Consider the following 72,089-nt stretch of genomic DNA (forward strand, 5'->3'; position numbering starts at 1 on the left):
TGGGACTTCCGGCTGTATCTAAAATACTAGAGAAAGCCATAGAAGTACAACTCCTGGAGCACATGTCAGAATTCAACATTTTACCATTGGTTCAGTCTGGGTTTCGGAAGGGATTCGATTACACCACAGCATTGCTGCATGTTGTAGATGACATTGTCAGAGCTTCAGGATATTGTGCAGCTCTTGTACTTCTTGACTCCATCAGAGCCTTTGATACTATAAACCACGATTTATTGATATCAATTTTACATTACGTTGGTCTGTCAACTTCAGCTATCACCTTACTTGCCAATTATCTTAATTGAAGAAGTCAAAGAGTTACGTTTGATGGAACTTTTTATCTCCCCTATCTCTTCAACGCGGAGTGCCACAAGGCTCTATACTTGGCCGATTCTGTTTGCTCTTTACTCCTACAATCTTATAAAAAATTTGAATCACAGCAAGGTGCACTTCTATGCGGATGACACCCAAATTTATTATAGTCTTCCCCCTCTAGATGTAAATTATTCTTGCATGATACTTAATAAAGACTTAGATAATTTTTATAGGGCTGCAACAGAACACTGTTTACTCCTAAACTTTCAAAAATCAAATGTTCTATCATTTGGACCAAAGTCCAAACGATCTGATATTTTAGAGTACCTAAACATATCAATCAATCCCATGAATATTGAGTTGGTGGAAGAAGCGAAAACTCATGGAGTCATCCTTGACCACACTCTCAGTATCGAAAAGAACTTGAATAACTTAATACGACGTGCATATTCTTCTTTAAAATTGATATATGGAGTTAGGCAGTATCTTTCACTAAAATTGAAATTAGTATCATGTGAAGCACTACTTTTATCACATTTCAACTATGCTAATACTATCTATGGACCACATTTGAGTGAGCAATACAAACGTGAAATTCAAAAAGTACAAAACTCGTGCTTGAGACTAATGGCCTGCCTGTCTTCATTGAAAATTTTCTTTTCGAACGGATGTTCATAACGTCAATATCAGGTTCAGGGGAACACTTACTCCACCTTCTTTTATAACTGAATTTTTCCGCAGGTCTTTCAGTTAGCATATATGCCATGTGATGAATGACCTTCCCCTCGAATTACGTACCGCTGGTACGGTGAGGTATAATCTAATTAGCCATTTATTCAATACACGTCAGTGATATGATTTCAGAACTTCACATCGTTTTGCTCCTACTTCTGTGAACTCGCAGGTCGTAGTGTGGACAAATTTGTTTATTTTTCCTTTGTTTTTGTATTATTTAAAGAAAATTCAATAGAGAGGTATTTTTTAGGGTTGAGTGGAAGAACAGTTCAGTTGTTGAATTTATTCAGGAACTGATCTGAACTTCGCCCTTTATTTTCAAAAATTTTGAATATTACTGGAGTTTTTTTCCAACACCAAATCGTTATTTTTAACACCTCGACACGTGTTTCGATCACCAAGTGATCATCTTCAAAGAGGAAGATTAAAACTTTTTAACTGATAAAAAGTTTCAATCTTCCTCTTTGAAGATGATCACTTGGTGATCGAAACACGTGTCGAGGTGTTAAAAATAACGATTTGATGTTGGGAAAAAGCTCCAGTAATATTTATTACTACACCAAAGGTTCCAAACAGTGCATAATAAGTATATATTTTTTGAAGACGATTATTATTATTATTATCATTATTATTTGATCCCATGCGATTTTATCTGTCTTCTTGATTGATGATACAATTGAAAGGATGGCGTTTTTGCGATAATTGAAGAGATAAAACCGAATCACTCCAGAGCTCGAGGACGTACCAAAAAGGGCATATCAAAACTGCTTTGAAGATTGGAAAAAAAACGTGTTTTATATCTGGGAGATACTACTTTGAAGAAGACAACATAAAAATTGATGAATGAAAAAATAATCTTTGAGACAAATTAGAATTCACCTTACCTAGACCTTGTACATGGTACTCATGACAGATTACTTTCAAACTCCATTTCTAATCCAGACCCTGTCATGTTTTTGCTTCACTGTTGATGAAAAAAAAATCTAATCAGATTTTGATTGTATAAAGAAAGGTGTTCTTTGATAAAATAATTGTGAATCTATACTCATAAATGCGAAATTCACTCACTCAATAATCACTCATTCATCTCTGTTTCTCCGAGCTGGTAATTCCTAGAAAGCTATTTGTTAAAAAGATGCTTCTCAGGTCTTTGATGCGCAATTGGAAAAGATTTTTAAATATTCTAACTGGGGCGCCCCCCGTGAGGGGGTGAAAGGGACGCGTTTACATATGAAAATTAATTTTCATCGCTGTTTCTCCTTAACGTTATATTTTCGGAGGGTGAAATTTTGAATGTAGGTTCGCTTTATGTTGCAGTTGTGTAATAAGAAACGATTTTCAATTATTCGAACAGGGGAGCCAGTTGCGGGGGAAAAAGGAGCGTTCATAAAATAAAGTTACCTTTTCATCACTGTTTCTCGAAACCGGTATATTTCTGGAGAATAAAATTTTGTATCTAAGGTGAGTTTTATATTTCTAATGTACAATAAAAATAGTATATTATATACCTAGGGTGAGAAGTGAGCTATTATTTACCGAGCATTTTTATATCCTGAGGCGCGTAGAGCCGAGGGATATAATGTGCGAAGTAGATAATAGCTTTCTCAGCCGAGGTATATATAGAATTTTTTTCACTACTAACATTGATATACTAACAATTTTGATTTTGGCATTAGTAATTTTCTAACAATTTGTTGAATATATCGGAATATCAAGTAGAGTGGAGCGTGTTTCTAATCATACTGGCTTTATTTATGTAAAAATTCGGCACGGGTAAAATTTTGATATGAATCTAGGAAATATCTCATTGCATTCTTGATATATTTCAATGTTCCACTTCTCTCATCGCTTCTGTATGTTCAGAACTTAGAATTTCTCAATTCTGCATTTTTGGTTATATGATGTGTACCCCGCCTGAAGTTGGAGTGGTGGCAGCTAGTACAAGTAGTGATTTATTGCCAGAAAAATCAAAGAGACTGTACATGAATGCACATAACCAACTGAAAACATGGTGTGAAGAAAGGAAAGTTGCTAAGGTAACAGAAAATGTTTTATCAGCGTATTTCAAAGAGAAAGGCAAAAAGGTATCGACATTGCAATAAAAGAAAATATTGACATTTCAAAGTTTTTCAAGCTTGTAGCATTTTTTAAACAAAAGAACAGTAATTATAAATATAAGAAATCAAAAGTATTTACAAAGGAATAAATTGACAAATTTATAGTTGAAGCTCCTGATGACGAATATTTACTTTTTTTATTATAAGATTGTGTTTAATTTTTTAATGGAATGATATTTAGGCTGTTATGGTAATTGGTGTTGCCGATGCCTGCAGAACAGATGAATTATGCAATATGCTCCTAGACGATTTAGATATTTGCGATTATATTATCATAATAATTATTCTTAATTCAAAGAACAGAACATCAAGGAAGTTTGTTGTTGTTGAGCTACAATGGGTTAATGTTATTGAAAAATACTTAGCTAATAGGCCAACTGACATTAAAAAACTATTTATTTCATACCGTAAAGGTAAACATATTAAACAAAATATGGGGTACAATACTATTAGTGAAGTACCATATGTCGTGGCTAATTATCTCAAATTAGAAAATCCTGAGTGTTATACTGGCCATTCTCTAAGATGTAGCTCGGCAACACTTTTCGCAGAAAACGGAGGAGACTTACTAAGCCTGAAACGGCACGGTGGGTGGAAGCCGGCTGCAGTGGCTGAAGGATATTTGAGGAATCAATAGCGGATGAGAAGAGAATCGCCGAATTAGTGCAAAAATGTAATTTACCTAATGAAGCTTCAAATATAACTTCTTCTGCAAGTCAAGATGATGTCTTAGGAAACGTCAATGTTGAAGTTAATTTAGTGGAAAAAGGTAATGAATGCGTTCATTATACGAGGATTGTTTGTAACACAGAAGTGAATTTACCTGGTCCAAATGTTAGTTCCATTAATACAGGAAATGCTGGAATACACATGATTTATCACAATTGTACAATTACTTATAATTTCAAGCGTATTTTCAATGTTCAATTTCCTACTTCTAGGTGATAATTAAGTTAACAAAAGTTTCTGTGAATATCTTTAAAATTATAGAATTGTTCTCATTATTTACCTAGGTGTTTTTTTATTATCAGTATTTACCAAGGGTGAGAAATATTAATTCTCGTTAGGGAAATAGAATATCGAGGTACATATCGCTCCTCATCTTTTCTCGAAGGTATGATGTACGAATTGTGGCATATCGAAAAAGATCATCCCAAAACCAAATTTTATGGTCGTTGTTAGTAGTTGTTTACAGCTGATTCTCGGCCTCCCCCCACCACTATGACGTATTAATTGCTTTTTTTTATTGGTTGTTGTTTGGTGAAGTTTTTTTGTTGTGCAGTGAAGTCAAGGCGTTGTGACCTTGAAGTGTCTGGTGCATGGATCGTTCAGATTTTTTTTTTCATATGAGATTTTGTGTGTTTATGTGTGTGTGTAGGAGAATGCACGGTACAGGGTTTCATCATGTGCTTGTTTGTCTATGTACAAACATACGTCTGCATACTTCGAAGATCCTCCAAGTAATAAATGCTCCATCGGTGTTAGGGCACCAAGTTAGTAGTGGAGTGACGTCACAGCAATAACCGTTCAACGGCTAGAGAGCGACATGTTCACTCCACGACGTGTGGCAGAGTAATGCGTATTCATCGGTCTGCCCTCACCTCTCCTGAAGCGATGAAGGTTCGCTCTAGCCCCGCTATCGATGGTGACACAACGGCAGCCGAGGACCGTTTGCCTAGCGTCTACCCTCTCCGAGACCGCAACGACCACTGCTTGCTCGTACCGGCAACTGTTATCGCATCAAGTTGGGAGATGGGCTTGGCTGTGACGTCAGGCATCTCTAGTGGATAGCAACTAGCAATGTGAATCTTTCACGGTTTCATGGTGGGGGTGACTCACACTGTTTAATATAAAAGAAATGCCTGGCACACTATGAAATCAGTAGACGAATATATCTGCAGCAGTTAGCAATTGGTAGAGTGTTATTCAGTTCGTAATAGAAGGAAGACGGTGAGTGTATTTGTCTGTTGGAAATTGTTTATATTTTCATATATATTTTCATCATGTCCGTTTCAAAAGTAGACTTGAATAAAATTAATAATTTGATTGTACAGGAGGTTGAAATACTAGAGCAAAAGGCCTTATCATCATTGCCAATTGATGAAGTGTACATAATTAAAAATATGTCAACTTATTCTACACGATTTGGTAAATCAATTTTATTAACTTTGCAAGATGTGAGCAATGATAAATTATTTAAAACATGGCTACCAAAACGTATTTCGTTGCAATTCAGTGATGACGATATATCTTGTATCAACTCATCAGGTGGTAAATATACGATGATGTATTTAGGACAGAGCCAACAAAGTTTTGCTGGCATGAAAACGCGATCTCTAGTCAAATTCAATATGATTGAATAATAGTAATAATTTATAGTGAATTTCTTTAGGTCATAGCTTACAAAGTTTTTTTTGGTGTGAAAACGATAACTCTAGTCAAATTCAATATGATTGAATAATAATAGTAATTATAATGAATTTCTTATTGTTTTATTAATATTCATATATTAGATGATAATTATATGGAAATATAAACATTACTAACTTAGTTGAATACACTCACTTTGTAACTACAAGTAAAATGGGAATGTGAGTATTATATCACTGAAAAATTGGAGGTTGCTTATTGTTTTTTTTTTGTTCGATTTCAGTTCCACCATTTAAAGATGTGGATGCAGTACGCAAGTCAAGATTGGGTCGATATTGTAGATCTCAAATCATCGGTTCAACATTTGTCGTCTAAATTGAAGGTGTTGGGTGATGGAGCCGAACATGCAAGCGTTTATGATATGAGTGTATGCTATGATGAAAAACAAATCGAATTATGCCTTCGTGATGCTGAGAACTATTGGAGTGGTGCAGAAGTTTGCAACAAATTTTTGGATAATGAATTGGAATTGTGGCAACTTTGTGAGGTTATGATTGAACTGAACCTAAGAAGATTCCTGTATAGCCTCCAACCATACTTGCCAGAATGGATTATTCATCACTTTGAATTGAATGATGAAAATCGAGAGGAAATTGAAGATGGTCGCGAAAATGATGATTATGAGGAAGAAGTTATTTTAGATAGTCTGTATGTTCCTGTGAATCATAAATAATGTCAAATAAAAAACTTTGTATTATTTTCATGTTTTATTTATTTAAATCTGATGAAATACAATAGAAAATGATTACAAAACAATAAATATGATATAAAATACAATACATGATATAAGTCAGTTACAAATAAAAAAAAAAGATCATAAAACAGTACATGATAGAGTGAAAAAAAAGTGTCAATATCTGCTATGAACTGAACCATCCAATGCATTGTATGTTAAAACTGTATCATGCAAAATTAATGCATATACTTTAGTGTTGTCTGGAAACTTGGTCTTCCTCGTCTCAAACTCAATCTTTATATCAATAGTTGATGATTTTGTTGCATTCGGTTGATGGGAACAATCGATGACGAATAGTGGATTCTCTCTAAATTGTCCAATGTCCATCAGAGGTTCACTCATATCTTTATCATAATAACTTCGCTGGAAACTCTCAAAAGCATAATAAGCAGGAGCATCAAGTTTTTTATCGAAATTCAAATTCCAACGCTCATATGGATAAACTTCAGAATTCAAGTATACTCGAATACTATTGATATCAGCAGTTGTGAATTTTGTAATATCTTGTGTTCTATCTTCAGATGTGGTAGTACTTTGGAATGCGATGATGACAAAACGAGGAGTTTCCAATGCGTTAGTTGTTTTGATGGCCCATATGTCTGAAGAAGTCTCGCGTAATGATGGTAGTTCATAGAGGTCCCACATACGATACGCCAACTTGATTTTGGCATTCAGACCGCTTTTGTTTATTCTACTCAAAAGTTTGAGCTTGTGTTTATCATCTGGTACAATATGCCTTATTTTCCATTCGATTTTATTTATTTCCAAATCAGCATCAACCTCACCTATATATGAGTTTTTGAATGATCGAGCGATAATCAAAATCAATTCCTGTTTGGCATTCAAGATACTTTTGTTGTAATCTTCAGCAAAACCCATCAAATATTTCAGTGGTAGTTTTCCACTAAAAACATGACTGTTTGTATCCAAGATATCTTGCTTCAATTGTGAAAGTCCCCAACCAGATGTCAATAATGTGTTAGCATGAGATTGTCCAAATGATATCATGGTTTTCATTGTAGATGTTATCCCAGGTTTTCTAACAACAGCCACTTGTTCACCTCCCATTTCATAACGAATTTCGTCAAAGAGAAATGCAATTGCATTATTCGAGAGATAGCATGTTTTCGCTACATCTTTGGGGGTGAATTTACCTTCTATGTAAATGAAGCTCTCGGCAATATCTAGTATAACATCTTGATTATTGATTGCAATTCTGATTTCATCCGAATTCCTGAATAGCGGTGATCCATAGGGCTTATATGTGTGCTCATGTAAACTTATGAGAGAATGATCGAGCACTGGTTCATTGAATATATTCAACTTTTCATTGTTTGTTTCGAGCACCATTGTTATTTTCTCACTTTCAATCCAATCGATTTCAAAAATTTAAGATCACTCACAGACAGAGCGTTATGTGCTAACTGTTTAGCATACACTTGTGGAATGAGCTTCTTTTTATGCACACCTTTCTTTTTGATAGTGCAACTCGTTTGGGATTGTTCAATGCGATTTTGTCTATTATAAATGAAACCCATAACAACAGTTATTCGATTTTCTTCAATTCCAAAATAATGAAAATCTCTTCTTCACTTCCAAAATCGATAAGGTTATTTTTTTCATCCAAAATACGCACTGTAATGTTGTGAATCAATTGACGACCTTCTGGACTGACAGGCATATATATAATACTGTGTGGTTCTTTAGTGAGATTGTAGCCAGGTTCAACATCAATATCGAATGAGAAAAGAATGTGGGATTCTTCACCATTTATATATGAACCAGATATTATATTGCAATCTAAGCGGATAAGTCTCACAGTTATAATGTTTATTGGTAATGATGATTCATGTATCTGATTTGGTAGAAATATTTCATGAGCGAACCCCATCATTTCTGCTATTGAATTTGGATGTGTCAGATCAATTTCATATTTGGATCGCATTTCACATTTGAATGTATTATTATTGGCGTGTAGATAGAAAATATCATCTGCAACGACATCATTTGGTTTTTTATCATGAAACAATCTGAACATGATATGTTTCTGTATGACGGCATTGATCTCTTCTATTTCATAAGCACCACATGGAATTTCAATTGTCAACTTTTGGGGTATCGATGAGTTGTCATTACTGATTCTAAAACTAACTAAGTTATTAGCTTCAGTTATATTATTGATTGTATTGCACCCATAGAATCCCAAAAGTCCTAATCCATAACGACTGTTCCTATCCAATTCAATTGGTGGAAAAAAATCCGCACTCAAGACACTTGTCCCGACAGCTTGTAGCTCGAACTTTCGTGACATGACTGATGAATATTTTGAAACACATTTCAATTTATTATTGTACACAGCAACAGCACATTTGAGACAATTTACACTTTTTGGAAGGTGTTGTATTGTAATAAGTATCATTTTTATTGATACCAATATTCACATCCTCTATATTACAAATACAACACATAGATTTCCGAGGTATAGGACCGTCATTAACATCCGATTCTGAATTTTGATCGTGGTGGTGGTGCTCATAACAATATCTATGTTTCATTATATCGATGTCATCTTGCAGATGCTTAGGCAACTTTTCCCAAACATATGCAATCTCATGTGCAACACATGCAAGTATCACTTCCTTAGGCATATTTGCAAGCATCACTTTATCCATTTTTTTCAAGGTACCATATTTTGAAAACATTCTAAGTGAAAACCCCATTCCCTTGATAGCCTCCCGATCCAGTTTTGGTGTTGAATCCATTTTTATTTGGAAAATTATTTAGAGAGAAACTGCAAGCACAAGTGACCACAGAGAACTGTATTAAATTTCTGTTGTCGATCATAGTTATATTTGATTTTTACATTCGAACATTTTCGAAAGAATCGAGTCAATTCCAATGGTGGGGGTAGATCTCCAAAACTATCGAAATATGTGACTTCTTTCCCACATTTTTTATATGCCACCCAATGTGTTCCTGGTCCACTTATTCCATCTAAATTAACAATAGCTGTCTCGTTTTGTTTTGGACCTGAAGATGGTAATCTATCACGCATAAAAACACCACGAAAATGTGGAATTTTCATTTTTTGTGCATAATAACTGAGATCGAGATCAGTAAGAGGCCTCTGAGGTAGGGGTTCAATTAGTTTTTTGTTTTGTTTGTGGCTTTGTATGGTTTTAAATATAGTCCTAAACCTTTACGGTATGGTTTGAGATATATTCCACTTCCGCGTTTGCCTAATGCTACAGCCTCCATGGTTTTATTGTGACGATTGGCTTCCATTAAAGCCGCTCTGCTGGCTTTTGCCGAATTCACGGCCTTGGTAATACCAGCAGCAGCTCCCGCCAAACTTCCTAGTGCGGATAGTCCAGCAAAAATTGGTATCAATGGTAAAAGTCCACCGATCTTGGGAACAGGAATTATGCGTGGTGTGCGGATTTTCTTCTTTCCACCGGCAGCTTTAAGGTATTTACGTGCCGCCTGCAATGCCACAGTGATAGCTTTTTTGCTATTATTCGTCACAAATTGATTCCCACCAGCTTTCTTCAATACATTTCGCACTTTATGGACTATCCCAGCACCAAATGCAACTTTTTTAATTTTATTTTTCTTCGTTTGTTTCCTCTTACATTTTTTCTTATTGGTACTACAACCCATGCCCATATGTCTTTTCGCTTTCATAATGTTGGTGACAAGTAATGCAGCTGCTCTTTCCCCAATACTCGCGTCCTTCGATTTAACCCTATCCCAAGCGCTGTATTCAAGTTCTTTGTCGGCTAAATGTCTTGCTGCAAGATCGGATGGATGCTTAGAATATTGAATATCGTGTTTTTTGCATTCAATATCTAATTTATTGATTCCAGGGTCGTTACGAGCTAAACGTTGTTTCAATTTTGTACCCGGTCCACAGTATTGATAACCTCCGGTAGATGTAATTCGAAAGGAAGTTTGTTTATTAAATCATTAACAAAACCACAACCTCTTTTAATTTTACGATCACTTTCAATACGTCCGTATCGTTTGATGGTACACATTGAAATGAATAAGCTAATAACATTTATATAGTCTCCAACCACGGCACGATGCGCATTGTAAAACAGAAAGAAAAGTTTGCTGTAGATAATCTAGATGAGAAATTTGGTTGTGGATTGAATGGACAAAGGGTATTCAGACATGGTCCACTACTTCCATCATCAGTTCGAGGACTCATTATAGGACCTTCAAATTGTGGAAAGACGAATGCAATGATATCACTATTAACACATCCACAAGGACTGAGATTTAGAAATGTGTATCTCTATTCGAAATCACTCAGTCAACCTAAATATCAGTACTTGCGAAGTGTTTTGGAACCTATAAAAGGATTAGGTTTTTATACATTCAGCAATAATGCAGAAATAGTGGAACCCTCCGACGCTAAGCCTAATTCAGTTTTCATTTTCGATGATGTGATATGTGAAAAGCAAGATATTATTAGATCATATTTCTGTATGGGACGTCATAAGGATGTTGATTGTTTTTATCTAGCACAGACATATTCACGGGTACCCAAACAGTTAGTGCGTGACAATACCAATTTCATTATAATGTTCAAACAAGATGAGACGAATTTACATCACATTTATTCAGATCATGTTTCACCCGATGTAACATTCAAACAATTCCAATTGATGTGTGTTAAATGCTGGGAGGACCAATATGGATTTCTAGTCATTGATAAGGATAGAAAAATAGATGAAGGTAGATATCGCAAAGGATTCGATAGTTTTATATACCCATGATCTTGTTTTTGGAACTTATTCGATCACTGAATATTGTAGTGGTCACTTCACCAACGAATTAAGCTTTAATTCAAAAAAAAAGAGCATTATGAATACAAAAAAAGATCCTGAAAATAAAAACAATGAAATAAATTTGAAACGTCAACTAGTAGAGACAACAGAAGCTGTCAGGCAGAAATTCAACTCTATCAAGAATGATAATATTGAAAATCGTACGACACTTGAAAGATTGTATGAGCCCATAATGAAACCATTGAATGTTTTATCATCAAACGCTACTTCTAAATCACCAGTGTTATCACCAAATCATGGAACTGTTCAATCTACTTCAAATTATCCCATGAGTACTCCAATAGGAAGAAAACAATCTTTTGGTAGTGTATCATCTGTGAATAGTGACACGAGCACACTTCAAGACGATATGAGAACAACTCTATTCGAAACACCATCATCGTCCCACATCGATTCCTCGGATCCTGACATCTCACCTGTTATGAATGAAAGTGGTGAAGATGTTTTGATGAAACATTTGAATAATATAAAATCTAGAAATCCAGCATATGATGGAACATTTGGCGTACGTATGGATCCAATTACACAAAAGCTGAAAATGGGAAGTCTAGTGGTAAATTTCAAAGATGGAAACATTTCATTTTGGGATGCTAATAAAGTGAAAAAATATGAATGCGCAGGTAGTCCAGAATTGTATGATATGATTTTTTTGAAGAATCCACAAGATGTTGATAATGAAGAAACTCGTCAAGTATATTCCAAAATATTGAAAATAACGAATGCTCCATATAAACAATATCATCTGAAGAATGGTTTTAAAAATACAAATTCTAAAAAATTTCGTGAAGTTATCAAACCTCTATTAGACTCACGACAATATCCAATAAGAAGTAGAAGTAAAATTGGTGGAGCACTCAAACGAGTGAAAATGGAGAAAATATATAATTCTAAACCTGTGAATTATGTGTACTGGAATTCACCGAAAGAGTTAGTTGCTCGCCTACGACTATTGGTAGCTTCAAAGTCAGCCGGACATACCGGACATGATAATGAAATAATTTCAATAATTGAAGAATTACGTGAAGAAGGTATAATATATTAACATATTCACATGTAATGATCACTGTCACATCATCATTCAATGCAGTAACATTATCACCTTTTCTCTTTAATCATATTGAAATAGAATGACTAATGAAATAAGTGATGTCAAACGACAAGTTGTTAATGAATTACATAAACCTGCAAGACGTAATTTTCGTAGAAGAATAACCACCATCAAAGGTTTTGCAGATCTATGGCAAATAGATTTAGCTGAACTGCAACCTTATGCAAAAAGTAATGAAGGATACCGATATATACTTGTAGTGATAGATTGTTACTCCAAATATCTGTGGACTGTAGCAGTTAAAGATAAAACAGGTAGTACAGTAACTAATGCAATGAAACATGTACTGAAAGAAGCCAAATACTCCCCCAAACACATACAAAGCGATCAAGGGAAAGAATTTTTCAATAAAAGCTTCTCATCTCTCATGCGAGAATATAATATCAATCATTATTCAACATTTAGCACAAAGAAGGCAGCTATAGCAGAAAGAGTGATTCGTACAATAAAGGCATGGCTCTACAAGGAATTTTCGATGAGAGGTCACCACAAATGGCTTGATATTCTTCCAATTATAACTAGTAGATATAATAATAAAGTTCATCGTACAATAGGTATGGCACCCATCAATGTTGATTCAACAACAAAATTAAAATTCAAGGGTATCAATGGAATTGGAGGAAGACAAAGTAAACCCAAATTCCAATTAAATGATATTGTACGTATAAGTAAATACAAACATATTTTTGAAAAGTCTTACACTGCGAATTTTACCACGGAGCTATTCAAGATTGTTAAAATTAATAAAACCATCCCAACGACTTATAATCTTGAAGATATGAATGAACAGCCGATTAGAGGATGTTTTTACGAAGAAGAGTTATTACGAACCGAGAATCCTGACGTATATCTGATTGAGAAGGTGTTGAAGAGAAGAAAAAATAAAGTATATGTAAAGTGGTTAGGCCTTCCTAGCGAACAAAATTCTTGGATTGATGAATCAAATATGGTTTAAATGTATATAATAGTGACTTTTATGAATAAAGTAATATTAAAGTTCATTATTGTTTTCATTTCAATTATAAGTATGTGAACTGAAAAATATTGCAGCGGTAAACATTGCCCCAGCCATTCGCAATGTTCTGTGTATACCAAACCAAATTAATTGTATACTCCATTCCCGCTTATATTTTTCAACTCACGATATTGAAAACACATTATCATTCCCAAAACTAATCGCCGTCACTTTGAAATGCAGTATCCAACTCTTTTTGCCAATTATCTCTCACTGATAATGCTGTCTCATAAAGCTTAGTCGACTCCTCAAGCTCAGCCTGAGCTTGCATTCTCGAACGTTGATGGAATTGCTTATCTTTACCAATTTTTGAACGGAGTTCATCAGCATCTTTAGACATTCTAGCCAATTCAACCTTCGCTAATGCAATCTTGGCATCTAATGCTTCAAGAGTTTCATTATTAGCATTAATAGCTCGCTCACTCTTTTCAAGTTCAGCAATAGTCATCTGTGCCTTTACAAGACGGCATTTTGCTTTCCTTTTCATTTCCCCAAACCGATGGAGGGGGCTGAAAGAAGATAGCGGTTCAGCTTTCAAATCACTCTTCATTTCTTTAGGAGTACCTTTTGGCTTCCTCTTCGATCTGTCACTTTTCGTTGCGGGTTTTTTCTGTCGCACAACACTTTTGGATTCTTTCTTTTCTTTAAAGTCAGTGACAATCGATGAAGATGCCTTAGTAACCTTCCTCTTGATTGTTCTAGATTTCTTATCAACACCAAGAGGAAGGGTAGATGAAGAGTGTTTGAGTGATGATAATTGCGAAACGATCGGATTTTCAATAATAATTTGCTCATTTGGTTCTGGCACATCTGCAAAGTTAACGAAGTCGTTAATATCAAAATCATTTATCGAATCTTGACTCGATAAATGTAATACTGGAATATTTTCAAAATCAGTCTGATCGATATCAACAAGTGGTGAACCATCTTCAGCAATCAATAGCGGCATAGAGCTCATGATTATTAAGGTCTGAGGAATGATATGTGATAGCAATAGAATGTGGATAGGAAAGGTGATGATGTTACTGAGACCTCACCATTTATAGAAGAAAATAAACTAGCGCATGCGCTCTTTCATCAACTGGCACATGCGCTCTCTCACTAAACTATTCACGCATGTAACAATCTTTGTCATTTAAGAGGAAAACTTTGTGTTGCATGCATGTATTTTTAAATGTTAGAAAATAATACAAATAAATTCAAAATATATATATTTATTAATAATAGAGGACAATAACGATAATAAAAAATGAAAAATGTTAATATGTCTCTGTGGATGTGGAACGTTCTTTGACTCTATTCCTCAATAGTTGTTGCTCGTGCGTCAAACACCAACATTGAAAAAAATGGATTCTCCTATTGGGGTAGAGTTGACCAACCTTCTCACACAGATCCCAAGTACTTCTACATGCATTGCATACATGATTCCAACAATTCATGGAATATGTATCACAACGCAAACAACGTTGCAGTGGAGTTGGAACGGCAGCACAGGTACCACAAATATTTCTACAGATACCTATATTGTTAAATATTATAGGTTCGGAACACTTCAGACACTGTAACTGTTGTTGACGATAATCCGATTTTGTTCGCTTCGGTGGATGAGAAGGAGGCGATAGTTGAATCCGCAACACGCAATCACTACACATACCAGTACATGGATTGATTGAATCCTTAGGTCTACTTATTTGACAAAAGTAGCACACAATAGCCCCTGCAATCATCATTGGGTAGACACACACTTTTGGTTTTTCATTCCACTCTTTTGGAAACGGCATTTTACTAATTCGATTAGAAATATTAAGAGATGACTTACAGAAACTCTGAATGCTCTCTCCTATACCTACGATCTCTATTTATACGAATCAACATCATGTGGAAGTATAGTGGGATAACTTCTCCTACTATTCCACTCTAAACGAGTCAAGTGGGAGTCGCATCACCTCCTATATAAGTTGACTTGCAAACCTAGAGTTCATTCATTCACTCTCTACAACTGTGAGCAAACAACAACAAGATGAATTCTGCAAAAATAAATGCTGCATTAAATAGAATAGCTGCTGTTGATGAAAACAATTGGATAGACGAATCAGATGATGAGGATGTCAATGTTCCGCTAGAGGAAGTGATAGTTGAAGCAGAAGATGTTGGAGTCGATGAAGATGAGATAGACGAAGTTGAAAACGAGGCCAACCAAAGCGACGAAGATGATGACGTGATGGAGTTTGAGAGGGTCATGGATGAAGAAGGAGATGATGAAGGGATAGAAGCTGACACAACTGAAGGTGATGGTGCTATGAGGATCGGTATGCGAACACTCAATGTCAGTGAGACACTGGAAGATCCCTTGGATTTGTATTGTGCATTGGATGCATACGTATTGATCAGCACAATAGATGGAGAGAACAAAAAACTATGTTGGTGCTGCTTTCGGTTTTATTCGCATAGAAACAATAATGGAGGGTGGTATGCCCATGTCAACACCCACAACACTGTCTCAATTATGGAAATGGGACAGAATTGGTGTGAAGCTTGCGAGAGGCCACTAACAAACTTCACCCGAGTATCTACATGTATTATATGTAATAATGTCCAACCTGTGGCACAATAACCGTGGACCTACTGGTCAAAAAAAAAAACAACAGCCCTTTTCAGGGCTACATTATTCACACAAACAGTAGTTAGTTGTATTAGTATTCATAGATTATGTGACAAATGAATACTTTGACTAATAAAAGTCTAAGTTGGAAATTTGTTAGTCTTTGAATATCTATACATTATATGACAAATAAATTACTACTTTGACTGAAAAGTCGAAATTTGGAATTTGATAGTCATTGAATATCTATGCATATGATGAGTACTACTTTAAATGAAAGTTGAAGTTGGCATTTGTCAATCATTCATATGCATATAATGATGAATACTTTCACATACATATATTTCGTTTGAGATTATAATGTTAACATAATGTTAACAATGGTATGAATCTGTTTCTGTTTGAAAGTATAATGGTAGCTCTGAAAAGAGCTATTTTTTTTATTGTTTCAGTCTTTAATTGTAGCCCTGAAAAGGGCTGTTATTTTTTTATTAATCCATGCAATGATATGGACTAACGCTCCTCATCATCAGAAACAATAATTATGGTATCGTCATCTGAATCAGATGATATACTAATGATATCATCCTCATAGTAGTCATCTGAATCAGATGATATACTCATGATGTCGTCGTCGTCATAATCAGCTGAATCAGATGATATACTAATCACATCATCCGCATTATTATCGTCAACAGCATCTATGTCGTCCTGAATACCTTGTTCCACTCGTTCTGCGAAATCATCAGGAAGATCATAGATTCGCTGCAGAAATTGAGCGAAGGTTGTACTCAAATGATCAGACGTTGAATCTATTTCATGTACTTGGATGGGTCCTGTACTCGACATTGTGGAAGAATGATATAGAACTGGGATTGTTGCTATATTTATATTGGAAGAAATGAAATGGAGGGGGTGAAATGTAGAACAGTGTTTGAGATTCGAAAACATCAAGAATGAAACTCTGAGCGATTATTAGGAGAAATTCTAGTGATTATTATGGAAAAAAACTAATAAGAGGGAGAGGAAGGGAGGAAGACACTGCCCCAGCCTCGCAGTGCCTCGTGTACACCAACCAAAAAGTGTGTACTCCGTGGAAGGAAAGGAAAGGAAATGATGGACGAGTAGATGATTATATGTCATCATCGGAATTGAGGACATCATCATCGATTAGGATTGGGGATGGCGGAGGACTATCCTCGATGAGGATAGGGGATGGTGGAGGACGTCTAACGTCAAGCTCGTCATCAGCATCATCACCAGAGTCGTCGTCGTCATCATCATCGTCGTCGCTACTCATTGGGACAATGTCATCATAAGCAGGGTCCCACCATCCGTCAGGATCTGGATATTCCGAGTCATCCAAGTGTCCTTCGTCACTGCCAGTGACATGTTGAACTTGCATCCTGATGTCGTGATCCCGGTATTCGTATGGCGGACTGTGGGGTTCCGTGGTGGAAGAGACTACCTGTACCTGGCTGTTATCCCAGTAATTGAAGTTGTACCCCTGATCCGGGCAGCTATAGGGTTCGGAGGTTGAATCGGGTTCCATCTCGATGCTAGCTGATCAACTGAATGTTTCATCAGATGATTTCTACTTTTATACTTTCGAGAGGGAGTGGGAGAGGAGTGGAACATTGAGTAGGGGTAAATTGTAGTGTGACATAAGACATATTCAATGAGTAGGGGTAAATTGCAAAGTGACATAAGACATATTCAATGAAAGAGATACTTGAATGGATAAAATACAAATGAAATATACTTGTCGATTTCACTATGAAACATGTCTATTTTTTATTTTTTAAATTTTCTTCACATGAAATTATTTACAAGTGATTAGAGACACAAAAATTGATGTGAGGTATTTGTCTAGAAGAACTTGGAATTGAAATAAAAAAAATAATAATAATAATAAGAGGAAGTGAAGAAAAATGCTCCAACCATCGCATTGTTCAATGTGTACCAAACCAAAAAACAGTGTACACCCTTTATTTCACTTCCTTTTCCTTTATTCAATATAAACTTAACAAATATAAACTTAAAACTACCATAATTAAATACTCCTAACTAACCTAAAACTAATCTTACATTTACACTTCATCTACAAAAAGAGTGTCCATAACTGTCACTATTTTTTTGTACAGCTTTATCGAAGAGGTCTCTGCTTTACACCTTTCCTGCAGAGATGCATAATTCCGATCTATTTCGGCCATTTCCTTTTGGATTTCCCTCCGTCGGTTATCCATTTCAGCCATTTGTCGCTTCATGGTAACCAACGCGGCCTCGCTAGATCGGGCAGCTCGTTCTGCTTTCTTGCATCTCTGCAGAAAAACACTCATCTTTTCACTAACCTCTCCGATAGGCTGTGGCACCAACACCTCAGGATCCGCCGGTGTCGCTGGCAGCGGTGGTAGTCGCGTCACCAACGGCGACAATATCACCAACTCCGGAGAAGGACTCCTCGGAATTTCCACTGCTGCTGGTGCTGCTGCTGGTGTGGAGGCCCTCTTACGAGAGGTCGAAAAACTACCTGCATAAGGATTAGTCCTATTGCAAGTAGCTCGGTACTTTGAAATAGGACCAACCTTTGCTGCAGGTCGTTGGCAAACCTTCTTCACAGCCCTGACTTCCTCCTCCTCCTCGAATAAGTCAGGGCTAGAAGATCTGCACCTAACTCGCGAACGCGAAGTGGTTGGCTGGTCAACCGTCACCGCTCTCGAAGATGCTGCCTCCTCCTGGTCAGCGGACACCGGCAGAATAGACGCCACAGCATTATTCACCTCCTGTGTATTGGTTGCCATTCTGAAAAAGAAGAAATAATACAAAGTTATTTGATATAAAAAATAACATTCCTAATTTACTTACTCAAATATCAAGTTGGTCGTTGGAACGTACTGCCTTGTTGTGGAGTGGACTGCTCTCGATGAGATGACTTCTCGAACTGAATGTTGTGGAGTGCTCTCCGGAGGGTATCGACTTCGATGCGTGAGCGGTGGGAAAATGGTGGGAGCGCACATGCGCGATGAGGGTAGGGGTGTACATGCGCAAATGTTGGGAGTCGGGGGCGGGGCTTCGGAAAGGGGGCGGGGCTTCGGAAAGGGGCGGGGTATCCGAAAAGTTGGTGGCGAGGGGGGGGGGGCGTGGCCCTAACGGGCCCCGCCCACTGCCTGGGCTCCGCCCAGGTGGGTGGGGCCTCCGGCCCCAGGTAGGCGGGACATCTGGAGAGACATCTACGCCCTCTTCGCGCGCGCGTTCGTAACATAATATGCAACCGAACACCTAACCTAACGTATTAACGTATTAACGTAACCTAACCTACTACGCTAACCTACCGCTATGCAACCGAACACCTAACCTATCGTATGTATTAACGTAACCTAACCTAGTACGCTAACCTACCGCTATGCAACCGAACACCTAACCTAACCTAACCTAACCTAACCTAACCTAACCTACAGTAACTATTAACCTAACCTAACGAGGGAATACTAACCTAACACCTAACCTAACGTAAGTATGCAGCTAACCTAACGTAGCTATTAACCTAACCTAACGAGGGAATACATTCACCATGTTGGTTCCATTAATACATCATCAGTTGGTTTTGGTTTTGGTTGTATTATTCTATGATTTGGATTAATGTTCAGTCCTGGATATCCCAGTCCACCTGATGATGATGGCCTGACTTTATAGTTTCTCTCCAAAACTTCTTTATGGTTTTTCTCCAATACTTCAACTCTCTGTTCCAGTACATCATACTTTTTCATTGTAGTCCCTGTTATGTTTGACATAGCATCAAATTTTTTATTTGTAGACGCTGTTATGTCAGACATTTTTATGTCTACATCACTTGTAAGTTTGTCAAATTTACGAGTGAAAGTTATCCGAGCCTCTGCAATTTTATCGTCAAATGCTTGCCGGGCGTCCCGAGCAATATTGCCTATTGTGGATTGTATTGCAGCTTGTAGGGCTAGAAGTATAACTTCCTTTGCTCCATTAATTTCCCCCTCAAGATATGATACAGTTACACAATCACTCTTGTCAATTGGTTCACTTGTATTTTTCAATATTTTCCTTTGCATGTCATAATGACCATCTTTTGTTAATTTAAAACCATTCCCAGGAGGACCTCGAATGACATTACCACCCCATTTTCTTTTTCTACCAAACTTATCGATTGTTTTAGACATTGTGCACTCTACGATGATTCTCTTCAAACTGATATTTCTGTCATTTACATTATACTATATATTGCAGTAATTGATTAGGGAAATAGAAATAATACAAATAAAATTTTAATCATTTTATATTCATTACAGTAATACATATACATACATACATAATACATTAATATCACATTACTTCTATCATATATTATTAATTATAAATGGCTACATAAATATCAATATTGAATTTTCCGGTTTTGAAGATATTGAATGATATTTCAATCATTGATCTCGGCAGATAATAAATTAATCAATTGATCCAATGGAGTCTCCTGAGATTGTGATTGTTGAATAATATTACTTATCCAACGAATGTTCTCATTTGGATCGTTTTCATAAAATTCAATATCATTATGACCCCAAGGAAGAGTGTGGGTAGTATTCGGAATGATAAATCGTTTATCATCGTGATATGATAATGCAACTTTATTTTTTAATTCAGTATACATATCATGTAACACGCTTCTAAATGAATTCATCTTTCTGAATATCATACCACCTTGTTCGACGATTTTTTGATAATCTTCGCATGTCAATTCATTCTTTATTACAGATCGTATAACCCCTTTGGCTTTCTTAAATTCACCATCAACAGATTTCACATAATATGCTTTAGCACCTGTACCATAAAAACTCATGATTGGATCATTTGGAAATTCATCTTTGAAGTTACCCAAGACTGAACTTGTTACTGGAATATTGAATTGGTTAACTATACTGTAATTGGATGTATCAAATCTACTTATGTTAGTTTTTATGAATTCATAAAAATTTTCTGTGTTTACTTTAAGAATGAGCGAGTCGGTATCTGTGTAAAGTAAAGAGACATTTTCATCAAAGTGTTGTTTGATGCATCCATAGAAAAAGTCATACATGACTGTTTTAGATAATTCTAATATGGAAAATCCCAAATATAATGGTTTATCGTAATGAACCTTCACTCTACCCAATTGAATGGCAACGAAATTATCAGTGAAAATTGAACAATTTTTGAAATTTGGTTTGGCTATGAGAGTGCTGGCACCTATATTTTTCTTTATATTTTCCCAATGTGTAACGAGTCTAACATCAATTCGATTATCTACATTCTCCATTGTCTTTCCATACGCCGCATTATTCATTAGTTTATAGAAATCTTTAACAGATTTGTTGTTAGACCTATTACGCATTTCAGTATTAAGATCTATATAGGGTTTCATCCAGCATGATTGTTTGAATTTCAATACTCTATGTGTATTCATTACAATCAATCCATTTTTGACAGCTTGCTGTAGATTCCTATAATGAACAATATATTTTCTTTTATCATTCAAATTTGGAATTAATTTGGGAATTTTCGATTGTGTACGAGGTGGTATTATTTTTTCGACTAAAAATGGAAGGTCAGAATGTTTATCATGCAACTCTTGTGGATAATGAATGTCCACTTCAAATACATACCCATACGGACTATCAGTACTCACATCCATCACATCGAGATTAAGAATTTCATTTGGTGTCAACCATGTAAATTCACTTGTTGGTAGAGGTTGTGACATACTGTGACCGTATAGATTTGTTGCATCTAAATATGTAATGAATGTGGAAGGTTCGTTGGGATTATAATTGGGTAAAAATCTATTATTTGCTATATGTTTCCTCTCGCTACATTGACTAATTCCACCTCGTATACCTTTTTGAAAAAAGTGAATCATATCAATGTCAGTTAGTAATTCCAATTCAACATTAGTGAACTTCAACATGGCATCCCATGATAATCCAGGTGCAGTGTAATATTGTGCCGGATCTAAGTTATATATCTCTAAACTTGTGGTGCGGAAGTTTTCAAAAATATCACATAGTAGCAATACATCCGACTTCAAATACAAATCAGAGTATTCCCCCAAATTCTGACACTCGAATAAATTCCAAACTTTTCTAGCCCTATCATAATCAGTTTCCGATATATGTTCACAATTGAGTGTGTCATAAAACTGATTTTTTGTCGGAAGTAATGGATAATTCAATTTGTCAATGTCATCAACAAAACTATATGGAAATACACCTTTCTGTCTCATCAAATTGAATTTCTCAATTTGTGGGAAATGTTTGTGCATCTCCAAACATTGATCGGAGGTCAAGTTTGCACCCAACTTCTCCAACGAATTAGTCATAAATTTATAACTATCGATAAATCTCATTTTGAGATAATTCTTCCTAACCACACCATCTTTATCGGTATAGCTGTGTGTAAAGAGATGCTTCGTGAAAGATATATATTTCTCTTTAGTTTGCGGGATAACATCAACTTTCTCTTTATTCCTATACAATTCTTTTATGAATAAATGACAATCATAACCACTTAAATTATGAAAAATGATAGGTATGAAGTTTGGTATTTTGAAATTTAAATTACATTTCGAGTGAGCGGCATGTGATCTTTTCTTTCCTGTGACATGACAATGATCTCTTACTTTGACGTCACCATCAGTAAATGCTTTATTACATATACCACAAGTTCTGGCTGCAACAAACTGTTCTTCTTCTTCGACAGTTTGTGTATCCATTGGTTTAGGGTTTCTGAGATGATTTTCATGTATCTCTTTCAAATCATCTTCAATGCTACTCACAAATTTCTGAGCTGCATCTACACCCCTATATGTAACAAATTTTGTCAAATCATCATTATATGAACACTTTATCAAATAAGCAAATGAATATGGGGCATGTTTGAATGTTTTAATCGTGTATGAACTTCCAGGATTTGGCTCATTCACATGAATCGGTTTAAGCACTGATTCAAAATCAGCATACACTACAAATGGCACCCTCATTTGCCTCTCAAAGTTTTCAAACATTAGTTTATTTTCCGCAACCATTCTACCATATTTATTGATCTTTAAATTAGTAGTTGGTGTTGTGGTACTAATGTGATTACAATCATACATATTATGACGTAAAAGCAATCTCTCATCAGAAAAATATATCAAACATCCGTCACAAAAATATTTTTTCTGTCTATGAGCTGATAGTTGATTAGAAACTAATCTTGAAAGATCTTTGATCCAACAATAGTGACCATTACCGGAGTCATCAGTTATAAACAACAAATTGACATGTCTCCGGAGTCTTCTCTGTGAGTATCGCAATGGACCAATCACTTCATACTTCATTTTACCCTTCTCAAATGTACTCTCTAAACCGTAAACATTAATTGAAATATCATTCCTATCTTCGAATATTTCGATACTCTTATTATTAACTTTAACCGGAAAATCCATACCTGTGACATCTAAAACAGTGGAAAAATGTGGATATGACGTAAGTTCGGACACTCGACTATCTGCAGGATATAATGCTGATGTTATAGCCCAAGCAAAACAATATTGATCTTCATTACGAACATTCACAACAGCTTTCTTCCATTGAATACATTGAGGCAGCTTCACATATGAACGTCCTTCCAGTGGACTGTATTTATTAATGTTGACCTCGAGAAACAATATTTTTTCACAAGTCCAACCTGAATTATAAAAAAAAAAAAATATTACTATTCAATCTTATTGAAATTTTTAAAAAATAAATACCTGAGTCACGATCCTGGAACTCAGTCGTTTGAGCCACAATTACATCACGGAATCCATCAAAAACAGCATTCAAATCTGAAGATTGGTCCACTATTTTATTTTGGGAATTAAATGACTTCGTGTCCCTCGAATCATCAGTCTGAAGAATATAATTCCCAAAAACTTCCATATTCACCTTGATGCTTTTATGGATCCTGATGGCTGATTCCAGTAATTCAATGACCTTCTGCCTAATCTTATTGAAAAATGACATGTAGTCACTGGTTACAATCGAACTCTCCACCCTGTATGTAGCAATGCGGCAATTGAATGCATTCGTTATAATTTGAACACCGTCAGACAATTGAACACATGCATTATTTTTATGACTCATGGTTCTTCGGTGAGAATTCACTTGGCTCATAGGAATTGTCACATTACAACAATTGCACGTATACATAGGTGTTGCATTATCCACTCTCACCCGTTTCACTGCAGGCCCTCCTTGGCAACTCTGGAGCTGATGCCGACGAAGATTATCACTACGAGTGAAAGATTTACCACAGTCACAGGAATACATTTTATATAATAGTTCTCACTAACTCACTTGATGTAAACTGACATAGCCAACACTCTACGCTTCTTAAATACACTCTGATAGGACCCGTCAAGACGTCATAGCCAACCCCACTTCTCAACTACATGCGCCAAGATTACCTCCCAACTGAATGCGATAACAGATGTCGATATACGAGCAAGCAGTGGTCGTTGCGGTCTCGGAGAGGGTAGACGCTAGGCAAACAGTCCTCGGCTGCCGTTGTGTCACCATCGATAGCGGGGCTAGAGCGAATCTTCATCGCTTCGGGAGAGGTGAGGGCAGACCGATGAATACGCATTACTTTGCCACACGTCGTGGAGTGAACATGTCGCTCTCTAGCCGTTGAACGGTTATTGCTGTGACGTCACTCCACTACTAACTTGGTGCCCTAACACCGATGGAGCATTTATTACTTGGAGGATCTTCGAAGTATGCAGACGTATGTTTGTACATAGACAAACAAGCACATGATGAAACCCTGTACCGTGCATTCTCCTACACACACACACACACACACATAAACACACAAAATCTCATATGAAAAAAAAATCTGAACGATCCATGCACCAGACACTTCAAGGTCACAACGCCTTGACTTCACTGCACAACAAAAAAACTTCACCAAACAACAACCAATAAAAAAAAGCAATTAATACGTCATAGTGGTGGGGGAGGCCGAGAATCAGCTGTAAACAACTACTGTTGTTCATGCCCTTCTCGAAAATATGCTCAATCTAGTAGCAAAAGATGTGCTCATCAACATTGTGATTCGGAAAACATATACATCCATTGTTAATTAAAGAAGATTTACTAAAACTCGAAATTTATAAAGATGAGATTTCTTTAGGAAAAAAGTTTTGGCTTCATACTTCTTCATCTTGATACAAAAAAATGTGGGAATCTTCCAAAGAAAGGAAGCAATCAATTCAAAAATGTTATCTCTATACAAAGACATGTACATTATACAGAAAAGTAACTTTCAGACCAAAACTGGAAGAGAAGCCCTCTCGAAACTTTCATATAAACGTTGATCTACATGAAAGAAAAATATTCTCGAAACAAATACTTTCATATGAAAACTGAATTATACAAAAAAACACTTTTCTCTATTTACTTTATATTCCAAATATCCGTTATGGATTTGAATCAGATATCATTCACAGGATTGCTACACAATACAGTATATGAAAGTGATAAATTTTCAATTCGCATGAAAAACTGTCATCCTCACCTTGCCTAATCGGCTCTTTAGTGCCAAATCTGGATAACATTTCAAGAGTATATTATGTATTTGTGACTTACATAACCTTTTAGCATTTGCTGTCATTGAATAGAAATACTGTCATTCCTGTGCGCTTCTCAACCCCTCTATAATTAGAATCAAATCAATTCTTACTGAAGTTATCACCAACTAAAATAAGTAGTAATGAATTACTGATTTATTATTGAAGGTTGGTGAACAATTTATCGTTCCTGAAAATACTTTTCAAAAGTAACGAAAAACGGCTTTCTGTAGAATTTTGACGAATTAGCAATGAGCTCTTGCCCCATTTCGTCGACCTCTACTACTGTGTATTCAATATTCAGAGGAACAGCAAGATTTTCCAAGCTGTACTCGAAAGGTCAATGCTCACACCAAAATATGTTAGGTTACCCTAAAGACAGGATGTTGGAATATGAAAAGACGGCGATATGTGAAATAAGCTGTGAGACTTGTGACCAATAATACGCCGGTTAGATCAAGCGAGCTATTAAAATTCGCTTCAAAAAACGTGTAGTTTATATCTGATAAGGAAGACCAGAAAAGTCTAGTGTCGCTAAACACACCTTAGAAACGGCAATAGAATGAGCAAGAACTGTCTGAAATTTTTGAAATCGGCTCATGACAAAGGAACTTTCACCAAACATTTTCTTTCAATTTCTACTCAAAATCATTGATGTTTGTCTGAAAGTGGAAGTATATCCCGTTATATATGAATAGAGACTTATTGTAGAGTTAGGAATCAGTAAAGACGCCAAGTTCGTTTGGTGAAAGGCGCGTCGAAAAGAGTATTCCTCTTCTGGTGTTTGGGTAAAAACTTAGTTTTGAACTCACTTTACGCCAGAGGTTATAGTGACACACATAATTTCAGTACCGAATGTTCATTTCGAAGGGGGGGGAGATATTACCATATAACCCACCATAAATCCACCCTTTGACTAATGCAACTGATATTCGACTTTGGAAGAAATGACCAGTACTCTGTCATTGAGATGAAACTCATTCAGAGATGTTGTAGAGATCAATTCAATCCTTCGACTACTTAAAGATGGGACAAAACAGACACTCTTGATTGAAAACATTGAAGACCGTGGTTTCTCCAAGTACCTGATGTTTACCACAAAATTGATGTGGAAAGGTATGAATTCTTTACTGAATAATTCAACTAATGATAATGAAAAAATTAAGTTTAAGTTTAAATCTGAACGGTATGAATATTGATAATCCGCTTGAAATATGTGAAGCAGTTAATTATCATTTCGTTACAATAGGTAATGAACCAACAAATACTAACCCTAATACATCAAAAATATCTAATGAAATTCAATCTTTTTATCTATGTTTTTCGAACCTATTTGTTTATCTGAAATAGAAGATATTATTGATCAACTCAATCCTAACAAAGCACGTGGATTTGATGAAATTTCTGTAAAAACTGTGAAAGCAGTCAAAACTGAAATATCGCCAATTTCATTTTATATCATTTCCAAATCCTTCGAAAGTGAAATAGTTCCAAAAAAATTAAAATTGCAAAGGTTTCGCCATATATAAAAGTGAAAAAAAAAACGATTTGATCAATTATCGACCAATTTCTGTGCTTCCCGTTCTTGCAAAAATCTTAGAGAAACTAATACATATGAGGCTCATGAACTATTTGGAAAACAATAACCTTTTATATAAAAGTCAATACGGTTTTCGCAGATCTAGTGACATAAAGACAGCGGTAATGGATGTAGTGTCGCAAATCCAAATGGAAATTGATAAAAATAAGAAATGTTGTCTTTTGTCCCTCGATTTGTGCAAAGCTTTTGATTCAGTTGACCATAGTATATTGTTGAAGAAATGATTCAATATTGGAATCAGAGAAAACCTTCTAGAATGATTTCAGAATTATTTATATGAAAGAAGACAATATGTTCATATAGCTAATCAAAAAAGCTCTCTTCAAAAAATAACTTGTGGTGTACCCAAAGGATCTATCCTTGGTCCGGTTTTTTTCCTTATTTATATTAATTCACTAGCCAATTTGAAATTTAATGGTATAATTAAACTATCTGCTGATGATACTACCATAATATATTTCTCAGACAGTTACTTACGATAAAATTAAAAATTATATGAAGAATGATTTGGATGAAATTCTCATTTGGTTTGATGAACATAAGTTGAAGCTTAATTTCAATAAATGTTCATATATGAATATTTCCCTAAGATTGATTGATATTTCAACTAATTCGATTATGTTTGATAAAAATTCTATTAAATATACAAGAACAACAAAATTTTCAGGCTCACACATTGATGAGAAACTGTCATAAATATCGAAAAAATTAGGAAGAAAACATCTCCTCTTATTGTAATTTTTTTACAAAATTATAAACTTTATACCTTTGAAATTAAAAAAAAAAATATATTCCAGTCTCATTTATTCACATTTGCACTATCTCATTTCTATTTGGGGAACAGCAGGTAAATCTATGATAAAACCTCTGAAAACCTCACAAAAAAAATAATAAGAAGCATTTATAAATTACCATATTTGGAACCAACATTGAACTTATATAAACCAAACCTTTTATTGGACTTGAATTCACTCTATGAACTCAAAACTACCTGCTTCATTCATTCTGTAAAAATAATACAAAGAAATCAAACTTAAATTTTATTCCAATTGGACATATTCACAATCATGCCAAACCAAATTTTTGTCACAAATTAAGATACAAACAAAATTTGGAAAAAAGTCGATATATCATGATGGGATCATTATATATAATTCAATTCCTGAAAAAATAAAGGAGTATTATTTCATTACAAAATTCAAATATCAATTGAAAAAAAAATCTAATCAGTGGAATTTCATAGTTTGCATTTTATTTCTATTATATATATATATATATATATATATATATATATATATATATATATATATATATATATATATATATATATATATATATATATATATATATATATATATATATACAGTGTGACAGTAGAGGGGAAAAGACGGGTCTGGACCTCCTCCCAAGGGTATGCCCCCCCAGATACACACCACTGACTGTGACCTTGATTCGTTTTTTTATTCTCTGCCTATGAGTTGACCTTGAGTTGTGTGTAACATGATGAGGTGAAACCCCTTTTTTACTCTCCGCCCATGACTGGCATTGAGATGTGTAATGAGGTGAAACCCCTTTTTTACTCCCCGCCCATGACTGGCATTGAGATTTGTGTGATGTCATGACCGTGAACCGCTTTTTACTGTACAGCTATGATTTGGCCTTGCATGGTCACATGACCTTGGAAATTTCCTAAGCGATTTCGAGCTTCGAACACGTCATATGACCTTGGGAAAAATTTTGAACGATATTACTGATGTATTACCTTGAGTTTGAGTGATATTTAATAAAATGACGTAGATTTACCTTGCATTGGAGTGGGGGGTTATGCACATATAACATGTGTGTTGTGAATGTTTCTTTTTTGTCCGTATTCTCATCATAATCGTGTGGTATTATATAAAAGATGTATACGTGTAGTGAATGTGGAAATAGTTTCACTCGGAGTGATAACTTGCGTCGTCATCAGCGAGAATCATGTATTCTTGCAAATAATGAAGGACCATCAATGTCGAAGAGGCCTAGGTTAAACGCTCCAGTAGTAGAGGGGGAAAGACGGGTCTGGACCTCCTCCCAAGGGTATGCCCCCCCAGATACACACCACTGACTGTGACCTTGATTCGTTTTTTTATTCTCTGCCTATGAGTTGACCTTGAGTTGTGTGTAACATGATGAGGTGAAACCCCTTTTTTACTCTCCGCCCATGACTGACATTGAGATGTGTAATGAGGTGAAACCCCTTTTTTACTCCCCGCCCATGACTGGCATTGAGATTTGTGTGATGTCATGAGCGTGAACCGCTTTTTACTGTACAGCTATGATTTGGCCTTGCATGGTCACATGACCTTGGAAATTTCCTAAGCGATTTCGAGCTTCGAACACGTCATATGACCTTGGGAAAAATTTTGAACGATATTACTGATGTATTACCTTGAGTTTGAGTGATATTTAATAAAATGACGTAGATTTACCTTGCATTGGAGTGGGGGGTTATGCACATATAACATGTGTGTTGTGAATGTTTCTTTTTTGTCCGTATTCTCATCATAATCGTGTGGTATTATATGAAAGATGTATACGTGTAGTGAATGTGGAAATAGTTTCACTCGGAGTGATAACTTGCGTCGTCATCAGCGAGAATCATGTATTCTTGCAAATAATGAAGGACCATCAATGTCGAAGAGGCCTAGGTTAAACGCTCCATTATCTCCAGAAATGCAAACCTGTTTGTGTTGCAATTTGAATATTGCAAGTGATCAGATGAATATTCATCGGAGGACTTTGCAACATAGAACAAATGCATGTATTCAATATGGGGACGGTGTTAAAATCATACGCACAGCATTCAAGTGTAGAATTGTGAGCTATAGAGTGGATAGTCAAAACCGTCACATTGATTACCCAACATTTTTCAATGAATTGAAGCAAAAAGTTTTTAAACTACTCGAAGAAGTGTTAGTTATCCATAAAAGTGTGAAAGTCAATATGGAGGTGTTTGGACGTTACTATCTTCAAACTAAGGAGAATTTAGAAGTAAAATCATTCAATAGTCCCAATCAAGTTGTCGATCAATCGATGGATTTGAATGTGATTTATAACATTTTTATTGATGCTTTAACTGCTCAAGCAATGGAATTTCAACATCGAGATTCAGGTAAGTGATGTATTCACAAAATTGGTTATTAGATGTGAAGAGAAAATAAATTTTCAGGTTGGACTATCGAGGAAATTCTGTTTATGGAAGTAAATGTTAACAAGTATAGTCCCCTTGGAGGCTCTTCTTATATCAAGTTACCCAAATTCATTGAGTTGAAGAAAAGTGTTGTGAATGTTATTAATCAAGATCAATACTGTTTTGCATGGGCTGTAACTTCAGCTTTGTATCCTGCCAGTGTGAGAGTGTGTGAAATTTCATCTTATCCTCACTTCTCTACCGTGTTGAATGTAGCAGGTATGGATTTTCCAGTAAAGTTGAAAGATATTCCTAAATTTGAGATTATGAATGATTGCTCTATCAATGTTTATGGTTTAGAAAAATGTTTCAAAAACGGTAAAGATTCATATGATGTTGTAGGCCCGTTACATTATTCGAAACGTAGACTTAATAGTCATGTGAATCTGCTTAATATAATGGATGATTCTGGTAACAGTCATTATTGTTGGATTAAAGATTTATCGAGATTAGTATCATCTCAAATATCAGCACATGAACATAGAAAATATTTCTGTGATGGTTGTTTATTATACTTTAGTAATGAGCGGGGTTTATTGCGACATCAATTGAATGATTGTAATCACATATCGACAACAACACCAACCCCTAAATTCAGAGTTGATAAATTCGGTGAATGCGTACCTGAGAATATTTTGAAATTTGAAAATATTGAGAAACAGTTGAGGGTTCCATTCACGGTGTATGGAGATTTTGAATCAATCCTTAAACCACTGCACACAAATGAGCCAAATCCTGCTAAGTCTTTCACAAATCGAACCTATCTTCATGAACCATACGCTTTCTCATATTTCATAAAGTGCTCTTTTGATGATTCAATTTCAAAATTCGTATTGTATAGAGGGGCTGATGCATCTAAAGTTTTCATTTCAAAGTTGGAGGCTGACGTCACCAATATATATCACAAATATTTGAAAAATATCGTTCCAATGAACCCTTTGACTGTTGAGGAAGAAAATGATTTCAATAATGCCACTACATGTGCTATATGTGGAAAGACATTCGAAGAGAATGACATTAAAATCCGTGATCATTGTCACCTGACAGGAAAAAAAAATATTGGGGCAACACATTCCATATGTAATCTCAATTTCAAATTGCCCAATTTCATTCCGATCATTTTCCATAATCTCAGTGGGTATGACTGTCACTTGTTCATAAAAGATTTATGCACCAATAAAAGTAAAGTTGACGTCCTCGCTCAAACTAAAGAGAAATATATTTCTTTCACGAAACATTTATTTATGGAAAACAAATTAAATCGAAATGGGCAATTGAAAAAAGTATTTTTGAAATTAAGGTTCATTGATAGTTTCAAATTTATGAGTGCATCTCTTCAAGAGTTGGGCGATAATTTAGATGAGAAACATTTTGTGGAAATGAGAAAACATTTTCCAGAAAATGATAAATTTAAACTTATGAGACAGAAAGGTGTTTTTCCATACAGTTTCATCGATTCTTTAGATAAATTGAATTATTCATCTATACCATCAAAGGCGGACTTTTTTGACAAACTGAATGAAAGACATATTTCTGATAATGAATATGATAGAGTGAAGCAGGTATGGAAAACATTCAATTGTCGTGATTTGGGTGAATATTCTGATATTTACTTAAAATCAGATGTTCTATTACTGTGTGATATTTTCGAAAATTTCAGAAACATGAGTTTGAGTACATATAAATTGGATCCTGCACATTATTTCACATCTCCAGGACTTTCTTGGGACGCTATGTTGAAATATACAGGCATCAAGTTGGAATTATTAACTGATATAGACATGGTGCATTTTTTTCAAAAAGGTATTCGTGGCGGTGTTAGTCAATGTTCGGAGAGACAGCACATTGCAAATAATCAATTCCTTCCGAATTATAATCCTAATGAAGCTTCATCATTTATCATGTATTTGGATGCAACAAATCTGTATGGTCATAGCATGTCTCAATCACTACCTTTTGGAGGGTTCACATGGTTGACCTCCGATGAAATAAGTAAACTAGATATCGTCAGTATTCCAGATGAAAATTCTCAAGGATACATTCTTGAAGTTGATATTCACTACCCCGTTGAAATGCACGATTTACATTCAGACTTACCATTTTTGGTTGAAAGTATCATACCGCCTGGGTCAAAGTCTAAAATAGCCAAACTTATACCTAATTTGAATGATAAAAATAAATATATCGTTCATTATAGAAATTTGAAACAGGCGCTTCGTAATGGTTTAAAGCTGATTAGAACCCATAGAGTTCTCAGATTCGATCAGTCACAATGGTTGAAAAAATATATCGATTTAAATACTAAACTGAGAAATGAAGCCACCAATAAGTTTGAGAAGAATTACTTCAAATTAAATGTGAACTCTATTTATGGGAAAACTTTGGAAAATGTTTACAACAGAAGAGACATTCGAATTGTTACACATTGGGAATCTATACGGGGAGGAATGGGTGCTAACGCTTTGATAGCTCGCCCTAATTTCAAAACATTATCCATAATTGCAGAAGACTTTGTAGTCATACATATGGATAAAGTTAAGGTTTGTTACAACAAACCATTGTATCTGGGGTTTAGTATAATGGATATGTCGAAAACTGTCATTTACGACTTTTTCTATGATGTTATTAAAAAACATTTCGGATCACGTTCTTCTCTTCTCTACACCGACACAGACTCTTTGATTTTGAAAATAATGACAGATAATTTTTATGAATTTATCATTGAGAATGTTGATAAATTTGACACTTCCAACTATCCGTTGGAAAATAAGTTCCATGTGCCAGTTACGAAGTCGGTAATTGGAAATATGAAAGACGAACTTCCAAACGATACTATTATTAGTTTTCATGGGACTGGAGCAAAAGCATATCACATCCAAAGTGTGTCAAATGAAATTAAAAGGGCTAAGGGTGTCAAAAAATCCGTGATTAAAAATCGGATTTCAATTGACGATTACATTAGGATTGTTGAAACAGGTGGAACAATATTGCGAAAGATGAATGTATTCAGAAGTGATTTACATGATATTTATACTTTGATGTGTAATAAAGTTGCTCTGTCGCATAACGATGATAAAAGATTCATAATTCCGAATACTACCAAAACATTACCTTGGGGTCATTCCGATATTGAATTTTATCAAACAAGCTCCCAACAGAATCTGAGAATTCTTTTGGAAGTAATGAAAGATTCCAACAATACCATCGATGAAAACCTAGATCTCCTTATTGCATTATTGGAAGAGCAATCGAGTAATTGAATTTTACAAATCTAATTTTTGCTTTTAACATTTTGGAAAATTCATATTTGACGAAAAGAATCGTTCAAATCGTTTGTGGTGTCACTATAAATTAGAATTAAGATTTCATGTTCATAAGTGATTGAGTCACAATTAGTTTAGCGCGAGTATATGATTTAGAAAAAATATTCAGTTATTATATTTTATTCCAAAAACTGACAATTGCGCGTATTCGCCATTTTTGGGAAAAAAGGATGTTTAGTATCTAAGTTTTGTAACTTTGTGGGTAGAAAATATCGATATTCAAACAAAAATTTATGATTATATGTCTCTGAAGTCTAGACAATTTCATTATTTTAATGAAGGGAAGCGAGAAGATGTTTGGTTATTTGGAGAAAAAATATTTTATCATTATATGCTGTTGATGTCGAGACAATTTTCATTCTTTTATTGAAGGGATGCAAAAGGTTGTTTGGTTTATTTTTGGAGAGAAAATATTTTATGATTATATGGTGCAGTATTCTACTCAATCTCATTATTTCATTGAAGGTATGCCAAAGGATGATTGGATTATTTGAAGAAAAAATTCGGGTAGGAAACCCTGACCGTAAAATCCATTAGCACGTTCAGAAGTGCATTGGCATATTTGAGATAGAAACCCTCGAAGAGTCCATTCAGGAACTTCTATAGCGTGTCTAGACAATATTATTTTATTGAAGGGATGCAAGAGGTTGAATGGTTTATTTGAAAAAAAATTCGGGTAGGAAACCCTGATCGTAAAATTCATTAGCACGTTCAGAGGTGCATTGACATAATTGAGGTAGAAACCGTCGAAATGTCCATTAGGATATTCGGGAAGTTTTTATAGGGTGATAAAGGCGGAATTCTAACAATTTTGTGATTATATGACCCTGCACTCTGAACAATTGTAAAATCTCAAATTAGTTTCTACCAACAATAAACTGTTACTACCCTTTTCTTCCATTTTCAATTTTGTATCGTTGGGACAAATCATAAGACTCGAATTCAATCCCCACCAGAAAGGGCTGACCTTTCCGAACAGCAGAACAGAATCAGAAGGGACGACACATCATTCTGTTTTAGTATCTCTTACCCATCGAACTAACTTGGAGTGACACACTCAAGTCAAGTGATATAGTTGACTCAAGCAACCCAATAATCATCAACGATTCTTAGCAGTTGAAGTTATCTCAATGTAAGTACAGTGTACTATATTATTCATTTCGAATTGAAAGGGTTATAATTTTAGGAGTGTTTAGTTTTTTGAATTTCTAATTTGTATTCAATTCAGTGTTCACATAAAATTATCTATTCCAAAAGTATTTTTTTTTGTGTAAATCAACTGATTTTGATGAAAGTAGATGTTTTCGAAAGAGAGTTTTTATTTATACTTAATATAACCTTGAATATTCTGAACAAAATTTGAATGTTTCTGAAAGGAAGTTGAGATGTGACGATGATATATGAAATTCTTTTCTGAAATTGCTTCCTTCTTTTCAGTTTCTAATTTTTTTTTTTGTATAATTCAGTGTTCATGTGAAATTATTAGTTCAGAGTTTTTTTTTCATATAATTCATTGTTTTCTATGAAAGTAGTTGTTTTTATGTAAACGTAATACAACCTTGAAAAGTGTGAAACAAGTTTGAAGGTTTCTAAAAGGACATTGAGATTTTGATGATGTTATATGGAATTCTTTTTTGAAATTGATTCCTTCCTTTCAGTTCAATAAAGCAGCCAGGTGAAGCAACTCCACCAAAGCCTTCAAATCTCAGCAGCTGAAAATTCATCTCGATGTAAGTACAACCTACTATATTATTCATATCAAACTGAAAAGGTTATATTTTAAGATGAGAATAATTTTGGTAAAGAACGGTTATTTATACTTAATACCTATAACCTTGAATATTCTGAACAAAATTTGAATGTTTCTGAAAGGAAGTTGAGATGTGACAATGATATATGAAATTCTTGTCTGAAATTGCTTCCTTCTTTTCAGTTTCAAAATTTTTTTTTTGTATAATTCAGTGTTCATATCAAATTATCAGTTCAGAGTTTTTTTCATATAATTCATTGTTTTCTATGAAAGTAGTTGTTTTTTATGTGAACGTAATACAACCTTGAAAAGTGTGAAACAAGTTTGAAGGTTTCTAAAAGGTCATTGGTTTTTATGTGAACGTAATACAACCTTGAAAAGTGTGAAACAAGTTTGAAGGTTTCTAAAAGGTCATTGAGATTTTGATGATGTTATATGGAATTCTTTTTTGAAATTGATTCCTTCCTTTCAGTTCAATAAAGCAGGCAGGTGAAGCAACTCCATCAAAGCCTTCAAATCTTAGCAGCTGAAAATTCATCTCGATGTAAGTACAACCTACTATATTATTCATATCAAACTGAAAAGGTTATATTTTAAGATGAGAATAATTTTGGTAAAGAACGGTTTTTGTTTTTCTATAAAGTTTTTTTTTTTGTATGATTCAGTGTTCATATGAAAGTAATTGATTTGAATGTAATTTTTGTTTCATGTAATTCAATGTTTTTTTTGAAAGTAGTTGTTTTAGAAAGGGTACATTGTGATTAAAAGTTACTTCTTCGTATATAGTTACCTCTTTTGGAATTGCTTTTTCTGAAAGATTTCCACTGTTTTGTATCAAGGTGATGAAAAGAAAAGATGAAAACTTTTTTGTTAGCTAATTAAATTTAATCATATTATATTGTCTATTATTTTTTGATTTCAGAACCATGTCTTTGTTGAAAGAAGCTTTATTAAAACCATCAAGCTCTGTGAACCGATCAGAAATGTGTGAAATGGAGCGCAGGGATGTAATTGTCCACCAGAACGTGATCATTCAGGAAGGCGGGGAGATACCACAACCGGTGATGACTTCCATTCAGCAGATGCACAATGCTAAATCATTTTTAAATGGATTCAATCCAAATCATGTGGAGATGAATGACAATCCCTCAAACATTGATAATGTGATGGCGACTCACACCCAGAATCTTGATGAGTCACTTCCGAACTTATCACAAACTGTTGTGAGTAACATATTAGAGATGGAGGAAACATATTCGAAGAATATGGGATCTTCACATAGTTCAATCATTCAGAACAGTTCGGATGATGACCTTGAGAGACGAAAAAGAAAAAAAATGGAGAGTGATGAAAAAATAATGAAGAAGGCGAAGAAGTCTAAAAAGTCTACCTCGAAGTCGCCATCTAGAAGGAGACACAAGACGAAACACGAAAAAAGGGATAAAGTCAAGTCGATAAAAGTGAGAGAGATGGAAGTCATAGCAGGACCTTCTACATCACTCCATCAGGTAATTATCATTACTCAAACGCGACAAGATGTTAGTTCATCATATTCTTTCATTCCACAGGTTCCTGAATACGATAATGTTAGTGCTGGAAGCACGCCTCCCCCAACGATTGACCTCGAAAACTCAGACGATTGGTTTTCATTTATGAGATCCAGGAGAGATAAATTTCTAGAGATGTATCACGCTTACAATGGCTTCGAAACGGAATATAGAGCGAAGAAGGAAAAACTTGTTGAACTGGAAGAGCAAGTTTCTCTCCTCAAAGTGGAATGTGAACAAATGAGAGCAGCTCAACGAGAGAGATCTGCTCACATGAAAAAACTTTCTCCCAAAATTCGACAATTGGAAATCTTCAGTAAGGAGATACATGAAAATTCCATCTTACATCTCTTGTAAAAATTTTTATCTTTCCCTATACATTTGCAATTCATGTATCATAATATTTTCTATATTATTTTCATATCTGTATTATTCAGAGCAATCGTGTCGAGAAATCTCCCCCAATAAATATTTTGTAAATATTTTTTTTTGTATGTTGCTAATAAAGTTATATGTGAGTGTCACTTTCTAGTCATATTTAAAAGTGTAAAATTGATTATTCATATTTGAAAAAATGAATAATGAATGTATCAGTTAATCATTTAGTTTAAAAAAAACAAAATAAAGTTATGTTATGCAATTTCTATTTATATGTAAAAAAGTATATTTTATATTTTGAAAAATAAATAAGGAAAATAATGATTAGTCATTTTTATTTCTAAAAAACAAATAATATTTATGTATCTTACTTTCTACTCATAACTAAAAGTGCAAATCTGATTATTTAAAAAATATATAAAAGTAACAATTAGAAAGTTATTTTCAATCTCTGAAAAAATTAAAATGATTGTAGCATTGATTATTAAATGTCATCAATGCCACAGATCAAAAAAAAAATCTACATCCTATATTGAGATGGATGACTCAGATGAAGACAAATCAATGGTTATTTTTCAGAAAACAGAATGAGATTATCATTCATTACATTCAAAAGTTATCTGTCGAAAACAAAGTCAATCGTTAGGGTTAAAACTCCATGTCAGAGGGTATATGACATTTCATAACACAAGGTCGTATGAGATAGTAAAACCAAGGCCAAAACTCCATGTCGGCGGGTATATGACATTTCATAACACAAGGTCATAAGAGATATAAATAAGTTGTGTTCATATATCGAGGTCATGTGACAAATCCTTGGGAAATATCCCAAGGATTTGTGATGTCATTCATTGTCAATGTCGAAAGATTGGAGATTTTCAGCTTCACACTGCAAGTAACAGACCACTTGTTCCCTCATCATGAATCAAGTAACACCGGTTGTGCAAGAAGCCGATTCAACGAGTGAACCATATTTCGTTCCTTCTGAGGATTCAGCTTATGGAGACATTCAAGTTGAAATTATCAATTCAACGGGTGTGGACAACAACTTCGATGGATATTCAGACACCACAATTGATTTGGATGAGGACCGTGGTTTCGAATTCGACGCTGACGAATACGGTCTATTTGACGACCCAAATGATAGCGACGGCGACTTTGGTGTGATGAATGAATTTTTTCCAATCTTTCGGGATTCACCCAGCCCTGACCTTATGGAACCGTATTTGGATGAAGAAATTGTACAAAATCAATTCGCCGACCCCCCAGAAATCATTATGATAGCTGATTCTCCAGATCCTGAAATAGTCGTTATCGATGATGATCAGAATGGTTAGGTTACGCTAGTGTACTCGGAGTGTACATAATTTGGTTGGTGCACACGGAATACTGCGTGATTTGGGGCAGTGTTCAACCTAAGACATTATTTTATTGAAAACTGATTACTCATATCTATCACTTATAGATGTTAGAAAAAAATTAGGTAAGTTCAATACAAAATTCAATGTGAAAAATGAATGATGAATATAAAGATAAAGCCAATTGTTTGTTTCATCTCGTTTTGTGTTGATGTTGTCTCGAAAATTTGTTGTTGCAATGATTTTTATTTTTCAATTATCTACTATCTCTGATAGGTTTTAAATTATTAATATCATCAACACGAAAAAACGACTTTTTGAGCTCTGAAGAAGAATTCAATTGAATTCAAATCGTCGACTAGAATACAATTATTTTTTAAGAAAAAAACTTGGATGTCTCAACAATATACTTTAGTTTATCATGTATATTGTGTCAATCATATTTTTTGAGAAGGACTTTTCTTCTCCATCAAAAGGTTCATTATTAAAATAACATCAACAATAGTGAAATCAATGATATTTATTATAACATTTCATTGTGCAGGGACATTGTTACAAATAATGCATGCATCTAAACGGCGAAAATTCGTCAGAGGTCTGTCACAAGATTCACACCAAGTTTGAGTTATTTCCATCATCGATATAGTGTAATGTAAATCCATATGTTCATATTCGCCTCCATTATTTCTATTTCGATGGGAATAAAATCTAAAACAACACCAACATAATGTGTGGATGCTATCATTAATGCTTCGTATACGCACATGAGAGTCCGTCACACAGTACAGATCTAAATTATTTTCCACTGTCTCACTAATGTTCATCCACCGGCTCCCTATTATAATGTTGCCATTGTCTGTCGCTGGATCATCATCAATGCCTTCATCTTCAAGTTCTGGATCCATTACACCTTCATTATCCTGCAAATTATCAGCAGCAGCTATGGCTCCAACATCTTCTTGTGCTACATCGAATATATCGATTTCTCCTCCGATGTTATCTTCTCCTTCGATAATGATGTTGGGAAGTTCGTCTTCTTCATCCGAAAACCAATTATTTTCATCTTCAAGTGTCAACCTTGTCAAAACTTCATTAATTTTTGCAGAATTCATTTTTCTTTATTTCTGAGTGAAAAGCTTGAAGTTACTAATAGTACTAGTGAAGTGAAGTTTCAGAATCAGCATTCGATTTTTATGATTTGTTCGATTGTGGAGGTGGTAGCCCCACCACTCTTCTCCCTCTATTCTCTCTATGAGTTTATGATAGGAAAAATAGGTTCATGAGAGTGCAGTTGAATTTGTCAGTTGAATATTGCACCATCTAATAGTGAATACTAATATGCCTTTTCCGAAAGAATGGAATTCAAAACCGAAAGTGTGTGGCGATCCAATTAAAATTGATAAAACTATATTTTGTAATAATTGTCAAGGTTATTGGCCTGAGACGTATATTAATCCATGTACTGGTTTGTGTCGTAGATGTGTGTTGGAGAATCCAGTTCCAGTTCCGAGTCCATTCACAATTCCGAAGACGTCAAATGATTCATCTCCTGAAGTATGCGTCCATCATCAGTGCTACAAATGTTTTACCAAAATCGTGTATAACAATATAGGAATTTGTAGAAATATGTGTGTGAATTGTGCATCAAATCGCGAGTTACTAATTCAACGTTGTATGCGTTGTGATAACTACAAAGTAGATTGTTGGAACAATTTATGTAGTATGTGTAGAAATGGATGGATATTATGTGAAAATGTTGGTGATTTCCATCCCGATGAGAACTTTCACTTCCGGGATTGTTGGTGTTTGGAGAGTGAAGATCAGATGAGGAGACTAGAAATCTATGGCAACGTTATTCGATCTTACATTCCATTGGTTATGGTGCCACCTATCACAACGAACGCTAATAATTAAACAAATGCATTAATAGATATAAATGTGATGAATAAAATCAGTTTGAATATTGTTTGTTTTTTTTACTATTTAGAATCAAAATTCAAAAAAAAAATTCAATTTCATTTATATATCTTTATTTTTCATCAAAAACAATAATACTGCAATTACATTAATGAATTTTCATCAATCCAAGAGTTATGATCTCCAGAAAATCCCAACCATTTCACAAATAGGCGACGTCCTTTCTTTTTCAAAACTCGTTCAACCAAATATGTATTGGGATCTTTCGCTTTATTCAACTCCATTTTATAAAAGCAACCTTTGATTGGAGATGTCCATTCACATCTTCTAGCTCATAAGTTATAGGGTCTGTACTATTAATTTTCACAACTTTAAAAAGTTCAGTGGTGAAGTTTGCAGTATAGCCTTTGGCGAATATGTTTTTAAATTTACTAATTCGTACCATATCTCCAATTTTGAATTGACTTTTTTCACGTTTACCACTTGGCTTCTCAGATTTTGTATAAACGAACAATTTTGTAGATGGTTTTACCTCTGCAGGCTTCATGCCAATGGTGCGATGAACTTTGTTGTTATATTGATTGGTAATTTTAGGAAGAACTTTCAACCACTTGTAATGGCCTTGAAGTGAAAATTGTTTATAAAGCCAACTTTTCAAAGTTCTGATAACTCGTTCGGCAATTGAAGCTTTTTTTGTGCCGAATGTTGAGTAATGATTGATATGGTGTTTTCTCATTAACGATGAAAATTTTGAATTATAGAACTCACTACCGTGATCAGATTGTAAATTTCTCGGCACATGCTTTGCATCTTCCAACACACTTGCCATAGCTGCAGTAACTGAATCAGCAGATTTATTTTTCAACGGTTTTGACCATACATATTTTGAATAACAATTGATTACTATGAGTATGTATCTATTCCCGTTATTTTCTTTAGCATATGATTGCATTTCCATCAAATCCATCTGCCACAAGTCCGAAAATCCCTTTATTATTGTCTTTCGACGGGGAAAATTTCGACGCGCTGGCTTATGTATTTCTTTCACAATCTCCCATTTTGCATCACTCATATTACTCAAGATTATTATGTTAAGGATTCACTTCTCTACTGTTCAAGTGCAGGTTTAATTACTGACTGATCAAATTCATCAACTCGCTCAGTAAAAGTACCAATAAATTCAGTTATAACGCTAATTCACATTTCCACATTCCTCAAATCATTTAGTGATGAGTCAGTTTCACAAACTGATTCTGTGTTTATGACTTTGTGATTAATAGACTAATCCTTCTTCACGTAATTCCTCAATTATGGACAATATTCCATTATCGTGGCCGGTATGACCAGCCATTCGTGAACTCCAAAGTAATCGAAGGCGATCAATCAATTCTTCGAGTTTATTCCAATATACATAATCTATATGCTTATTTCTGATATATTTTTTTTGGGTTGGCGGTTTGATCATGCCAGCACCTTCTCTACTAGAGTTTGGCAGAGGGTTTCCATTGGATAATAGTGGTAGAATTATTTCACGATATTTCTTCCAATTATTCGATAGTAGACCCTGTTTTCTTTCATTATATTTATATGCCGCCTTTGTTAATTTGAGTATATCACCATAAGTGCTCATATCGGAAGAGGGAATATTTCCCGATGGTACTTTCATGAATATCAATTTATATAATTTTGGTGTGCCCTGATATGTGGCAATAGTTTTACCATTTTTCTTGAACACAATTTTCTCATCGATAAATTCCACATCAGCTACACCCATTTGTAAATTTCCCGTATCAGTGTTCATGTGTACTCCAAAGACTGTATCGTATGAGGGATTTCCTGATAGTAACTTTTGTATATGCATTTGTACTTCATCACCATTATCAAGTGCATTTGGTGATTCTGAATTTGAAGTTGACAATTGAGAAGATTGATGAGCCTTCGAAAAAGCACCTTCAAATTTTGGTTTCAACTCACTTTTAATTATAGTTTTAGCGGTGAATGGTGTACCACTATCTGTTTTCTGTATAACTCCATTCATTTGAGATAATCCTCCAGTATTGGCAGATATTGCTTTCAATGGTGTTATTATTGGCTCGTAGATTCTCTCGAGTGTTGATTGATCACCTTGGCGACTATTCTTGATATAATTGAATTTCTTTCGAACGGCATCCGTTGCTTCAATTAATTTTCTTTTTAAACATATTTCGTCATCATTTTTCCCCTCCATATTGTTTTCACTCCGAAAATGAGTACAATGAAGTGTTGTCTACACTATCCAGCACTTGAATGAATCAATTATTTCAAGAACGTCAAGGATATATGAAAGCGTCAAATCCTTTTCGATAACGTCCATCTAGCACTTCTCGATCCTTATCAATTACTAAAAATCCATATTTATCTTTCCAACATCTCGCACACATATCTTGAAATTGCTTGAATGTAACATCTGGTGACACATGGTCGGAAAAAATATGATTGAGATTCATATCATCTTGTTTGAACAGCACAATAAAATTTGCATTATCTCGAATCAATTGTTTTGGGACTCGTGAATATGTTTGGGCTAGATAGAAACAATCCACATTTTTATGACGACCCATACTGAAATATGATCGTATAACATCCTGTTTCTCACACATAACATCATCAAAAATGAATATCGAATCCGCTTTGGCATCTGACGGTTCTACTATTTCACCTGCGTTATTGGCGAAGGTGTAAAATCCCAATCCTCTAATTGGAGTTAGCACTTCACGTAAATACTCATATTTAGGTTGATAAAGAGATTTTGAATACAGATAAACATTTGCAAATCGTAATCCTAGAGGATGAGTCAGCAGAGAAATCATAACATTTGTTTTGCCACAATTAGAAGGTCCAATAATCAGTCCGCGAATGGATAGTGGAAGTAAAGATCCATGACGCTGTTTGACACCACTTCCCGATCCACAACCCACTTTTTCATCGAAATTATCGATGGAAAATTGTTGCTTTTGCTGTAGTATGCGCATTGTATGACAGTTGGAGACTATATAAGCAGGGTTCCATATCGATTTCTTTATTTAAATGGGGGTTATGAACCGATGCAGATCTACTAAATTGCATTCGAATAAAGTTGGTAGAGGATTGGTAAATTCACTCATTAATAATCTACCATTCGAATTACACTTACCTGGCTATCAGTATTGCGGTCCCGGCACCAAATTGCAGAAAAGATTGGTGAGAGGTGATCCAGGTGTCAATCAACTGGATGTTGCATGCAAAAAACACGATATTGCATATTCACATAATCCCAACAATCTTGTAGCTAGACACATAGCGGATCAGGAACTTGCTGAAAGTTCTTGGAATCGATTCAAGGCAAAAGACGCTTCTATTGGAGAGAAAGGAGCCGCTTGGCTAATTACAAATATAATGAAGGGAAAACGTCGATTTGGTATGGGTTGCAAGTCACCATCCAAGCCGTCGCGCATACAAAAAAAACGTCCTATCAAGAAAAAAAAAGCTACAAAAAAATTCAAAGATTCTAAGTTAATAGCTTTTGGATCTGGAATCGTTAAGAAAGTGCGCGATGTTTTACACAAAGCGGGAGGAAGTGAATTTATTGTCAAAAATTCTAAAAAAGCAACTGAAATTGCATTAAAAGCTGCACGCAAATATACGCGAGATGCAGGTGGCAAAAAGAGAATTCGCACACCTCGAATCATACCAATTCCTAAAATTGGTGGAATACTACCACTCATTCCAATTTTTGCTGGTTTATCAGCGTTAGGAAGTTTAGCTGGTGCTACAGCTGGCATAACGAAAGCAGTTCAAGCAGCCAGAGCGAGTAGGGAGCAGTTGAGTGAAACAAATCGACATAATAAACACATGGAGGCAATTGCTTTAGGTAAACAAGGGAGTGGTATCTACTTGAAACCTTACCGTAAAGGATTAGGACTATATCTGAAACCTCAAAATCCAAAAAACTCATAGATTTGCTACCTCAAAGAGCTCTCTCCAACATCGACCTCATCTATCACGCTAAGAAAATGATGATTCCATATTTTCGGGGGGTATATATGCGTGATGATTTACCAAAATCAGGACCACGCCGATATGAATCTGCTATAGTAAATCTGGATAGTCGACATGGCCGAGGAACACATTGGGTAGCATACAGAAAAAGCGGCACTTCTGTGAAATATTTTGATAGTTTTGGTGATTTACCCCCTCCCAAAGAATTGATTTACTATTTCTATAAGGGATCAAATTCTATCAATACTATTACTTATAACTATGAGCGTAAACAACAATTCAACACAGTATGGTGTGGTCATTTGTGTTTGAAGTTTCTCCAGAACAAATCATGGAAATAACACCAGCACAGGACAGAAAGAGTATCAAGAGGATGAGTCATTCATTGATCGCATATTCCAGAGCACGCACTTTACGAAAAATGAGTAAAGAACAACTCGCTGATATGCCGAAAGAGGTGTTGATTGGGTGTGCATCACATGAAATTGCATCTGTATGGGATAAGTTACCACAAAACCTACAAAATGATATTGATGTGATGAAGTATCAGTACTGCCAAGAGCATTACAATGATTCCAGCGGCGGCAGCAGCTGTATTTCTGATGTGAATGATGGTCCACCTACAAGAAAAATTTTCTGTTGTTATTGTAAAGTGAATGATGTGAATGTAGTCACACATAGTGATATGGATAGATCGCCGAAAAAGCAACGATTACTCCACAATTTCTGCTGTCAGCAATAAAAAGACTTGAATCAGTGAAAATTCATCAGTCATGTCACGTACGTTTTCATTGTCGGGATACTCTAGCGAGTTGAGCGCCAACTTCTACCCTCCCATCGAATTGGATGCCACCAGTAATTATGGTCTGGGATTACATGGTTTCTACTCTTACAACTCCATATTTAATGTAGATGCTAAGAATAATGTTATCGGCTATTCGCAGACAATAAACTCACCCCCCACTATTATAAAAATTCCACCTGGGGCTTATGAAATTGATGAAATCAATAAGGTGATTCAAAGATTCATCAAATCCAAAGAAGTGAAACTAGAAAATGGGGATGAAGAAAATATCAACGAAGTATTTCTCCTACATGCAAACAACAACACTCTGAAATGCGAAATGCGCTCCAAATATTTCATCAATCTCAAACATGAAAACACCATTGCTGAACTTCTGGGGTTTGATAATAATGTGTTCGGTTGTGGTGAAACACACGAATCAACATTGCCTGTGAATATCAATAAGGTAAGAATAATTCGTGTGGATTGTAATGTTACAGCTGGAGCATATTCAAATGGTGATGAAATCCATAGCATCTTTGAATTTGATATTGATGTAGAGCCCGGTTACAAACTCACCAAAGAGCCACAAAATATTATATATATGCCAATCCAACCTGGGGGTCGTCAGTATCTCGACAATATCACTCTACGCATATTGGATGATAATGGTAAGCTGATCAATTTCAATGGTGAAAAAATAATAGTTAAATTGGAATTGATAAAGCTATAACAATCATCATTTCTCATATGTTGAATCACAACATCAACGACCGTCATAAGTGTATCACAAAAATGAGTGGAGGAAGCATCGATAAGTTTGGTCGCAGAAGTAAGGCTGTTTCAAATACTGTTTTGCGAGGACCACCTGGAGCCGGTTTCAAATTGACTTCCGATGGAAACTTCGATATGGAAAATAAACGTTTGAAAAATATAGCACAACCTGAAGAGAGTACGGATTGTGTTAATCGTGATTATGTTGGTTTTTACATCTCAAAGATTAGAGGAGAAATAGATTCTGACATTGATAAAATTAATTTGAGATTAGATAGAGTAGAAACACATTCCTCATCTGTTAGAAAAGATCTCATTGCGCTTGGACTGAAGTTAGTAGAAACTGTGAGAAATTGTGAGCATATGGAAAAGGATATCAAATCGATGCAATCTGATTTGAAAAAACAACCCTCGATAAGTATCCAAACAATTGACCAAAAACGATGGTGAGCGATGATCATCTGTGAAAAATCAATATAAAGCTGAAACTGATAAAATAGTAACTCAGTATTTATTACTTCCCAGCGCTGTGCAGATGATAATATTTGATGAAGATATAAACTCTACAAGTATTGTAAAAAAAAATGGGATTGTGCTTTAATAGTCATCGATTGCAGCAGCGGCAGCTGATGAATCAACGTAATGCATTTGGTGGAGAGTATAGTCATGTGCATTTAAAGGAGGGGAAATCTAAAAGTCGATTCATTCCACATATGTTAGCCAAACGGTCAAGATATAGAATAAGTGCTAGTAGCGTGAACTTTCTCAAATCCATTGGTTTGAAGGTGCGATATAAAAAATAGTAATAACATGGCTACCATCACCACAAGTGATAAATTGGAGGTATTCGAAGAGCCAATGTTCGACCATTCCCTCATTAGCCTACATGAGCATACATATAAGCCGTATGGTTCACCATATTACAAAAATTCAGATGAAATAAGAATTCCAATCAATTTTCAAGATCTTATACTGGATATAGCAGACAGTTACATTTATATCGAGGGGAAGTTCACACCATCTGATACCACGAAGCAGTGCTACCTATCCAATAACGCCCTCGCTTTTCTCTTCGATGAAATTCGCTATGAAATGGGGGGTGAACAAGTGGTCGTTGTTCGAAAACCTGGTATAACTACAACAATGAAAACGATGATATCATTCGGACAAACACAAGCAAATTCACTACTACCGATAGGATGGGGTCTTGATGTGAATAAACAAGATATATTGGATTCCGTCAGCAATGTATTCAGCGGCAAATTACCCTTGAAGTATCTCATGGGTTTTGCTGAAGATTACAATAAAGGGATATTGAATGTGAAGCAGGAGCTCATTTTGATTATAGCACGATCATTCAAAAATTCATTCATAGGAGAAGTTGATGCAGATTTAGAAATCAATAAAATAGAATGGAGAATCAGACACATTGTGCCGGAAGATCGCCAAAAATTGAAACTATTGAATCGCATCAATAAAAATTCTAATAATGCTAAAGTGAAGGTGGCTTATCGTATGTGGGACCTTTATGAATTACCCACACTTCGTGATACATCCTCAGATATATGGGCTGTGAAGACAACCAACAGTCTCGAAAGACCACGATATATCATTATCGGCTTTCAAAATACTAATCAATCCGAAAATATATCAAAAGATGTTACTAAATTCTCACATGTGAATATTAATAATATTCGACTATCTCTGAACTCTGAAGTATATCCATATGAGCGTTGGAATCTGGATTTCGATAAGAAGTTAGACTCATCAGCCTACTATGCATATGAAAACTTCCAACGCAGCTACTACGATAAAATTATGAGTGAGCCGATGATGGATATTGGCAGCTTTCGCAACAATCCACTATTCATCATCGACTGCTCCCATCAACCCGATGCTATGAAGTCATCCACTGTCGACATCAAAATAGAATTTGAAACACGCAAGGTGAAGTTTCCAGCAAACACCAAAGTATATGCACTCATCCTCCACGATGCTGTTTTATCATATAATGCTCTTAACGGCTCTGTTCAGACTGGATTATAATAAGATTGACATGTAATTCATCATGAAATATTCGATAAATAATAAAACAATCAATAATTATTTTTTGTCTTTTATTCACTAGATATAGGCAAATATGCAACATTATTTTATTCATACCATATACAACAGATTTCAATTATTTACATCACCATCAGTTAATGATTCTTCCAGTTGTGGGTTAGGGCTTCGCGGTTCCAATTGATATTTCTCTATAATATTCTGCGGCAGGTATGTGCATATATCGTAAAGAAAATGTTTCAAGTCTGCTTCAATTATTAGCTTACAGAAGTCATCCAAATTCCTGCTTCCATACGAATATTTATGACACAATGCCACACCAAGTTCATACTTTTCACTAAGCTCCAAAAGTTTTCGCACCTCCTCAGCATCATAACATACACTTAAATCATAATTTGATGAATGTAGAGCGTCAAAACTCAGATCAGCCATTTCCCAAGCCATTTTTCTTATGGCAGAATCCAAATCCACAGCTTCCGGCCACTCTTGTGCTGAATATTGCATCCACATATTTGCAGAATGAACAGCTCTGAAAAAACACAAATCACATTCATTAGTTTGGGAGATATATTGTGAATGGAAAAAAAACACTCACTTGAAATTTGACCATGATTGAAGCGAGAGAGTTGATACATATTTCATATAAATAAACCATATTTTCACTATTTACAAAGAGAATAAAGACACAATCAACACCATCAATCTAAAATATCAAATTTTACCAATGAGCGGGTCTTGGCACCAGGATAATCCTGAGAACTTTGACCCATATATGTAAAAATGAATTTAGATTTGGTTGAATTCACTTCACGAATAATGTCCTCTGTGAATTGCTCTGTGACACGTTTTGGTAGCCACGATTTGAAGGAAGTATTACTTTCCTCATCCAATAAAACTACTTGGATGGATTTACCATATCGTGTAGAAAGCATAGTCATTTTTTCAATTTTATAACCCTTATCGACAATCAATGATGTTATGTATCTCTGCTCTAAAACTTCATTTTGTTGATTAATTGCAAAATTAATCTTTTCAATGTCAAATTTCAAATTATCCATTTCAAAAAAAATAGTGAAAATTACAGTTTAAGAATATAAAAAATATGTTCACCTCTATGACGATGTCAACACTCACTACTTGGATTGCTAGTTACTTCTCGTTATCACCTTGAAACTCAACAAATACTAATCACCTATTCGAACACTTGAGATTATATGAACTGAATGTGAAAGTATGAAACTCCATACTTATAGAAAAATTATCAGGAGGGAAGGGGTTCAAGGTTACATCTTCTTTATATTTGAGCTCATGTATCAAGGGCAAAGCCGGGTGTCTATCCACACTTTGTGTTTAAGGTCATATGACGTGTTCCGAGGTCAATATCGATCAGAATTTTCTCCCAAGGTCATATGACGTGTTCGTAGCTCGAAATCGCTTAGGAAATTTCCAAGGTCATGTGACCATGCAAGGCCAAATCATAGCTGTACAGTAAAAAGCGGTTCACGGTCATGACATCACACACATCTCAATGCCAGTCATGGGCGGAGAGTAAAAAAGGGGTTTCACCTCATCATGTTACACACAACTCAAGGTCAACTCATAGGCAGAGAATAAAAAAACGAATCAAGGTCACAGTCAGTGGTGTGTATCTGGGGGGGCATACCCTTGGGAGGAGGTCCAGACCCGTCTTTTCCCCTCTACTTGTGACTCATTTAAAATGGAACCACCCCTGTAGAATGTGCATTTTTCTATCAATCTTAATTTTTTTTTATTGAAATATTAAGCATGAAAAACTGTATCTTGACACTAACTTTCACAATTTTAGTTTCATTTCCAAGGCACTCTATGGTTTTTTTTGTTTGTCAAAAACGGCAAAAGTTTATTAGGCAATTTTTGTTTTCAAATTTGACTACACCACTGGATTCGTAGTCGTTATAAATCAAAACTGTCAGATTTTCATTAAAAAATATTTGTTAACAACGAAGTTACAACAACTTCAATTTTGGAAACAAAGTATTTGTTTGTAATTTTTATTCAGATTATAGACATATTTGAGATCTGACAACACTGTCATCACCAAGTAGAACACCAGTGAATTTGTACAGTGAAAATCCGAAGTCAACAGCTCAATGCGTTCTACAGTTATAACTTCTGAAAATATAGTAATGTGAGAGATTTGTGGTACAAGCGTTTTGTAATAAAAATCTGACTACGCCACTGGATTTGTGGATAATATTTCCTTAAAATCATTCATTTGAGTATAAGTTACGAGAAGTGTATTCTAGAATAACAGAAAATTAAAAATTCATTTTCAAGTTATGCAGTACTTAGTACATTCTTCCGCATAGCCGCTAAAATCAAATTGATTTAAAGCATGGAAATCATTTATACAATAATAAAACAGAGAGCAGGACAAAAATTGTTCCCTGTAAATTCTTCATAACTCAGCTGAAACAATATTTTAGAGGAGATATCAATAATTTGAAGAAGCTGAACTCATTATGCAAAGGTTTTATAATAAATCAACAGTAGGCTGTGATTTTGACAGTTAATCATAAATAAAATAATAGTTGTTAGTTACGTGCATTTAATAATGGCTTTGCAATTATCATTAGAAGAAAGAATTGAAATTGTGAGAATTTCTGGGGACAATTATCATAGTGAAAGAGAAGCAGCTAGGATATTTAATCACAGACATCCAAATCGACTTCCCATTGACAGAAGCACCGTCAGTAAAATTAACAAAACATTTAAAGAAACCGGTGCAGTCAGCAAACATATTTTAAAAAATAATCACCGAAGAAGAAATTTAAACGAAGGTGCTGTTTTAGATTATTTTAGAAACCACCCAAACAGAAGTTTACGAGTCGCCAGTTTGGATTTAAACTTACCGAGAGAGACTATTCGACGATGTCTTAAACAAAACAAAATGAGAGCATTTAAACCTAAATTTCTTCACTCTTTGAAGGCAGGTGATGAAGTGAAACGTATGGAATTTTGTTTGTGGGCACAAGGCGAGTACCTACCTGAATACAAGAAATTTTTTAAACTGCATAATGTTTAGTGATGAAGCTTCTTTCAGCACCAATGGGGTAGTTTCATCGCAAAATGTTCGGTATTGGGCTACGGAAAATCCGCACTGGATCATAAATTGTAAAAGTCAATATTCCGAAAAAGTTAACGTTTGGTGTGGTATAGTACAAAATAGAATAATAGGTCCATATTTTTTTGATGGAAACATAAACGGGCAAAATTTTTTGGAATTTCTAAATAACCAATTATTGGACGAAATAGATGAAATGCCTCTTGCGGAACAAGTAAATTTATATTTTCAGCTCGACGGCTGTTCCGTGCACAATTCGAGGATTGTTAAAGAGTGGCTAAATAACCAGTTTCCAAATCATTGGATAGGACGAGGTAGTGACTTAATTGAATGGCCACCTAGATCGCCTGATCTAACAATATTAGACTTTTTTCTGTGGGGTATTCTGACACAAAAAGTATACAGAACAAGACCAACGAATCGAGCTGAACTCATGCAAAGGATACGACAAGCTTGTGCCGAAATTACAGTTCAACAAATAAGAAATAGTGTAAACAATATTCGGAAGAGATACGATAAATGTATTGAACTTAATGGAGGTTTGATAGAAGCCACAAAAATTTGAATGTTTAGTTTTAAATCAATGTTTATTTTAGTATCAGTTTTTTCTTAATGGCAATTAATTGTTGAATAAATACTTTGAAACTTGTTTGTATACATTTTGTTTTCATCAGCTATAGAAGAAGGTAGAGTAAGTTCAGAATCTCATAAAATGTGATTTTCCAGGTGCGCTGTTACAAAAGTACAATTATTTATTATTGGGAAACTTCCAAAAAGCTTACAAGTATGACCATTAATACTTCAAGATTCTATCAAGATTTGGTAAAAGCGCAATTGGGAGATCCCATGACATGAGATTCTGAACTTGGTCTACTACTGCGTAACTTGAAAATGAACTTTTAATTTTCTGTTATTCAATTATTCAATTTTTATTTTAATTTTCACTTGTAACCAACACTCAAATGAATGATTTTAAGGGAATATTATCCACAAATCCAGTGGCGTAGTCAGATTTTTATTACAAAACGCTTGCACCGCAAATCTCTCACATTACCATATTTTCAGGAGTTATAACTGTAGAACGCATTGAGCTGTTGACTTCGGATTTTCACTGTACAAATTCACTGGTGTTTTACTTGGTGATGACAGTGTTGTCAGATTTCAAATATGTCTATAATCTGAATAAAAATTACAAACAAATACTTTGTTTCCAAAATTGAAGTTGTTGTAACTTCGTTGTTAACAAATATTTTTTAATGAAAATTTGACAGTTTTGATTTATAACGACTACGAATCCAGTGGTGTAGTCAAATTTGAAAACAAAAATTGCCTAATAAACTTTTGCCGTTTTTGACAAACAAAAAAAACCATAGAGTGCCTTGGAAATGAAACTAAAATTGTGAAAGTTAGTGTCAAGATACAGTTTTTCATGCTTAATATTTCAATAAAAAAAAAATTGAGATTGATTGAAAAATGCACATTCTACAGGGGTGGTTCCATTTTAAATGGGTCACACTGTATATATATATATATATATATATATATATATATATATATATATATATATATATATATATATATATATATATATATATATATATATATATATATATATATATATATTACGAATAATTGAGTTCGAATGAGGATAAGAACTTTTCAATGGATTCTCGGAGGCAATAAACTTACAGAACGACACCCAAATTTTGCTTTCTTGCAATTCAATGCCAAATAACGAAAGTAACAACTCTTTGAATTAAAAGGGGTGCCTTTTTCAACCAGTAATGAATTGAAATTGATATTTTGATCCAAACTATTCATTGATTTTCCTTTAATATATCTTGGATTAATCAATAACTTCCGTAACATTTTGTGGGGAGGAGGGCTTCTAACAACGCTATTGCAGTCATTTCAACTGACCTCGATCATTTTTGTCGAATGATGAAGAAAGGGATTTCTCACGGTAGCAGCTTAATATAATTTCCATAAATTATTTTTCCATGTTGATAATGAGCCCGTTCAGATGAATCCCATGTTGAATTTCCCTGAAGAAAGCTGTTGTTCCAAATGAACCCTTTTCATAGTTTCAATTACACCTAATTAGGTGACAAATTAAAACACCTTTTTCACTTCATAGATTCCCAGTGATAGAGCTGAATAATAATGTGTTAATAAGATATACTGCGACGGTCGACAGCCACGTCATGCATTCATGTATGAAATCTTGATAAGGAGTTAATTTATGATAGGTGGAGCGCATGAAACAATAGATAATGGAATCGATATCTTGAAAGAAACACTCGATTTGCTGTGTTTTGAAAGGTGGGGTTCTATTTTGATTCCGTTATCATTGTGAGGCAGGTGAAACTAGCCTTAAATTGAGTTAGGAATAAAGAAATGTTTTTCAGTTATTTACATTTCAGAGTTTATGATTTACATTGACTGAAAAATTTCAATGGATTTCTAATATCTGATGAAATGAAAACAGGGTGTCAAGTAGGTACTTCAAAATATTCAGGTAACGTATTACTATGACAATTTTAGGAAGAAACGTCTATGTAAACGTGTGTCTAGAAATGCTTTGTTTTGGAGATACAGGGAGTTGGAATTGAATCTTTTGGTGCTTTTGTTTTTAAAATAACTTTTGCAAAAAAAAGTTATTTGAACGGACCTACCCTATTTCCTTTCTATTTCAATGACTTGAATACCATCGATATAGAGGAAACATTTACTTTATTTCCCGATGACTCTTCAATTTTATGACACAAAACCAACACTAGCGATCTAAATAATGCCATCTGCTCTGATATTTCCAAACTCTCAGATTGGGAAACGCAAATTAATGTCTCAAAAATCAAAGTTCTATCCTTTAATTGCATTCTTGATAATATTCCTCTAGTTTAAGAATTCGAATGTGATTGAGAACACGTCATGCAACACATTTCTTGGCTTATTAGTTGATATTTATCAATTATCAATATGTTGAAGTTTGAGGACCAGATACTTTCACTTAACAAAAAACTTTCATCTGGATGTTATGCTGTGAAAATAACTTCTAACAATTTAGGATTAACTGAAGCTAAAACTGTCTATTATTCATTAGTAGAGTCACATCTAAGATATAGGATTCCTTTCTGGGGGCTAGGTAATCAAACCCGATTCGATTCGATTTCTATTCTGCAGAAAAGGTCATTAGGATTTCTCTGTAGAGCTGGGCGGCGAGATTTTTGTAAGCCTTTGTTTGTCGCGAAACAAAATTTTATCACTGTATGCTCTATTCATTTCAGAAACAGTTTGTTTAGTGCATAAACATAGAACATAACTTTCCTCAATTGTCTCTCATAACATCACACGTCAGACCCTAAATTTAAGTCTTCCCATCCTAACTCTACTTTAACTGAATTCTGTTCTGAATTCGTATAAATTTCTTGAGGTTCATTGGCGGTAGATTCGGATACATTTCATTGAACTTTCTACATGTTCTGCTGATAATTTTGTCACACTGTCCAAAAATAATAAACAAATTCATAAGAACTTCGGTTAAATATTTTTGTTCCATCGTTTTGAAGGTATTTGCAACTTCTGAAGTGACGAAAATGTCGATATTATTAGGAGAATGTCACAACGCTACTGTCAAATAGTAATCATGGCCTGCTTACCAAATACCGAATGGAAATACCATTCTGAAGGGACATTTTCACAAATAAATGTTCATAAGTCCGAAACTTGACTAGTTAGGTATAGGTATGATATACATAGAAAGAAAGCAAATTTCAGCAGCTTCCCGAATTTTTAATAATATACAGGGTGTTCTATTTGAAATAATCAAATTTCAGCAACTTTTTCAAGCAAACGAAAAAACTGTATTTTTTTACCACCCTGTATTGAAGTAACGGAGATTAGGCTGACGTGTGGGAAGTGTCCAAGTATCACCTAACACCAAACCAAATTTCGATATCATAGTACTTCTTAACTAAAAGATATCGGCATTTTTAGAAGTCATGATTTTCGAAGAAAAAAATTGAAATTAATTTTTATTTCGAAAACGGTAACAGATAGGTATAGGAAAATATCAAGAAAAGTTGTCGGGCAATTGTTGGAGATTCCAAAAATAATATTATATACAGAGTGTTCCATTTGAAAAATCAAAGTTGCTACTGCTTTCTAATAGAAGCGGCAACACTGCATCGTCGAAAATATTTAAGTTGGCTAGAGAATGTCCGAATATGCCCTCCTTTAAATTTTCAAAGTGATCCGTTGTCTGGTTCACCAGAAACGTCTAATGTGCCATCCACCGTGAATCAGCCTGTATATATATAATCGATGTTTTTCAGAAAATGTGACATTCAAAATTCAATTTTATATTTTTATGGTGGGACTCTAAATATTTTTATTAATCTACTAACTCATACTCTGATTTCATGTACTTGACTATGTTTTTTTTTTCAAAAAACCAATGTTCACCAAAGCTTTGTGAACGAGAGTTTTTCTTTGGACAATAAAGCATTTTTTTTACCGAAGTATGCGCTTCTCAAGCCCTATCCCCCCAAGCCTCGATACATTCGTGAGGGCGCGCCAGCATTATCAACCAACGACCACTCTCCACACCATGGAGTAAGTGATCATTGGGTCCGAGAATCATGTGCCCTGAGCAAGCGCAGTGAGCCAAGAATGACAGCTTTCTGCATCTGTCCGGCTAAGATTTATGTCGTAGTGCGGCAAGCCAGTATGATTTTGAGATTCGAGAGAATTATTATTATTATTATCATTATTATATAACATCTCGAAGACGCTGCGTACGCTGTAACTATTTTTTCCAAATTGTAACTTTTTTGACAGTACATTTTTGGTACGTTTCATGAAAAACCTAAATCCCACACCTTTTCCAAGTGAAAAAGGTACACTTCCTCAACAACGCTGGACTTGATCGTTTTCAAAATATTCACAATTTTCTTTATCGATGCATATATCGATGCATCTTCTTCATTACATAGCTTCTAGGGCGCTTAGTGAAGTTGCTGCGAACAATCCAAAAAACGAGTATGCGGTTCCCGTCAAAATAAACAACTCTTTTCTATAAAATATTCATCGGAAAATCACTAGTTTTCGAAATACAAATAACTGAAATTGAAAAAAACTTATGACAAAAACCAACCATGTTTTGAAATATTCCAACAATGTGTATCTCGAAAAAGAATGATTTTTCGATACATATTTCATAGGAAAGCATTGTTCATTTTGACGAGATCCATAACATACATGGTGTTTGTAATGTTCTCAACCACTTCACTCAGCACCCTAGGAGCTAAGTAATATGCATCGATATAAAAAATTGGAGAAGGTGTGGTGATTGGGTTTTTCATGAAAAGCTTCACTGTCAAAAAAATTAGGGCAATTTGAAATGAATGATGACAGCGTACGCATCGCCCTCTAGATGTAACATGAAAATGAATACAAAACTATAATTTCTCACGTCAAAAAACCCGGGTGTCAAATTTTATGCAAACAATCAATTTTTGCAAAAGTTTTTTCCAATAAACGAACAAAAAAAATCAATGCCAACACCCTGTATCTCCAAAACTAAGCATTTCCGGACACAAGTTCACATAGACACATTTTCTTAAAATTGTCTCAAGAATACGCCAACTGAATTTTTTAACGTACTTCTGTTACACCCTGTAATAATAAAAGTTAATCGTCATAATCCGATGAGTAACTTTGAAAAAATAATATTGAGAATTCAGACTAAATAAACATGTAGAGTATGATATGTGAAACAAAACACCGCCAATTTGTGAAGGAAACAAACAATTTTGACCTGAAATAAGGAAGAATTAATTAATTATTCAGTTGAACAATGGATCATTCAATCGATTGTATAATGAGTAGAATTGTCCGATGTTTATGTGCTCATTAGCCGTGATCTGCGGGTTTTTATATCTGATGTTTCGTCTTCTACTGTGGCATCATCGGAGCAAGGTAGATCACTTCGACCTTTGCCGTATCACCTTCAATAATATCTCCCGCAGTAGTAAGTGAAACGTCAGGTATGAAAACCCACAGACCACGGCTAATAAACCCAGAAACACTTGACAATTTTTTAGACCAAATCATCTAAAAGAACAATTCGTTCAGGCCAGTCTCAACATCCTACACAGTAGGTAAATGGACTGACACCTATCAGAAAACAACTACTCCCCTGGCTAATACCACGAAGGGCGTTGGATTATATCCGACAGGTGTCAGTGCAGGATTCTTCACTGAAGTTATTCCTGCATATGCTGTTGGCGATACAACTGCCGCAATAGATTTTCAATTATTGGAACACACTTGCAGACCGGTTTCGGGCTGTTTGGCCACTCGTCAGTGCAAGGTAGTGTATATCATCAACATAAAGTCGATGATTTCCGATAATTGAAAATCGAATTCCGTCAGAGTATCATTCCTCGAACTAAGCTGAAGACTACAACAAACAACAGGTTTGTCGTCGCTCCGTCTGCCTGTGAACGAGGTAACCAACTGCATATCCAAATTTGCCCAATTCCTCGTAAAAGGAAAGAAATCTTTCACGTATAGTCAGTGGGCATACTTGAAGACTGGCTATAAATCAAATCATCTAAAAGAACAATTCGTTCAGGCCAGTCTCAACATCCTACACAGTAGGAAAATGGACTGACACCTATCAGAAAACAACTACTCCCCTGGCTAATACCACGAAGGGCGTTGATGTTGATGATATACACTACCTTGCACTGACGAGTGGCCAAACAGCCCGAAACCGGTCTGCAAGTGTGTTCCAATAATTGAAAATCTATTGCGGCAGTTGTATCGCCAACAGCATATGCAGGAATAACTTCAGTGAAGAATCCTGCACTGACACCTGTCGGATATAATCCAACGCCCTTCGTGGTATTAGCCAGGGGAGTAGTTGTTTTCTGATAGGTGTCAGTCCATTTACCTACTGTGTAGGATGTTGGCTATAAATCTGGCTATAAATCAAATCATCTAAAAGAACAATTCGTTCAGGCCAGTCTCAACATCCTACACAGTAGGTAAATGGACTGACACCTATCAGAAAACAACTACTCCCCTGGCTAATACCACGAAGGGCGTTTATGTTGATGATATACACTACCTTGCACTGACGAGTGGCCAAACAGCCCGAAACCGGTCTGCAAGTGTGTTCCAATAATTGAAAATCTATTGCGGCAGTTGTATCGCCAACAGCATATGCAGGAATAACTTCAGTGAAGAATCCTGCACTGACACCTGTCGGATATAATCCAACGCCCTTCGTGGTATTAGCCAGGGGAGTAGTTGTTTTCTGATAGGTGTCAGTCCATTTACCTACTGTGTAGGATGTTGAGACTGGCCTGAACGAATTGTTCTTTTAGATGATTTGATTTATAGCCAGTCTTCAAGTATGCCCACTGACTATACGTGAAAAATTTTTTAAAACACCGGCCGTGTAAGTATACACACAATGACTAGAAATTTCATATTCAAAATAAAATGAGAAATGGAGATGCAGAATGAAAAAAATAAACTAACAATGATTCATTACATTCGCCGAATGTTGATTGGCATAAACTAATGGAAAATAAACGATGTGACTACTGCTTCAAATATTCTAATCTTTCAAAAATGAAATTCTTCTATTTCTGAAAAGCTACGTGAATATAGTGATTTTGGGATAGTTTCCTAGAATTCGTCAGCACTTTATTGATTATATTTGCAATATGAAATACTGAGTAATATGGATTGCCTTGACTCATTAGCTTCAAAACATTTATTCGTGTGGAATTGAATACATGAAACCCTGAAAACTTTTCAAATAACTACACGGACACAATGTTAAATGTTAATCGGTCCAAAAATCGAAGAAACTGTCAAAGACCCACCTTTGTTCACCTTTATCTGTTCAACGTACTGAATCAGAGCCCTCTCTGTGAGTTTTTAGTCATTCGTCCTCACTGATATAAAAAGTCACATAAAAGCACTCACTTATTTGTTATTTGATGAAATCGGCCGATTATTAACGTATTTAATGAACACTTCATTGTGAAATTTTCACTAATCAGTTCAACTAAAACGTGTCTATACGTGTATAGTAGTAGTCCAAAGAACCTATTGTATAGCGAAACACGTGTTGCGATTTTGTAAAACACTTCAGTGAAAATTTCACCATGAAGTCGTAGGCAGAAGTAATTCAACGTCATGAGTTGAATTAGTCGTGCTAGTATGAATCACGAATGCATTATTGGACTCAACTGTCTTTAGAGGACAAGCCTGAATGAGAAAAGGCGATGACATTTTTCCTATTCATGGGATCGCCAGAAGATTCAATCTTAGAATATTGGAGATAATAATAAGAATAATAATAATAAACTTATAAAAGATCATTCACATGGTATAGGATATGTCATAAAATACAACACAGGAAACAGTGAAAACAATAAATAAGTAAAATATACGTGTTACATTATTCATTTCATTGTAGGGCAATGATCTGAAACATTGTAAAAACGACTCTACTAAGTGTGATTGCAATTGGGCCTCAAATTTCATGAAATTTTGTTCACCCTTCATTCTGATAGGAAGGCAATTATAAAATTTAATGCCAGTAAAATTTGAAGATATCTCGTAAAACGAGCTGGTATGTTTTGGGATCCTGAGTAGGTTACCGTTTCTATTAGGGTACTGGTGCATGTCTGAATTCAATTTGAATTTGTCAATATTTTGTTTAACATATAATAGTATTTTATATATATAAATCGATGAAAGTATAAGAATTCTACTCTTCCTAAAGTGATTTTTACATGTTTAATTATGTGGAAGATTGTATATGAGTCGTATACATTTTTTTTGCAATATAAATACTCTAGAAGCATCGACTGTATTTTCCCAAAGCAATACATTGTATGAGATATGATAATAAGCTATGGCATAGTGAACACTTAGTAATTGTTCTGCAGAAAGAATATTCTTTAGCTGTAGAATCGCATAGTAACTACTACGTAACTTTTTAATAAAATAATTAATGTGGGTCTTCCAGCTCAAGTCTTCATCGAGATATACTCCTATAGATGAGGCTGTCAAAGTTGGGCTGTTGCTAAACCAAACTTCACCATATACCACCGAACGAAATTCGTCCTCTGTCTTTCTTTGTAGTTAGTGTTGCTTGGTAAAACCAGAGCTCAGAAGCAAAATACTCGTTCCACTTTGGAGGGAAATGTTCACTGCTTTTGAGAGCTTTGTTTACTTTTGATATTCGTGGATTGAGTTTCATTATCAACTTCACCCACTCAGATTTTATCTTTCAAGTGCTTCAGCTTAGTTCAGCTCAGCACTACTAATTATCTCTTTGGAAAATGATGAGAGCACATACTCTGTGCCTGCCCCACTGCTGACTGAATAAGATTTTCAGAGTTTGGTAGAGCCGCACTGACCGAACCGAAAGATCACTCTCCATATAAACTGATCGGCTTCGTTAAGAAGCTGGGTTCATTTGGTTGCGGTGGAGAGTCGAAGAGACCCACTCACTTTTGACCTACCCTAACCTAACTAGTCATGAGATATAAAGCGAGTTCGAAAAGCGTTGTCGGATGTTGGATCAGGACTGTTTCTTATTGACACAGATAACCAATCCCAATCATCGATCGATGTAGAAGTTCGGTTTTGTGAATTGAGCTTCCTGTCATAGCAAAAGATGATAGCATAATTAGGGTTGATGTCATCACCATTTTTCACTCAGATTTGTGTTCTATAGATAGTTAAGTCCAACAATGTATTCATGGCGTGTCGAAACATCAAAGTCTGATATTGAATCAGGATTGCTTCTTTGGACTACGCAACTTAGCTACACGAAACGGACGGTCTCTGAAAACTTTGAAAGTTGTTGATGTTCGTGGATTGAGTCTTCTGCCGTTTCCTTAGATGATATCTACATAAGGAGAGGTTGTGAATGGACTGACCCGTTTCTCAATGAAAATCAATAACACTGTTCCAGATGATAACTGAACAATTTTCACGAAATTTTTTTATTTTCAGCCATGAGACTTCTACCGAGAAGAGAACTATTGTTGTCAAAACACGTCTGGAAATGAAGAATGTTTGTGAAAATTGATTAATTATAGAATGTTTGTGAAAATTGTTTAATTATTATCACGGATAAAGAGCGATGCTAACACCTTCTCTTACTCCCGTAAGCACCCTCTCTCAGGATGATTACATGAGAAAACACACAATGTTGCTCCACATGCTCCTATTTTTTGATGGGGTTCGTTTTTGGGGAGTGCCTGGGTGGCGATAGCAAATAAGAATCGAATTCAAAACGTGACAATTTCAGTCGATCGTTCAATTCGCGAACCACCCACTTTCCGTGCTTTTCGACCTTTCCGTTACATATTCAAACCTTTAGAAACCGCATGAGAGCTCTCCAGGGTCTTCAAATCCTCTCCCTGTATCAGTATAGGTTGACCTCTTTGGGGATCATGTTTGAAACTGAAATATCCGAAACGAAATACATCGAACAGTGCCTTCATTAATACTATCATTGTCAAATGCCTGCTGCTGTTTCGGTAGCGCTTCGGTTCAATTTGAATTCAAAGAGAAGAATTGGCCGAAAATCGCTTAAGGGCATCATATCATGGGCTGAGAAGGGGCAAAAAATTAATATCCGGAAAACATCGACAGCATCAATGTTGCTGGGTTAGGTTAGGTCTGAAGTTCCGACAGTCCAAGTCTCTGCATATGATGATTCAAGTGACAGTGATCTGTAAGTAGGCCTGTTAGACATCGTAGTCCATCCCTACTGTAGCCCAACTACTGTTTGGTATCAAGCTTCGAACGGTGAATAAACACCTTGGAGTGAGTCAATCCTGGAATATTCTGCCAGAAGTCCACAAATCTTCTTGCCAGCCAGGTGTTCAATGTTTGTTTGGCAATGCCTGAAGCGATGCCAATAACATGTTATGGTACGATGAAGCTGCTTGCAGCACCCTCCTTTGCAAGAGAGTCAGTCGCTTCATTGCCTTCCAGGCCAGTATGGCTAGGAATCCAGACCACAGACAAGAGCTATCAATGCCGCTTGACTGTCTGAAAATATTTTTATCGACTTCTGTGTGAGGTTGGATTCATCCAATCTCTCCGTACACAATTCAATAGCGTAAATCTTCACCATTGAGGGAAAGTGGCGTTGAATCGTCCAATTTATCCCTCTTGCTGGTTAACATAGTTTTGCTGGGGTTGACAGGTACCAGCTGTGAACAACGTCCAACGTGCTTTGGACGATATTACAAGCTACCCTTCCAAACGTGGACCTTGCCAGGATGACAAGGTCATCTGCATGAGCTTTCATATCAACTTTTCTTCTGTCGAGGACAACAAGTAGACTATCCATCAGGAGCGACAACAGAAGGGGAGATAGTTTCCCACCTTTATGGCAGCCCCTGGTGACCCTAAACCTAAGAGCCTCGCCTTGAAGAGTCGTAGTTGCAGTTCTGTTTACTAGCATGGCATAGATCCAGCCAGTTATGGTCGATTCTATACCTATCCTAGCTAGAGACAATCTAATAGATTCATGTAGTGCATTGTCAGATGCACTACCGCAATCTTCTTGTTGTCAAGGGATTGGGAGATTTTCTCAACGAGGTTATTTAATGCTAAATCTGTCGATTTGCCGATATTGAATAACAGAAACACTATGACATTGAATTGGACAAAAGTTTCAAACCAACCTAATTAAAGGGTAAACCACTTAGAATAAAACGAAAAGAAATAGCTCTCTAAATTCATTTTCCATACTCTTTTCTCCACAACAGTATGGACAGGCTGATCATTGAACTAGGACTCGAAATTCGGTTCGACAGTTTCAAACATGAATAAAAGAACTTTTGTTCGTGTCGATTTTGATTTTGAGAATGGACAAAGTTTGTCTGGAAACTCTAAAACCTTCTTTCCACGGAGGGATCACATTAAATCAATTGGAAAATATCCACGGTAGCATTTCGGAGTTTCGACTTTGTCTTGATGAAACTAATTGCAATCGATTCAATAGGGAAACGGCAAGTGAATTGAAGTTTCTGTTCCCTTGAATTATCGACCATGTTTGAGTAGAAATCTCAGTTTGAGATGGATATTTATAATATTATTTCAATGCGAGTCGAATACAAAATTTAGATATCTTTCAGATTTTCCAGGACAGGTAAACTGTTTTTAAATTCAATGAGAATTATGACAAACATTCCAATTTTGATCACCCCAGTGACGATACAGCTTGACCGATCCTACTCAGAACAATAGGATTTTCTGAAGAACAATTTTTTAAAGACAAAACACAAGTACTACGTGAAAATTTTTAACGCGCTCTATGCATTGGATTTGAATCGCTGTAAATCAAATTCATTTGGAATAACGTTCTCAGGAAGTTTATTTCACCTGAACGCAGTTCTCCGAATGAAAGATTTGTTGAACAGTGAAGTTCAAGGTGTACTGAGGTGAACTTTGAAACGATGAGCAACCACAGTCTGTCGCGTATTTCTGATATGTACCGCTCTTGGTGGAATCAAATGTGCCAAGTCACTTGAACACTTCCCGTGAAAGTATCTATAGAAGAGAAATAAATCTTAAACTTTTCTTCGATGTTCCAGTTTATCAAGGTTGCAAGTCAAATCATCTGAAAGAACAATTCGTTTAGATGATTTGATTTATTGCCAGTCTTCAAGTATGCCCACTGACTATATGTGAGAAAGTTGCAAGTGATGTTTGCATCTCCAATCAAGTGGATGGTTCTTTTCTCGATGGAATCCAGCAGCTTCAGGGTATGCTTAGAAGCGGAGTTCGATACACGAGACATATTGGTATCCATTTCAACCTCCAACAAACTCATCGAAGCAGAAAGCGGAATTGTCTGTCCTGACATTATTGTATCCCGTTCGGAGACATTCAACTTTTTGGAGAAAACCGATGACTGGGTTTTTGTGGCATTGAAATGAACCTGATTAGTTTCACTTCAATACGAAATCACTTATAGATCGTCATTATAATATGCAACCTTCTGCTGCCGGTGCATTTATTTTATTGCATTTTATAGATAGGAAAATGGTGTGGTTATACCAGTTTCTTGAAAGTTTTGTCCCTTTCAATATCATATATTTTGTGACTCCGTGTCTACTGTAGCATGATATCTGTATCTGTAGAGTAGGAAGGGTGAGTGTAGAACCACAGCACTTAGGCCACATGTGACCCATTGTACATCCTCCTGAGGAGTTGTCCTCCTAGGTCATCGTCCATCCTGTCCTTTCCAGTAAGGTGGACAAGTCACTAGAAAACATCTCCTTTATATTGGGGTGTCTCACTGTGGCCTCCGTGAAGGTATTGGAAGGCGCAGCGACATTACTGTAATTGCGCGGCTTCTTCAACCTTCTTGGGGTTCCCTCCTTGGAGGTGCACAAGTGAGGGAGCTTTCCTGCAGGGGCAGCCGGTTCCTTGCCTTTATTCAAGGCGGAACTATTGACGCCCGCTTCAGGAAGTTCCCCTACCATTGGAGGTGGAGTGAGGGAGAAGGAGGGTGCACTTATAGTTGCTGCCACTACTGCCTCCTTCCTTCGCTCTATTTCTCCTTTTGGCCTCGACGTCGCAAATGCGCTTACGCCTTGGCCTTTATATCATATCACGAAGTGATCTGCTATGTCCAGCCTCATTCCAAGCGGTAGATTGGAGTGAATATTTCTGTTCATCTCCTCCCAACCCCTTAGATTGAGGTGAGCACTTCTATCCAGTGTCGGGATTGGTTTTTGTTTTCGTTGTTCCTGTTTTTGGGTTCGTTTCATTCATGTGTGTCCCCACGAGTAGGTATCAAAGGAAGAGTTGGTCACCGCTGGCAGAGCCCCGCATTACCAGAGATAGGCTGATTACAATGAGGTTTCTCTCAGTTCCCCAAGAGAATCGTTCATAACCGCATATCACGCTGTGGACATTCAGCTGTCGGCACGATTCCTGACACCTTACCTTGGATAGACTGGTCCACGGTGGCATGTTTTGCAAAGGCTTTTTGGGAGTTTCAGTTCCCCTCACCCTACTTATATCTGTCACTGACCAGGAGTCTGGCGATCCCGTCCGTAAGGCCACATTGGCTTCCCGGACAGGGCCTCCAGTCCCCAGTCCCCTGGCTGTTTCACTATTCGCCACATGGGGACGCGCCCAATAGGTAGCTCAACCCACGGGACTGTATCGTGGTGTACAGGGTGTTTCGAATTAAGTCGACACCATTTCCAACTCCGTTATTATTGATGCTACGAATTCGGTTAAATGGGCAAACTAGTAACATTTTCATCATCTGATGAGCCTTCGAATCAAGATCATCGAAAAACTTTTTCAACACTCTTTTTAATAATGTAACGGTGTTCTTTCAAAGAACTATAGTAGAGAAATGGATCAATTATAATTCTGCCTATAAATAGACCACATAAAATATTAATATTAAATCGTCTTTGCAGATTATGGGGCTGGACTAGAAATGGATTATGTCTACTACAATAATGAAAATCTTTTCTATCATACATCCCTTGATTCGAAAAAACAGCCTCATCGCTCCATATAATATTTCTAAAGAAGTTTGGAACTTCTCTGCATTTATTCATTAAACACCGACAAAACCCCAATCGTCTTTCAAGGTAACAGGTCTTAACTCATAACGAGAAATATCATGTTTTTTCAGAATTCGTTAAATGACAGACAGCAATATATATATATTTCTCTAGATGAACATCTAATGGAATTATTTGGATTATCAAAGTAGGCTAAATCGTCAATTTCTGTATCTTCAGATATTACAAAACGTTTTTCGATTCTCCTGAATATCAAAAAACGCCGATTAGGTAATTCACGATCGGGGAATGAACTGCTGCAGTGTTGGAGTGCTCTTACGCTGTTTTTCTGCCAATCCAAGTAGGATTTCAACATATCAGTAGATGAACAACACCGATTCTGGCTCAACAGGAGTGGGGGAAACGTCATCGACGCAGGATGGAATGAATATCGGAGAGGATCAAAGAGCGTGGGCCTCCTTGCCCTCGCCCCTCTTAGTACTCCACATTACCACTCAGGCCCTCTTGCGACTCCGCCTCACCCCTCGGCCCCCTTGTCACGTTTCAGTCACGTGGTTCTAATTGAGAAAGTTTGCAGTTATGAGATTCGAACCTAGATCGTTCTAGTGGTAGACATTGTCCTTAGCCTCTACACCAACGTAAGATATTCAAAGTAACTGCGAATGTTGGATATTTATAGCGTTAGTTTTGTCGGGATCGAAATTGACTCATTTTATATAAATGACAGCATTTTTTTGATTTCCGTAGACTGTAATCATCATTATCATGTTGAAGATAGGAAAATATACTTAAATTTGGGAAATAATTAATATTTCATGTGAAGATGTGTATGTGTGTGTGAGAGCGAGAGACGCCTGTGACGTAATTGAGGCAAAGAGAGATGGAGATGTTATCGAGGTAATACGTTCCTATCGAAAGCAGGTGTTGTCGGTTGTAAAATTTATCGTTGTTTATGGGGCAATGTAGCGTTGCCGGTTTGAAAATTAAGCGTGAAAGACTCAATGAAAATTAGAAGCGCGAAAATTATATATTTTATAATAATGAATCAGATTTAAGAAAAAATATGACTCAACCTGCGATCCCTCATTGTATACGGGGTGTCTCAAAATACATCATTAAAAAAAGTGACGTTGAAGTGCGTCAAAATACATCATTCTAAAAAAATATTACAGATTAATGAGGCTGTATCGTTTCAAAGTGCGATCCCCCAATGTGTACAAGATATTTCAATATACATCATTGAAAACAAATATGGCGTCGAAGTGTACAGGGTGCGTCAAAATATATCATTTGAGGAAAAAAACATGTCGGTTTGAAATATGATATCAATGTGTATGCAAGGCGTTTCGAAATACATCATTTAAGAAAAAAAACATGTTGGTTAAACAGAAATCTAGCGTTCCAACATGTCAGAAGGACACTAAGTCTCGTATCTTTGTTAACCAAGTTAGCATCATCAGGAGAAGATGAAGATGGCACCAAAGTTGTCGAGGAGTTTCTTTCTCTGTCGATGAATTCTGCATTCGTTTCCCTTTGCACGTTGAGATTCAATTATCATCAACAACGATGAGGCTTAGTTCCTTTCCGACATGTTGCGTCATCTTTGTTTTTTATTTGTCGATATATTCCGCATTCGTTTCTCTTTCATTTGATGTGCTGCACGTTAAGATCCAAATATCATAAGTGAAATTGTGACTTAATGTCTTTCTGACATGTTGCGCCATCTTTGTATTCTCTCGTCGATAAATTCTGCATTTTTTATCCTTTCATTTGACGTGCTATACGCGAAGATTCGATTATTATTAGCGAAAACTGTAATGTAGTATAGTTGAACAACCCTGTATAGGCAATACCATCAGTACAAACGGCGCGCGCACCGGGGAACATCTGTTTTACGGACGTGTTCCTTATTGGCAGCCTATGTGTACTTGTTTTGTTACCTTTCCAAGAAAATACAGTTTTGTGTTGTGAAAGTAAGAACGTAGTTTCATTTAAACATCACATATTCTGGCGACGAGGATAAAGTGCTATTTATTCTTACTTCATTGCTAATACATTTGCGAACAAAGGAGGCGGCTCCGAGAGGAATTCAACTGGAGTTCAATCCAGCTGTTAATGACTGGGTTGTGCATTAGAAAAGTTCGCAGCAGTACTTTATTGCGAATAATATTACTGAGGACAATATTAAGCGTGCAATACTACTAAACGGCTTGCACCAGGATGCATACGGGTTGCTTCAAACTTTATGTGTACCAGATGAGCCAGAAACGTCCAGTTTGGTGATATTAACCGGTCAATTGGATAATTATTTCAAAAAACAAAATGTTGTTTTTGTGGAAAGCCTCAATAATCTGTAAAATTTTCTTCAAATGATGTATTTTGACGCACCCTGTACATTTCGACGTCACGTTTTTTTCTTTTATTGATGTATTTTGAGATACCCCGTATACAATGAGGGATCGCAGGTTGGATTGTCACATTTTTTTTTAAATCTGATTCATTATTATAAAATATATCATTTTCGCGCTTCCAATTTTCATCGAGTCTCTCACGCTCAATTTTCAAACCGGCAACGCTACATTGCCCCATAAACAACAATAAATTTTACAACCGACAACACCTGCTTGCGATAGGAATGTATAACCTCGATACCATCTCCATCTCTCTTTACCTCGATTACGTCATAGGTCTCTCGCTCTCACACACACATACACATCTTTACATGAAATATTATTTATTTTCCAAATCTAAGTATATTTTCCTATCTTCAACATGATAATGATGATTACAGTCTACAGAAATCAAAAAAATGCTGTCAAGTATATAAAATGAGTCAATTTGGGTCCCGACAAAACTAACGCTATAAATATCCAACATTCGCAGTCACTTTCAATATCTTACGTTGGTGTAGAGGCTAAGGACATTGTCTACCACTCGAACGATCTAGGTTCGAATCTCATTACTATAAACTTTTTTTGATTAGAATCACGTGACTGAAACGTGACAAGGGGGCCGAAGGGTGAGGCGGAGTCGCAAGAGGGTCTGAGTGGTGATGTGGAGTACTAAGGGGGGCGAGGGCAAGGAGGCCCACGCTCTTTGATCCTGTCCAATATTCATTCCATCCTACGTCGATGATGTTTCCCCCACTCCCGTTAGCACCAGAATCGGTGTTGTTCATCTACTCATATCACATTTCTCTTTGTGGGAAAACAGCATTTCGAAAAATATTCGAACAATAGTTGACAGTTACAATTATTTATGACATTATCAAGGAAATATTTGACGAATTATATTCAAACAAATTTTCAAGGCAACTCGATTACTCATAATAATTCTATGTTTATAAATTTTGTAAATTGATACCAAATAGCTCAGTGGTGTCTAGTGAGTGGTACGACATAATGATCAGGGGTTTCACGAGTTCAAATCCCAGCGCAATTTTGTCTTTCTGCTGTTAGTAAACTAATATTGCCATTCGGCTCTGTACAAAAATTGGCATGAGGTTTCATTTTCCAAAACAAAGAAAATTTTTGTACTAGTGAAATGAATAAACATATCCACATAAGTCGCTTATTTTCAACTTTAGGAAGGATGGTGATATGAGTTTTGCTGTTAAGATTGTTATTACTAATCGACTTACATGATAAAATATACGGTGTCCCATTCAAAAATGGAATATTTTGAAAAGGCGACTGTATTTTTTTTTTGTTTTCGGCACCGAGAAGGCTATTGAAAATACTACTAGTTTGTCCATTTAACCTAATGGGCTTATTTCATGCTATGGAAAATTATACTATTTTGCTTATAGACTGATCGAGTTAGGGGTATATTATAGGTACTCATCAAGCCGAATCGGTCCCAAAATCTCTTTATATTTGCAGAAAAAAAATAATTCGAAAATCAAGGATTCAAATAGGCCACGTGTCTGTTGACCAATAAAATTGATCGTGTCTTGGTAAGATGTCGGGAGTCAGCTTTAACAAAACTAGGCTCAATATTCATTTTGAAAATATTTCAACAAAAATAGGAAGTTTGTGGAAATCATTGACATTAGAAAGAGCACATTGTCTCATACACTACAGAGGACGCTGGCTGACTGGATGACAATATGGCTAATATACCAGTAACGTTGAATTTCTTATTTTTTGGTGGGTGGCATTAATGCATAATTGATTTATTTTATTAGAGTTCATGAGCATTCGAAAACCATTTGAAAATACAGCTCATTCATTTCTATTTAGAAATATATTCAGATATAACTTGTAATATATCAGTTATCAAGGCAAATATTATTGTTCATTTTTATGCTTAATTCGTGGATTCGAGCGATCTCATTATTGTTTATTTATTTGTTGGATGGCTTTATTAAATAATTACAGAAACTTTCAATTGATCTTTCATTTTCTCAAGAAAATGGAGTACCCATATCACAGTTTATTGGTTTATTCGGCATTGAAAATGTATGTCATATCACACCCATTCTGCTTGTTTTTGCAATATTGCGTTTCAACTTATTCTTAGCTGACAGCTCGCGTAGGAACAATTCGTTTTTTCATCGAGTTTAGTTTGTGTATGTTTTAAAAGTGTTTCAGAGATAGATATATTTGAATATTAATATGGTGCTGATTTTAATTGTGCGGAAAGGCACAATAAAACAGAAAGCGCATTGGTTTATAAGTGAGTTATTTCATATGAGTTTAGGATAAAACGATGAGAAAAAAAAAACTGTGAAAGTATTGAAAAGAAAGAACTAGAATTCTTCTACTCTTCCGATACTTTATAGAAATAATTTAAAAAGTGACTATAAATGAAGGGGGTACAAAAATATTGAATTTGATGACAGAGTTTTTTATTTCAACTTCAACTATTCTCCACAAAAAGTATTATCTGGAGTTAATTCTGTTACTGAAAGTATGAAACAAAACTAATTGAATTTTATCATATGATTAATGGTATTACCACCTCAGAAGCTTTTATTGGATCAGTTCGAGTACAATCAATTCTGTCTATACATTCTCATTCAACTTTTCTCTCAAGTTTTGAAAGATTCAACAGATTACCGAAGCGAGCCTATAACGCTTGAATTTAGTAGCTTTTATGTATGTAGGAATCGTTTTCTTTATAGTAAATTGCAGTTGTACAGATTAAGGATTGTAGAATGAATTGAATATTTGCAATGATTCTTCAATCCAGTTTGCTATATTTTTTGATTTTCATAACTGTATATTCTAAATAATGCATAAAATCATAGTTAAAGTGAATACATCCCTACAACGCATTTCAGCACTTTATGAACTATAATGATGAAAATAAAGCAGAAACTGAAAACTGACGTAACGTGACGTCAAATTCCGTTTCAAAACCACGCTAGTTCAAATCATAGTTGATGTGACGTCATCGTTTCAACGCCAGAATGAATTTATTTGAATAACAGACGAATTCGTTTTGAATTCATGTGCGCCAGAAAACGACTATGATGACGAAATTAATTGACTTGTATTACAATAGCAAAAATGCACTAATTGAAATGGCGCTCAACACGATTGATTTGAAAGAGTAGCTATTCACATATATAACATAGAAAATGGACCAAACTTTGAAACAACCTAATGTTAAAATGCTGCGTATAAGTTTTAACTCAATCTGAACCCCACATATTGACAATCTTTGCACAAAACTGAGAAAATTGTGCCACGCTTTGAGGTTTATGGCAAATCATTGTAATGAAGAGATGCTGCTGATTCTGTACCATGCTAATTTCCACTCCCACCTGAAATAAGGTATTTTAAACTGGGGAAATTGCTCCTCTGTGAATAGAGTGCTTACTCTACAAAAATAAGCCACACGAATACAGGCGAAACTTAATCTGGACCCCACATATTGACAATTTATACACAAAACTGAGAAAATCGTGCTACTCTTTGAGGTTTATGGCAAATCATTGTATTGAAGAGATGCTGCTGATCCTGTATCAGGCTAATTTCCACTCCCACCTGAAATATGATATTTTGAACTGGGGAAATTGCACAATCTGTGCACAAAACTGAGAAAATCGTGCTATTCTTTGAGG

At 35.5% G+C, this 72,089-nt stretch overlaps 3 protein-coding genes and 1 long non-coding RNA gene across 9 annotated transcripts; 1 reads left to right on the plus strand and 3 right to left on the minus strand.

The window, feature by feature from the left end:
- Positions 1-17,852: 17,852 nt before the first annotated feature.
- Positions 17,853-18,993, minus strand: LOC141480908 (uncharacterized). Its single transcript, XM_074171645.1, has 2 exons — positions 18,780-18,993; positions 17,853-18,716 (listed from the first exon to the last, which is right to left on the minus strand). The coding sequence occupies exons 1-2, from the start codon at positions 18,929-18,931 to the stop codon at positions 18,005-18,007; spliced, it is 864 nt and encodes a 287-aa protein (XP_074027746.1). The 5' UTR covers positions 18,932-18,993; the 3' UTR covers positions 17,853-18,004.
- Positions 18,994-29,214: 10,221 nt separating this feature from the next.
- Positions 29,215-37,555, plus strand: LOC141480909 (uncharacterized). 6 transcript variants are annotated; one of them, XR_012464624.1, is made up of 5 exons: positions 29,215-30,317; positions 30,375-34,850; positions 35,377-35,448; positions 35,941-36,012; positions 36,391-36,532. XR_012464624.1 is itself a non-coding variant. In XM_074171648.1 (5 exons), exons 4-5 carry the CDS (start codon positions 36,395-36,397, stop codon positions 37,370-37,372), a joined length of 918 nt encoding a protein of 305 aa, XP_074027749.1. In that variant the 5' UTR covers positions 34,221-34,850; positions 35,377-35,393; positions 35,958-36,012; positions 36,391-36,394; the 3' UTR covers positions 37,373-37,555. The 6 variants fall into 6 exon arrangements, 4 of the variants coding, with proteins under 4 accessions (XP_074027749.1, XP_074027747.1, XP_074027748.1 ...); XR_012464625.1 differs by having other exon boundaries at positions 35,377-35,393; positions 35,958-36,012; XM_074171648.1 differs by lacking the exon at positions 29,215-30,317 and adding an exon at positions 37,037-37,555 and having other exon boundaries at positions 34,221-34,850; positions 35,377-35,393; positions 35,958-36,012; positions 36,391-36,976.
- A 1,797-nt stretch (positions 37,556-39,352) lies between these two features.
- Positions 39,353-40,967, minus strand: LOC141480910 (uncharacterized). The gene is made up of 2 exons (XM_074171650.1): positions 39,516-40,967; positions 39,353-39,459 (listed from the first exon to the last, which is right to left on the minus strand). The coding sequence occupies exons 1-2, from the start codon at positions 39,861-39,863 to the stop codon at positions 39,439-39,441; spliced, it is 369 nt and encodes a 122-aa protein (XP_074027751.1). The 5' UTR covers positions 39,864-40,967; the 3' UTR covers positions 39,353-39,438.
- Positions 40,968-48,343: 7,376 nt separating this feature from the next.
- Positions 48,344-49,997, minus strand: LOC141480911 (uncharacterized). The gene is made up of 2 exons (XR_012464626.1): positions 48,903-49,997; positions 48,344-48,836 (listed from the first exon to the last, which is right to left on the minus strand). It is a non-coding gene; the product is annotated as an uncharacterized lncRNA (long non-coding RNA).
- Positions 49,998-72,089: the final 22,092 nt, after the last annotated feature.

Source organism: Leptinotarsa decemlineata, unplaced genomic scaffold, assembly GCF_025532065.1.
Source record: "Leptinotarsa decemlineata unplaced genomic scaffold, Ldec_3_MD MMD2_tig00000026_RagTag_RagTag, whole genome shotgun sequence".
Lineage (NCBI taxonomy): Eukaryota > Metazoa > Arthropoda > Insecta > Coleoptera > Chrysomelidae > Leptinotarsa > Leptinotarsa decemlineata.

Bases quoted from the DNA above. Each gene is read 5' to 3' on its own strand.
- LOC141480908 (XM_074171645.1), bottom strand. From the start codon at position 18,931: ATGTGCGCTCCCACCATTTTCCCACCGCTCACGCATCGAAGTCGATAC. The intron at 18,717-18,779 runs GTAAGTAAATTA...CTTCTTTTTCAG, and splicing joins ACGACCAACTTGATATTTGA to AATGGCAACCAATACACAGG.
- LOC141480909 (XM_074171648.1), top strand. From the start codon at position 36,395: ATGTCTTTGTTGAAAGAAGCTTTATTAAAACCATCAAGCTCTGTGAAC. The intron at 36,977-37,036 runs GTAATTATCATT...TTCATTCCACAG, and splicing joins CTTCTACATCACTCCATCAG to GTTCCTGAATACGATAATGT.
- LOC141480910 (XM_074171650.1), bottom strand. From the start codon at position 39,863: ATGAATTCTGCAAAAATTAATGAAGTTTTGACAAGGTTGACACTTGAA. The intron at 39,460-39,515 runs GTGCGTATACGA...GTGTTGTTTTAG, and splicing joins ACTGTGTGACGGACTCTCAT to ATTTTATTCCCATCGAAATA.